This window comes from Astyanax mexicanus, chromosome 19, assembly GCF_023375975.1.
Source record: "Astyanax mexicanus isolate ESR-SI-001 chromosome 19, AstMex3_surface, whole genome shotgun sequence".
NCBI classification, from domain to species: Eukaryota; Metazoa; Chordata; class Actinopteri; order Characiformes; family Acestrorhamphidae; genus Astyanax; species Astyanax mexicanus.
The window spans coordinates 12081866-12153954 of NC_064426.1; positions in this window are offsets into that span (position 1 = coordinate 12081866).

The window sequence follows — 72089 nt, forward strand, 5'->3', positions numbered from 1 at the left end:
AAATATTGAGACGTGAAACAATTTTGAAAAATTTTGACCCAAAAAATCTTTGAAAAATTTTGGGACCCAAAAAATCTTTGAAAAATTTTGAGACCCAAAAAAAATTGAAAATTTTGACCCATGAAACTGAAAAATTTTGAGACCCGAATAAATTTCGACCCCAAAAAACATTGAAAATTTTGGGACCCAAAAAAAAAGTAAAAAAATTTTGAGAAACGAAAAAATTTTGACCCAAAAAAAATCGAAAAATTTTGGGACCCAAAAAATTTTGAGACGCGAAAAAATGTAGAAAAATTTTGAGACCCTAAAAAATTTTGACCCAAAAAATCTTTGAAAAATTTTGGGACCCAAAAAACTTCGAAAAAATTTGGAACCCAAAATAATTTTGACCCAAATAAACTTCAAAAAATTTTGAGCCCAAAAAAATTTTGAGACGCGAAAAAATTTAGAAAAATTTTGACCCAAAAAAAAATTTGAAAAAATTTTGGCCCAAAACAATTTTGACCGAAATAAATTTAGAAAAAAATTAGGACCCAAAATAATTTTGACCCAAAAAAAACTTCGAAAAATTTTGACCCAAAAAAACTTTGAAAAATTTTGGGCCCAAAAACATTTTGACCCAAAAAAAACTTGAACATTTTGGGACCCTAAAAATTTTGGGACCCAAAATAACTTTGAAAATTTTTGAAACCCGAAAAATTTTTGACCCAAAAAACTTTGGAAAATTTTGGGACCCAAAAAACTTCGAAAAATTTTGGGACCCAAAAAAATTTTGAGATGCGAAACAAATTTTAAAAATTTTGAGACCCTAAAAAATTTTGACCCAAAAAATCTTTGAAAAATTTTGAGACCCAAAAAAAAACTTGAAAATTTTGACCCATGAAACTGAAAAATTTTGAGACCCAAAAAAATCTTTGAAAAATTTTGGGACCCAAAATATTTTGGGACCCAAAAAATTTTGATCCAAAAAAACTTCGAAATATTTTGGCACCTAAAATAACTTTGAAAAAGTTTGGGACCCAAAAAAACTTCGAAAAAATTTTGGGACCCAAAACAATCTTCGAAAATTTTGGGACCCAAAATAATTTTGACCCAAAAACAACTTCGAAATATTTTAGGACCTAAAATAACATCGAAAACTTTTGGGACCCAAAAAAACTTGAAAAATTTTGGGACCCAAAAGATTCTTCGAAAAATTTTGGGACCCAAAAATATTTTGACCTCAAAAAATCTTAGAAAATTTTTGGACCCAAAACATTTTTACACAAAAAATCTTCGAAAAATTTTGGGAAACAAAAAATTTTAGCACCCAAAAAAACTTTAAAAAATTTTGAGAAATGAAAAATTTTCACCCAAAAAAACTTCTAAAAAATTTGGGACCCAAAATAGTTTTGAAAAAAATTTGGTCAAAAAAAATGTTGACCCAAAAAAACTTTGAAACATTTTGGGCAAAAAAAAAATATTGAGACGTGAAACAATTTTGAAAAATTTTGACCCAAAAAATCTTTGAAAAATTTTGGGACCCAAAAAATCTTTGAAAAATTTTGGGACCCAAAAAAAATTTAAAATTTTGACCCATGAAACTGAAAAATTTTGAGACCGGAATAAATTTCAACCCCAAAAAACATTGAAAATTTTGGGACCCAAAAAAAAAGTAAAAAAATTTTGAGAAACGAAAAAATTCTGACCCAAAAAAATTCGAAAAATTTTGGGACCCAAAAAATTTTGAGACGCGAAAAAATGTAGAAAAATTTTGAGACCCTAAAAAATTTTGACCCAAAAAATCTTTGAAAAATTTTGGGACCCAAAAAACTTCGAAAAAATTTGGAACCCAAAATAATTTTGACCCAAATAAACTTAAAAAAATTTTGAGCCCAAAAAAATTTTGAGACGCGAAAAAATGTAGAAAAATTTTGACCCAAAAAAAAATTTGAAAAAATTTTGGCCCAAAACTATTTTGACCGAAATAAATTTCGAAAAAAATTAGGACCCAAAATAATTTTGACCCAAAAAAAACTTCGAAAAATTTTGACCCAAAAAAACTTTGAAAAATTTTGGGCCCAAAAACATTTTGACCCAAAAAAAACTTGAACATTTTGGGACCCTAAAAATTTTGGGACCCAAAATAACTTTGAAAATTTTTGAAACCCGAAAAATTTTTGACCCAAAAAACTTTGGAAAATTTTGGGACCCAAAAAACTTCGAAAAATTTTGGGACCCAAAAAAATTTTGAGATGCGAAACAAATTTGAAAAATTTTGAGACCCTAAAAAATTTTGACCCAAAAAATCTTTGAAAAATTTTGAGACCCAAAAAAAACTTGAAAATTTTGACCCATGAAACTGAAAAATTTTGAGACCCAAAAAAATCTTTGAAAAATTTTGGGACCCAAAATATTTTGGGACCCAAAAAATTTTGATCCAAAAAAACTTCGATTTTGGCACCTAAAATAACTTTGAAAAAGTTTGGGACCCAAAAAAACTTCGAAAAAATTTTGGGACCCAAAACAATCTTCGAAAATTTTGGGACACAAAATAATTTTGACCCAAAAACAACTTCGAAATATTTTAGGACCTAAAATAACATCGAAAAATTTTGGGACCCAAAAAAACTTGAAAAATTTTGGGACCCAAAAGATTCTTCGAAAAATTTTGGGACCCAAAAATATTTTGACCTCAAAAAATCTTCGAAAATTTTTGGACCCAAAACATTTTTACACAAAAAATCTTCGAAAAATTTTGGGAAACAAAAAATTTTAGCACCCAAAAAAAATTAAAAAAATTTTGAGAAATGAAAAATTTTCACCCAAAAAAACTTCGAAAAAATTTGGGACCCAAAAAAACGTTGAAAAATTTTGATCCCCAAAAAAATCTTGACCCAAAAAACATCGAAAAATTTCGGGACCCAAAAAAATCTTCAACAAATTTTGGGACCCAAAAAAATTTTGACCTTAAAAAATCTTCTGAAAATTTTTGGGACCCAAATCCTTTCAGAAGACCAGAACTTGTTCTCAGGCAAAATCTGAGGCATCTGAGACAAAACAGTATTACCACCAGCTACTCCAGAACAGCCAGTCATGAGTGTAAAAGGCCAATCTGTGTTGATGAAATTAAAAACGTTTTGGATGATTGATGCCTTTTTTCCAGAGTACCAACATAGTGTTTACCTCGACGGTCGGTGATTATATGACGGGATTCACCAAATCACAGCAAAAAGTGATATATAGGTAGAAAAAAAGACATTTTTGTCCAAAAATTGCTTGCAATCCACCCTCCTGTAGAGTTCACCAGAACACCACGATTATAACATGATTGTACATTTTGGAAAGCTTCAGAGTAGAGGTCAGTTCTTCTTTTCTATTCATTACCACTTCTAAATGGTGTTCCAATTAAGAAGTACTGGAATTTTTTTTGTAGTACTGGAATAGTTTTTGCTATGCACATGCTTCTTCAAGAAAATGTGAAACTATGTAATGTTAATAGTTTCACATTTTCTTTAAGAAGCATGTGCATAGCAAAAACTGAAAGAAAGAAATGATTACAGAACTTCTTCATTAGAAAACCATTTAGAAGTTGCAATGAATAGAAAAGAAGAAATTACCTCCACTCTAAATTTACGATTATGTAACGATTGCGGTGTTCTGGTGACCTCTACAGGAGGCTGGACTGCGAGCAATTTTTGGCCAACAGTGTTTGTTTTTCTGTCTATATACAACTTTTTGCTGTGATTTGATAAATCCAGCCATATAATCATCGACTGTCAAGACACATCAAGACAAACACTATGTTGGTACTCTGGAAAAAAAGCCATCAATCATCCAAAACGTTTTAATCTAACCAATACAGATTGGCCTTTTACACTCATGACTGGCTGATCTGGAGTAGCTGGTGGTCATACTGTTTTGTCTCAGATGCCTCAGATTTTGCCTGAGAACAAGTTCTGGTCTTCTGAAAGGAAAGGGTCCTTCACCTGTGTGATAGCAAAAATCACACCCATACAGCCCATTGAATTGTTCAATGTTCGGGTATTATTGGTATTAGTGCAAAAACCTCTGTTGTCTATTCTGAGTATTTTTGTGTCAAAATGTTTTGGGTGAAATTTTTTTTCCAAATTTTTTTGAGCCCAAAATTTTTCAAAGTTTTTTTGGGTTCCGAAATTTTTCTATGTTTTTTTGTGTCAAAATTTGTTTGGGTCTAAAACTTTTTCGAAGATATTTTGAAGTCAAAGTTATTTTAGGTCAAAAATTTTTTGGGTCCCAAAATGTTTTGAAGATTTTTTTGGGATCCGAAATTTTTCGATGTTTTTTTGTGTCAAAATTTTTTCGGGTTTGAAATTTTTTCGAACTAATTTTGTGTCAAAATTTTTTGGGTCAAACTTTTTTTGGGCCCAAAATTTTTCAAAGTTATTGGGTCCCAAAATTTTTCGAAGATATTTAGAGGTCAAAGTTATTTTAGGTCAAAATTTTTTTGGGTCCCAAAATTTTTCGAAGATTTTTTTGGGATCCGAAATTTTTTGATGTTTTTTTTGTGTCAAAATTTTTTCGGGTCTCAAAATTTTTCGAAAATGTTTTGTGTCAAAATTTTATCGGGCCCAAACTTTTTCAAAGTTTTTTTTGGTCCCAAATTTCTTTGAAGATTTTTTTGGGTCCCAAAATATTTCGATGTTTTTTTGGGTCAAAATTTTTTCGAAGTAATTTTGTGTAAAAAATTTTTGAAGTTTTTTTGGGTCAAACTTTTTTTGGTCTTAAAATTTTTCAAAGTTTTTCGGGTCCCAAAATTTTTCAAAGTTTTTTTGGGTCCCAAAATTTTTTGAAGTTTTTTTGGGTCAAACTTTTTTAGGGCCCAAAATTTTTCAAAGTTATTTTGGATCCCAAACTTCTTCGAAGATATTTTGAAGTCAAAGTTATTCTAGGTCAAAATTTCTTTGGGTCCCAAAAATTTTCGAAGATTCTTTTGGGATCTGAAATTTTTCGATGTTTTTTTCTCTGGAAAAAAGCCATCAATCATCTAAAACGTTTTTAATCTCATCAATACAGATTGGCCTTTTACACCCATGACTGGCTGTTCTGGAGTAGCTGGTGGTCATACTGTTTTTTCTCAGATGCCTCAGATTTTGCCTGAGAACAAGTTCTGGTCTTCTGAAAGGATAGGGTTCTTCACCTGTGTGATAGCAAAAATCACACCCACACAGCCCATTGAATTGTTCAGTGTTCGGGTATTATTGGTTTAAGTGCAAAAACCTCTGTTGTCTATTCTAAGTTTTTTTGTGTCAAAATTTTTATATTGAGGTCAAAATTATTTTAGGTCAAAATTTTTTTGGGTCCTAAAATTTTTCGAAGATTTTTTTGGGATCCGAAATTTTTCGATGTTTTTTTTGTGTCAAAATTTTTTCAGGTCTAAAAATTCTTCGAAGTAATTTTGTGTCAAAATTTTTTTAATTTTTTTTGGGTCAAACTTTTTTTGGGCCCAAAATTTTTCAAAGTTATTTTGGGTCCCAAAATTTTTCGAAGATATTTTGAGGTCAAAGTTATTTTAGGTCAAAATTTTTTTGGGTCCCAAAATTTTTCGAAGATTTTTTTGGGATCCGAAATTTTTCGATGTTTTTTTGTGTCAAAATTTTTTCAGGTCTAAAAAGTTTTCGAAGTAATTTTGTGTCAAAGTTTTTTGGGTCAAACTTTTTTTTGGCCCAAAATTTTTCAAAGTTATCGGGTCCCAAAATTTTTCGAAGATATTTAGAGGTCAAAGTTATTTTAGGTCAAAATTCTTTTGGGTCCCAAAATTTTTCGAAGATTTTTTTGGGATCCGAAATATTTTTATGTTTTTTTGTGTCAAAATTTTTTCCGGTCTCAAAATTTTTCAAAAATGTTTTGTGTCAAAATTTTATCGGGCCCAAACTTTTTCAAAGTTTTTTTTGGTCCCAAATTTCTTCGAAGATTTTTTTGGGTCCCAAAATATTTTCGAAGATTTTTTTGGGATCCGAAATTTTTCGATGTTTTTTTCTCTGGAAAAAAGCCATCAATCATCTAAAACGTTTTTAATCTCATCAATACAGATTGGCCTTTTACACCCATGACTGGCTGTTCTGGAGTAGCTGGTGGTCATACTGTTTTTTCTCAGATGCCTCAGATTTTGCCTGAGAACAAGTTCTGGTTTTCTGAAAGGATAGGGTTCTTCACCTGTGTGATAGCAAAAATCACACCCATACAGCCCATTGAATTGTTCAGTGTTCGGGTATTATTGGTTTAAGTGCAAAAACCTCTGTTGTCTATTCTAAGTTTTTTGTGTCAAAAATTTTTGAGTATAAAAATTTTTCGAAAATGTTTTGTGTCAAAATTTTATCGGGCCCAAACTTTTTCAACGTTTTTTTTTGGTCCCAAATTTCTTCGAAGATTTTTTTGGGTCCCAAAATATTTCTATGTTTTTTTGGGTCGAAATTTTTTCGAAGTAATTTTGTGTAAAAAAATTTTGAAGTTTTTATGGGTCAAACTTTTTTTGGTCTTAAAATTTTTCAAACTTTTTCGGGTCCCAAAATTTTTTGAAGTTTTTTTGGGTCCCAAAATTTTTTGAAGTTTTTTTGGGTCAAACTTTTTTAGGGCCCAAAATTTTTCAAAGTTATTTTGAGATCAAAATTATTTTAGGTCAAAAATTTTTTGGGTCCCAAAATTTTTCGAAGATTTTTTTGGGATCCGAAATTTTTCGATGTTTTTTTGTGTCAAAATTTTTTCGGGTTTAAAATTTTTTCGAACTAATTTTGTGTCAAAATTTTTTGGGTCAAACTTTTTTTGGGCCCAAAATTTTTCAAAGTTATTGGGTCCCAAAATTTTTCGAAGATATTTAGAGGTCAAAGTTATTTTAGGTCAAAATTTTTTTGGGTCCCAAAATTTTTCGAAGATTTTTTTGGGATCCGAAATTTTTTGATGTTTTTTTTGTGTCAAAATTTTTTCGGGTCTCAAAATTTTTCGAAAATGTTTTGTGTCAAAATTTTATCGGGCCCAAACTTTTTCAAAGTTTTTTTTGGTCCCAAATTTCTTTGAAGATTTTTTTGGGTCCCAAAATATTTCAATGTTTTTTTGGGTCAAAATTTTTTCGAAGTAATTTTGTGTAAAAATTTTTTGAAGTTTTTTTGTGTCAAACTTTTTTTGGTTTTAAAATTTTTCAAAGTTTTTCGGGTCCCAAAATTTTTCAAAGTTTTTTTGGGTCCCAAAATTTTTTGAAGTTTTTTTGGGTCAAACTTTTTTAGGGCCCAAAATTTTTCAAAGTTATTTTGGATCCCAAACTTCTTCGAAGATATTTTGAAGTCAAAGTTATTCTAGGTCAAAATTTCTTTGGGTCCCAAAAATTTTCGAAGATTCTTTTGGGATCCGAAATTTTTCGATGTTTTTTTCTCTGGAAAAAAGCCATCAATCATCTAAAACGTTTTTAATCTCATCAATACAGATTGGCCTTTTACACCCATGACTGGCTGTTCTGGAGTAGCTGGTGGTCATACTGTTTTTTCTCAGATCCCTCAGATTTTGCCTGAGAACAAGTTCTGGTCTTCTGAAAGGATAGGGTTCTTCACCTGTGTGATAGCAAAAATCACACCCACACAGCCCATTGAATTGTTCAGTGTTCGGGTATTATTGGTTTAAGTGCAAAAACCTCTGTTGTCTATTCTAAGTTTTTTTTGTGTAAAAATTTTTATATTGAGGTCAAAATTATTTTAGGTCAAAATTTTTTTGGGTCCTAAAATTTTTCGAAGATTTTTTTGGGATCCGAAATTTTTCGATGTTTTTTTTGTGTCAAAATTTTTTCGGGTTTTAAAATTCTTCGAAGTAATTTTGTGTCAAATTTTTTTTAATTTTTTTTGAGTCAAACTTTTTTTGGGCCCAAAATTTTTCAAAGTTATTTTGGGTCCCAAAATTTTTCGAAGATATTTTGAGGTCAAAGTTATTTTAGGTCAAAATTTTTTTGGGTCCCAAAATTTTTCGAAGATTTTTTTGGGATCCGAAATATTTTTATGTTTTTTGTGTCAAAATTTTTTCCGGTCTCAAAATTTTTCAAAAATGTTTTGTGTCAAAATTTTATCGGGCCCAAACTTTTTCAACGTTTTTTTTGGTCCCAAATTTCTTCGAAGATTTTTTTGGGTCCCGAAATATTTTCGAAGATTTTTTTGGGATCCGAAATTTTTCGATGTTTTTTTCTCTGGAAAAAAGCCATCAATCATCTAAAACGTTTTTAATCTCATCAATACAGATTGGCCTTTTACACCCATGACTGGCTGTTCTGGAGTAGCTGGTGGTCATACTGTTTTTTCTCAGATGCCTCAGATTTTGCCTGAGAACAAGTTCTGGTTTTCTGAAAGGATAGGGTTCTTCACCTGTGTGATAGCAAACATCACACCCATACAGCCCATTGAATTGTTCAGTGTTCGGGTATTATTGGTTTAAGTGCAAAAACCTCTGTTGTCTATTCTAAGTTTTTTGTGTCAAAAATTTTTGAGTATAAAAATTTTTCGAAAATGTTTTGTGTCAAAATTTTATCGGGCCCAAACTTTTTAAACGTTTTTTTTGGTCCCAAATTTCTTCGAAGATTTTTTTGGGTCCCAAAATATTTCGATGTTTTTTTGGGTCAAAATTTTTTCGAAATAATTTTGTGTAAAAAATTTTGAAGTTTTTATGGGTCAAACTTTTTTTGGTCTTACAATTTTTCAAACTTTTTCGGGTCCCAACATTTTTTGAAGTTTTTTTGGGTCCCAAAATTTTTTGAAGTTTTTTTGGGTCAAACTTTTTTAGGGCCCAAAATTTTTCAAAGTTATTTTGAGATCAAAATTATTTTAGGTCAAAAAATTTTTGGGTCCCAAAATGTTTCGAAGATTTTTTTGGGATCCGAAATTTTTCGATGTTTTTTTGTGTCAAAATTTTTTCGGGTTTAAAATTTTTTCGAACTAATTTTGTGTCAAAATTTTTTGGGTCAAACTTTTTTTGGGCCCAAAATTTTTCAAAGTTATTGGGTCCCAAAATTTTTCGAAGATATTTAGAGGTCAAAGTTATTTTAGGTCAAAATTTTTTTGGGTCCCAAAATTTTTCGAAGATTTTTTTGGGATCCGAAATTTTTTGATGTTTTTTTTGTGTCAAAATTTTTTCGGGTCTCAAAATTTTTCGAAAATGTTTTGTGTCAAAATTTTATCGGGCCCAAACTTTTTCAAAGTTTTTTTTGGTCCCAAATTTCGTTGAAGATTTTTTTGGGTCCCAAAATATTTCGATGTTTTTTTGGGTCTAAATTTTTTCGAAGTAATTTTGTGTAAAAAATTTTTGAAGTGTTTTTGGGTCAAACTTTTTTTGGTCTTAAAATTTTTCAAAGTTTTTCGGGTCCCAAAATTTTTCAAAGTTTTTTTGGATCCCAAACTTCTTCGAAGATATTTTGAAGTCAAAGTTATTCTAGGTCAAAATTTCTTTGGGTCCCAAAAATTTTCGAAGATTCTTTTGGGATCCGAAATTTTTCGATGTTTTTTTCTCTGGAAAAAAGCCATCAATCATCTAAAACGTTTTTAATCTCATCAATACAGATTGGCCTTTTACACCCATGACTGGCTGTTCTGGAGTAGCTGGTGGTCATACTGTTTTTTCTCAGATGCCTCAGATTTTGCCTGAGAACAAGTTCTGGTCTTCTGAAAGGATAGGGTTCTTCACCTGTGTGATAGCAAAAATCACACCCACACAGCCCATTGAATTGTTCAGTGTTCGGGTATTATTGGTTTAAGTGCAAAAACCTCTGTTGTCTATTCTAAGTTTTTTTGTGTCAAAATTTTTATATTGAGGTCAAAATTATTTTAGGTCAAAATTTTTTTGGGTCCTAAAATTTTTCGAAGATTTTTTTGGGATCCGAAATTTTTCGATGTTTTTTTTGTGTCAAAATTTTTTCGGGTCTAAAAATTCTTCGAAGTAATTTTGTGTCAAAATTTTTTAAATTTTTTTTGAGTCAAACTTTTTTTGGGCCCAACATTTTTCAAAGTTATTTTGGGTCCCAAAATTTTTCGAAGATATTTTGAGGTCAAAGTTATTTTAGGTCAAAATTTTTTTGGGTCCCAAAATTTTTCGAAGATTTTTTTGGGATCCGAAATATTTTTATGTTTTTTTGTGTCAAAATTTTTTCGGGTCTCAAAATTTTTCAAAAATGTTTTGTGTCAAAATTTTATCGGGCCCAAACTTTTTCAAAGTTTTTTTTGGTCCCAAATTTCTTCGAAGATTTTTTTGGGTCCCAAAATATTTTCGAAGATTTTTTTGGGATCCGAAATTTTTCGATGTTTTTTTCTCTGGAAAAAAGCCATCAATCATCTAAAACGTTTTTAATCTCATCAATACAGATTGGCCTTTTACACCCATGACTGGCTGTTCTGGAGTAGCTGGTGGTCATACTGTTTTTTCTCAGATGCCTCAGATTTTGCCTGAGAACAAGTTCTGGTTTTCTGAAAGGATAGGGTTCTTCACCTGTGTGATAGCAAAAATCACACCCATACAGCCCATTGAATTGTTCAGTGTTCGGGTATTATTGGTTTAAGTGCAAAAACCTCTGTTGTCTATTCTAAGTTTTTTGTGTCAAAAATTTTTGAGTATAAAAATTTTTCGAAAATGTTTTGTGTCAAAATTTTATCGGGCCCAAACTTTTTCAACGTTTTTTTTGGTCCCAAATTTCTTCGAAGATTTTTTTGGGTCCCAAAATATTTCGATATTTTTTTGGGTCAAAATTTTTTCGAAGTAATTTTGTGTAAAAAATTTTTGAAGTTTTTATGGGTCAAACTTTTTTTGGTCTTAAAATTTTTCAAACTTTTTCGGGTCCCAAAATTTTTTGAAGTTTTTTTGGGTCCCAAAATTTTTTGAAGTTTTTTTGGGTCAAACTTTTTTAGGGCCCAAAATTTTTCAAAGTTATTTTGAGATCAAAATTATTTTAGGTCAAAAATTTTTTGGGTCCCAAAATGTTTCGAAGATTTTTTTGGGATCCGAAATTTTTCGATGTTTTTTTGTGTCAAAATTTTTCAAAGTTATTTTTGGGCAAACTTTTTTTGGGCCCAAAATTTTTCAAAGATATTTTGAGGTCAAAGTTATTTTAGGTCAAATTTTTTTTGGGTCCCAAAATTTTTTGAAGATTTTTTTGGGATCCGAAATTTTTTGATGTTTTTTTTGTGATTTGAAGATTTTTTTTGGATCCAAAATTTTTCGATGTTTTTTTCTCTGGAAAAAAGCCATCAATCATCTAAAACGTTTTTAATCTCATCAATACAGATTGGCCTTTTACACCCATGACTGGCTGTTCTGGAGTAGCTGGTGGTCAAACTGTTTTTTCTCAGATCCCTCAGATTTTGCCTGAGAACAAGTTCTGGTCTTCTGAAAGGATAGGGTTCTTCACCTGTGTGATAGCAAAAATCACAACCATACAGCCCATTGAATTTTTCAATGTTCGGGTATTATTGGTTTAAGTGCAAAAACCTCTGTTGTCTATTCTGAGTATTTTTGTGTCAACATTTTTTGGGTCTAAAATTTTTTCAAAATTTTTTTGGGCCCAAAATTTTTCAAAGTTATTTTTGGGCAAACTTTTTTTGGGCCCAAAATTTTTCAAAGATATTTTGAGGTCAAAGTTATTTTAGGTCAAAATTTTTTTGGGTCCCAAAATTTTTCGAAGATTTTTTTGGGATCCGAAATTTTTTGATGTTTTTTTTGTGATTTGAAGATTTTTTTTGGATCCAAAATTTTTCGATGGTTTTTTCTCTGGAAAAAAGCCATCAATCATCTAAAACGTTTTTAATCTCATCAATACAGATTGGCCTTTTACACCCATGACTGGCTGTTCTGGAGTAGCTGGTGGTCAAACTGTTTTTTCTCAGATCCCTCAGATTTTGCCTGAGAACAAGTTCTGGTCTTCTGAAAGGATAGGGTTCTTCACCTGTGTGATAGCAAAAATCACACCCATACAGCCCATTGAATTTTTCAGTGTTCGGGTATTATTGGTTTAAGTGCAAAAACCTCTGTTGTCTATTCTAAGTTTTTTGTGTCAAAAATTTTTGGGTCTAAAAATTTTTCGAAAATGTTTTGTGTCAAAATTTTATCGGGCCCAAACTTTTTCAACGTTTTTTTTGGTCCCAAATTTCTTCGAAGATTTTTTTGGGTCCCAAAATATTTAGATGTTTTTTTGGGTCAAACTTTTTTAGGGCCCAAAATTTTCCAAAGTTATTTTGAAGTCAAAATTATTTTAGGTCAAAATTTTTTTGGGTCCTAAAATTTTTCGAAGATGTTTTTGGGATCCGAAATTTTTCGATGTTTTTTTGTGTCAAAATTTTTTCGGGTGTCAAAATTTTTCGAAGTGTTTTTGGGTCCCAAAATTTTTTTAAGTTTTTTTGGGTCAAACTTTTTTTGGGCCCAAAATCTTTCAAAGTTATTTTTTGAGGTCAAAATTGTTTTAGGTCAAAATTTATTTGGGTCCCAAAATTTTTCGAAGATTTTTTTGGGATCCGAAATTTTCCAATGTTTTTTTGTGTCAAATTTTTTTCGGGTCTACAAATTTTTCAAACTAATTTTGTGTCAAAATTGTTTGGGTCGAAACATTTTTCAAAGTTTTTTTGGGCCCAAATTTTTTCGACGATTTTTTTGGTCCCAAAATATTTCGATGTTTTTTTGAGTCAAAATTTTTTCAAGTTGTTTTGGGAGCTTTTTTTAAAGCTGAGAAGACTGATAGAGGAGATCTTTGATATCATTGTTTGCATTCTTTATGCACTTTTCTCCCCTTTTATATAGACTTTTGGACAGGCACATGTGTAGTTCCATTAAAGTACTTCACAAAAGTGCCATTTAATGACTCAGAAGAAAAAAAAGATGCTTTCAGTTCCTAACACAGTTTAAGCAGTTTATCGCTATAAAAAGTAAAATGGGAGCTCAAAACTGTACTCAGTTTAAACCGTCTGAAAACACACTTTAACACAAGAGTGAACCAAAACACTTCACAAACGTTTATTACACGATGTTAGCGCATTTTACAAAGCTAAAACGTGTTTTCCTTCGTAAAAACTCATTTCTGATCGAAAAAGATGTTTTCAGTTCAAAACAGCACTTGAGGCAGTTTATCGCTGTTAGGAGTGAGAGAGGAGCTCAAAACTATACGCAAACGGCTTTTCTCAGTTTAAGCCGTCTGAAAACACACTTTACTACATTCAACACACAGGTGAACCAAAAAAAACTAAGAAAAAATTATTACACGATGACAGTGCATTTTACACAGCTAAAATGTGTTTTCCTTCGTAAAAACTCATTTCTGATCGAAAAAGATGTTTTCAGTTCAAAACAACACTTGAAGCAGTTTATCGGAGAGAAGCTCAAAACTATACGAAAACGAATTTTCTCAGCTTAAACCGTCTGAACACACACTTTGCTACATTTAACACACGGGTGAACCTAACCGCTTCAGAAACGATGTTAGTGCATTTTACACAGCTAAAATTTGTTTTCCTTCGTAAAAACTCATTTCTGATCGAAAAAGATGTTTTCAGTTCAAAACTACACGCAAAGGAATTTTCTCAGCTTAAACCGTCTGAAAACACACTTTACTACATTTAACACACGGGTGAACCAAAACAACTAAGAAAAGTTTATTACACGATGGTAGTGCATTTTACACAGCTAAAATGTGTTTTCCTTTGTAAAAACTCATTTCTGATTGAAAAAGATGCTTTTAGTTCAAAACAACACTTGAAGCAGTTTATCGGTGTTGGGAGTGAGAGAGGAGCTCAAAACTATACGAAAACGGCTTTTCTCAGCTTAAACCGTCTGAAAACACACTTTGCTACATTTAACACACGGGTGAACCTAACCGCTTCAGAAACGATGTTAGTGCATTTTGCACAGCTAAAACGTGTTTTCCTTCGTAAAAACTCATTTCTGATCGAAAAAGATGTTTTCAGTTCAAAACTACACGCAAACGAATTTTCTCAGCTTAAACCGTCTGAAAACACACTTTACTACATTTAACACACGGGTGAACCAAAACAACTAAGAAAAGTTTATTACACGATGGTAGTGCATTTTACACAGATAAAATGTGTTTTCCTTCGTAAAAACTCATTTCTGATTGAAAAAGATGTTTTCAGTTCAAAACAACACTTGAAGCAGTTTATCGCTGTTAGGAGTGAGAAAGGAGCTCAAAACTATACGCAAACGGCTTTTCTCAGCTTAAACCGTCTGAAAACACACTTTGCTACATTTAACACACGGGTGAACCTAACCACTTCGGAAACGATCTTAGTTCATTTTACACAGCTAAAACGTGTTTTCTTTCGTAAAAACTCATTTCTGATCGAAAAAGATGTTTTCAGTTCAAAACTACACGCAAACGAATTTTCTCAGCTTAAACCGTCTGAAAACACACTTTACTACATTTAACACACGGGTGAACCAAAACAACTAAGAAAAGTTTATTACACGATGGTAGTACATTATACACAGCTAAAATGTGTTTTCCTTCGTAAAAACTCATTGCTGATTGAAAAAGAAGTTTTTAGTTCAAAACAACACTTGAAGCAGTTTATCGGTGTTGGGAGTGAGAGAGGAGCTCAAAACTATACGAAAACGGCTTTTCTCAGCTTAAACCGTCTGAAAACACACTTTGCTACATTTAACACACGGGTGAACCTAACCGCTTCAGAAACGATGTTAGTGCATTTTGCACAGCTAAAACGTGTTTTCCTTCGTAAAAACTCATTTCTGATCGAAAAAGATGTTTTCAGTTCAAAACTACACGCAAACGAATTTTCTCAGCTTAAACCGTCTGAAAACACACTTTACTACATTTAACACACGGGTGAACCAAAACAACTAAGAAAAGTTTATTACACGATGGTAGTGCATTTTACACAGATAAAATGTGTTTTCCTTCGTAAAAACTCATTTCTGATTGAAAAAGATGTTTTCAGTTCAAAACAACACTTGAAGCAGTTTATCGCTGTTAGGAGTGAGAAAGGAGCTCAAAACTATACGAAAACGGCTTTTCTCAGCTTAAACCGTCTGAAAACACACTTTGCTACATTTAACACACGGGTGAACCTAACCGCTTCAGAAACGATGTTAGTGCATTTTGCACAGCTAAAACGTGTTTTCCTTCATAAAAACTCATTTCTGATCGAAAAAGACGTTTTCAGTTCAAAACTACACGCAAACGAATTTTCTCAGCTTAAACCGTCTGAAAACACACTTTACTACATTTAACACACGGGTGAACCAAAACAACTAAGAAAAGTTTATTACACGATGTTAGTGCATTTTTACACAGCTAAAATGTGTTTTCCTACGTAAAAAATCATTTCTGATCGAAAAAGATGTTTTCAGTTCAAAACAACACTTGAAGCAGTTTATCTCTGTTAGGAGTGAGAGAGGAGCTCAAAACTACGAGCAAACGGCATTTCTTAGCTTAAACCGTCTGAACATTTACCTAATTTTGGGACCCAAAAAAACTTGGAACATTTTTTGTTTTTGGGTAAGGGTCTTTTTTGTCTGTCCAGATTGTTAAGACATTCTTAGGTGGAAAAGTCTATCTAAACGGGGAGAAAAGTGCATAAAGAATGCAAACAATGATATCAAAGATCTCTTATCTCAGCTTTAGAACAACAATTAAAAAAATTTGACCCAAAAAACATCGAAAAATTTCGGGACCTAAAATAATTTTGACCAACAAAAACTTCGAAAAAATTTGGGACCTAAAATAATTTTGACCCAGAAAAACTTCGAAAAATTTTGGGACCCAAAAAAATCTTCGAAAAATTTTGGGATCCAAAAATGTTTTGACCTCGAAAACTCTTCGAAAATTTTTGGACCCAAAAAGTTTTTATACAAAAAATATTCTAAAAATTTTGAGACCCAAAACATTTTAGGACCCAAAAAAAGTTTAAAAAATTTTGAGAAACGAAAAAATTTTGACCCAAAAAAACTTCGAAAAAATTTGGGACCCAAAATAATTTTGAAAAATCTTTGGCCCAAAAAAATTTTGACCCAAAAAAACTTCGAAAAAATTTGGGATCCAAAATAATTTTGACCCAAAAAACTTCGAAAAATTTTGGGACCCAAAAAATCTTTGAAAAATTTTGGGCCCAAAAAATTTTTGAGACGCGAAACAAATTTGAAAAATTTTGAGACCCTAAAAAAATTTGACCCAAAAAATCTTTGAAAAATTTTGAGACCCAAAAAAAACTTGAAAATTTTGACCCATGAAACTGAAAAATTTTGAGACCCAAAAAAATCTTTGAAAAATTTTGGGATCCAAAATATTTTGGGACCCAAAAAATTTTGATCCAAAAAAACTTCGAAATATTTTGGGACCTAAAATAACTTTGAAAAATTTTGGGACCCAAAAAAAAATCGAAAAAATTTTGGGACCCAAAACAATCTTCGAAAAAATTTGGGACCCAAAATAATTTTGACCCAAAAACAACTTCGAAATATTTTGGGACCTAAAATAACATCGAAAAACTTTGGGACGCAAAAAAACTTTGAAAAATTTTGGGACCCAAAAGATTCTTCGAAAAATTTTGGGACCCAAAAATATTTTGACCTCAAAAAATCTTCGAAAATTTTTGGACCCAAAACATTTTTATACAAAAAATCTTCGAAAAATTTTGGGAAACAAAAAATTTTAGGACCCAAAAAACTTTTAAAAATGTTGACCCAAAAAAACATTGAAAATTTTCGGGACCACCAAAAATCTTTGAAAAATTTTGGGACCCAAAAAAACTGAAAAAATATGCCCAAAAACATTTTGACCCAAAAAAACGTGAAAATTTTGGGACCCAAAAAATTTTGGGATCCAAAATAACTTTGAAAAATTTTGAAACCCGAAAAATTTTTGACCCAAAAAACTTTGAAAAAGGCGTAAAAAAATTTTGAGATGCGAAAAAATGTAGAAAAATTTTGACCCAAAAAAATCTTTGAAAAATTTTGGGACCCAAAAAAATTTTGACCGAAAATTTTTTTGAAAATTTTGGGACCCAAAAAAACTTTAAAAAAGGCGTAAAAAAATTTTGAGATGCGAAAAAACGTAGAAAAATTTTGACCCAAAAAAACTTCGAAAATTTTTGTGACCCAAAAAAACTTCGAAAATTTTTTGTTTTTGGGTAAGGGTCTTTTGGTCTGTCCAGATTGTTAAGACATTCTTAGGTGGAAAAGTCTATCTAAACGGGGAGAAATGTGCATAAAGAATGCAAACAATGATATCAAAGATCTCTTATCTCAGCTTTAGAACAACAATTAAAAAATTTTGACCCAAAAAACATCGAAAAATTTCGGGACCTAAAATAATTTTGACCCAAAAAAACTTCGAAAAATTTTGGGATCCAAAAATATTTTGACCTCAAAAACTCTTCGAAAATTGTTGGACCCAAAAAAATTTTATACAAAAAATCTTCGAAAAATTTTGAGACCCAAAACATTTTGGGACCCAAAAAAAAATTTAAAAAATTTGAGAAACGAAAAAATTTTGACCCAAAAAAACTTCGAAAAAATTTGGGACCCAAAATAATTTTGAAAAATCTTTGGCCAAAAAAAATTTTGACCCAAAAAAACTTCTAAAAAATTTGGGATCCAAAATAATTTTGACCCAAAAAACTTCGAAAAATTTTGGGACCCAAAAAAATTTTGAGATGCGAAACAAATTTGAAAAATTTTGAGACCCTAAAAAATTTTGACCCAAAAAATCTTTGAAAAATTTTGAGACCCAAAAAAAACTTGAAAATTTTGACCCATGAAACTGAAAAATTTTGAGACCCAAAAAAATCTTTGAAAAATTTTGGGACCCAAAATATTTTGGTACTCTGGAAAAAAGCCATCAATCATCTAAAACGTTTTTAATCTCATCAATACAGATTGGCCTTTTACACCCATGACTGGCTGTTCTGGAGTAGCTGGTGGTCATACTGTTTTTTCTCAGATGCCTCAGATTTTGCCTGAGAACAAGTTCTGGTTTTCTGAAAGGATAGGGTTCTTCACCTGTGTGATAGCAAAAATCACACCCATACAGCCCATTGAATTGTTCAGTGTTCGGGTATTATTGGTTTAAGTGCAAAAACCTCTGTTGTCTATTCTAAGTTTTTTGTGTCAAAAATTTTTGAGTATAAAAATTTTTCGAAAATGTTTTGTGTCAAAATTTTATCGGGCCCAAACTTTTTCAACGTTTTTTTTTGGTCCCAAATTTCTTCGAAGAATTTTTTGGGTCCCAAAATATTTCTATGTTTTTTTGGGTCAAAATTTTTTCGAAGTAATTTTGTGTAAAAAACTTTTGAAGTTTTTATGGGTCAAACTTTTTTTGGTCTTAAAATTTTTCAAACTTTTTCGGGTCCCAAAATTTTTTGAAGTTTTTTTGGGTCCCAAAATTTTTTGAAGTTTTTTTGGGTCAAACTTTTTTAGGGCCCAAAATTTTTCAAAGTTATTTTGAGATCAAAATTATTTTAGGTCAAAAACTTTTTGGGTCCCAAAATTTTTCGAAGATTTTTTTGGGATCCGAAATTTTTCGATGTTTTTTTGTGTCAAAATTTTTTCGGGTTTAAAATTTTTTCGAACTAATTTTGTGTAAAAAAGCCATCAATCATCTAAAACGTTTTTTTTTCAAAGTTTTTTTGGATCCCAAACTTCTTCGAAGATATTTTGAAGTCAAAGTTATTCTAGGTCAAAATTTCTTTGGGTCCCAAAAATTTTCGAAGATTCTTTTGGGATCCGAAATTTTTCGATGTTTTTTTCTCTGGAAAAAAGCCATCAATCATCTAAAACGTTTTTAATCTCATCAATAGTGGTCAAACTGTTTTTTCTCAGATCCCTCAGATTTTGCCTGAGAACAAGTTCTGGTCTTCTGAAAGGATAGGGTTCTTCACCTGTGTGATAGCAAAAATCACACCCACACAGCCCATTGAATTGTTCAGTGTTCGGGTATTATTGGTTTAAGTGCAAAAACCTCTGTTGTCTATTCTAAGTTTTTTTTGTGTCAAAATTTTTATATTGAGGTCAAAATTATTTTAGGTCAAAATTTTTTTGGGTCCTAAAATTTTTCGAAGATTTTTTTGGGATCCGAAATTTTTCGATGTTTTTTTTGTGTCAAAATTTTTTCGGGTCTAAAAATTCTTCGAAGTAATTTTGTGTCAAAATTTTTTTAATTTTTTTTGAGTCAAACTTTTTTTGGGCCCAAAATTTTTCAAAGTTATTTTGGGTCCCAAAATTTTTCGAAGATATTTTGAGGTCAAAGTTATTTTAGGTCAAAATTTTTTTGGGTCCCAAAATTTTTCGAAGATTTTTTTGGGATCCGAAATATTTTTATGTTTTTTGTGTCAAAATTTTTTCCGGTCTCAAAATTTTTCAAAAATGTTTTGTGTCAAAATTTTATCGGGCCCAAACGTTTTCAAAGTTTTTTTTGGTCCCAAATTTCTTCGAAGATTTTTTTGGGTCCCGAAATATTTTCGAAGATTTTTTTGGGATCCGAAATTTTTCGATGTTTTTTTCTCTAGAAAAAAGCCATCAATCATCTAAAACGTTTTTAATCTCATCAATACAGATTGGCCTTTTACACCCATGACTGGCTGTTCTGGAGTAGCTGGTGGTCATACTGTTTTTTCTCAGATGCCTCAGATTTTGCCTGAGAACAAGTTCTGGTTTTCTGAAAGGATAGGGTTCTTCACCTGTGTGATAGCAAAAATCACACCCATACAGCCCATTGAATTGTTCAGTGTTCGGGTATTATTGGTTTAAGTGCAAAAACCTCTGTTGTCTATTCTAAGTTTTTTGTGTCAAAAATTTTTGAGTATAAAAATTTTTCGAAAATGTTTTGTGTCAAAATTTTATCGGGCCCAAACTTTTTCAACGTTTTTTTTGGTCCCAAATTTCTTCGAAGATTTTTTTGGGTCCCAAAATATTTCGATGTTTTTTTGGGTCAAAATTTTTTCGAAGTAATTTTGTGTAAAAAATTTTGTAGTTTTTATGGGTCAAACTTTTTTTGGTCTTAAAATTTTTCAAACTTTTTCGGGTCCCAACATTTTTTGAAGTTTTTTTGGGTCCCAAAATTTTTTGAAGTTTTTTTGGGTCAAACTTTTTTAAGGCCGAAAATTTTCAAATTTTCAAAGTTATTTTGAGATCAAAATTATTTTAGGTCAAAAAATTTTTGGGTCCCAAAATGTTTCGAAGATTTTTTTGGGATCCGAAATTTTTCGATGTTTTTTTGTGTCAAAATTTTTTCGGGTTTAAAATTTTTTCGAACTAATTTTGTGTCAAAATTTTTTGGGTCAAACTTTTTTTGGGCCCAAAATTTTTCAAAGTTATTGGGTCCCAAAATTTTTCGAAGATATTTAGAGGTCAAAGTTATTTTAGGTCAAAATTTTTTTGGGTCCCAAAATTTTTCGAAGATTTTTTTGGGATCCGAAATTTTTTGATGTTTTTTTTGTGTCAAAATTTTTTCGGGTCTCAAAATTTTTCGAAAATGTTTTGTGTCAAAATTTTATCGGGCCCAAACTTTTTCAAAGTTTTTTTTGGTCCCAAATTTCGTTGAAGATTTTTTTGGGTCCCAAAATATTTCGATGTTTTTTTGGGTCAAAATTTTTTCGAAGTAATTTTGTGTAAAAAATTTTTGAAGTTTTTTTGGGTCAAACTTTTTTTGGTCTTAAAATTTTTCAAAGTTTTTCGGGTCCCAAAATTTTTCAAAGTTTTTTTGGATCCCAAACTTCTTCGAAGATATTTTGAAGTCAAAGTTATTCTAGGTCAAAATTTCTTTGGGTCCCAAAAATTTTCGAAGATTCTTTTGGGATCCGAAATTTTTCGATGTTTTTTTCTCTGGAAAGAAGCCATCAATCATCTAAAACGTTTTTAATCTCATCAATAGTGGTCAAACTGTTTTTTCTCAGATCCCTCAGATTTTGCCTGAGAACAAGTTCTGGTCTTCTGAAAGGATAGGATTCTTCACCTGTGTGATAGCAAAAATCACACCCATACAGCCCATTGAATTTTTCAGTGTTCGGGTATTATTGGTTTAAGTGCAAAAACCTCTGTTGTCTATTCTGAGTATTTTTGTGTCAACATTTTTTGGGTCTAAAATTTTTTCCAAATTTTTTTGGGCCCAAAATTTTTCAAAGGTTTTTTGGGTCCCAAAATTTTTCAAAGTTATTTTTGGGCAAACTTTTTTTGGGCCCAAAATTTTTCAAAGATATTTTGAGGTCAAAGTTATTTTAGGTCAAAATTTTTTTGGGTCCCAAAATTTTTCGAAGATTTTTTTGGGATCTGAAATTTTTTGATGTTTTTTTTGTGATTTGAAGATTTTTTTTGGATCCAAAATTTTTCGATGGTTTTTTCTCTGGAAAAAAGCCATCAATCATCTAAAACGTTTTTAATCTCATCAATACAGATTGGCCTTTTACACCCATAACTGGCTGTTCTGGAGTAGCTGGTGGTCAAACTGTTTTTTCTCAGATCCCTCAGATTTTGCCTGAGAACAAGTTCTGGTCTTCTGAAAGGATAGGGTTCTTCACCTGTGTGATAGCAAAAATCACACCCATACAGCCCATTGAATTTTTCAGTGTTCGGGTATTATTGGTTTAAGTGCAAAAACCTCTGTTGTCTATTCTAAGTTTTTTGTGTCAAAAATTTTTGGGTCTAAAAATTTTTCGAAAATGTTTTGTGTCAAAATTTTATCGGGCCCAAACTTTTTCAAAGTTTTTTTTGGTCCCAAATTTCTTCGAAGATTTTTTTGGGTCCCAAAATATTTTGATGTTTTTTTGGGTCAAACTTTTTTAGGGCCCAAAATTTTCCAAAGTTATTTTGAAGTCAAAATTATTTTAGGTCAAAATTTTTTTGGGTCCTAAAATTTTTCGAAGATGTTTTTGGGATCCGAAATTTTTCGATGTTTTTTTGTGTCAAAATTTTTTCGGGTCTACAAATTTTTCAAACTAATTTTGTGTCAAAATTGTTTGGGTCGAAACATTTTTCAAAGTTTTTTTGGGCCTAATTTTTTCGACGATTTTTTTGGGTCCTAAAATATTTCGATGTTTTTTTGAGTCAAAATTTTTTCAAGTTGTTTTGGGAGCTTTTTTTAAAGCTGAGAAGACTGATAGAGGAGATCTTTGATATCATTGTTTGCATTCTTTATGCACTTTTCTCCCCTTTTATATAGACTTTTGGACAGGCACATGTGTAGTTCCATTAAAGTACTTCACAAAAGTGCCATTTAATGACTCAGAAGAAAAAAAAGATGCTTTCAGTTCCTAACACAGTTTAAGCAGTTTATCGCTGTAAAAAGTAAAATGGGAGCTCAAAACTGTACTCAGTTTAAACCGTCTGAAAACACACTTTAACACAAGAGTGAACCAAAACACTTCACAAACGTTTATTACACGATGTTAGCGCATTTTACAAAGCTAAAACGTGTTTTCCTTCGTAAAAACTCATTTCTGATCGAAAAAGATGTTTTCAGTTCAAAACAACACTTGAAGCAGTTTATCGCTGTTAGGAGTGAGAGAGGAGCTCAAAACTATACGCAAACGGCTTTTCTCAGTTTAAGCCGTCTGAAAACACACTTTACTAAATTCAACACACAGGTGAACCAAAAAAACTAAGAAAAAATTATTACACGATGGCAGTGCATTTTACACAGCTAAAATGTGTTTTCCTTCGTAAAAACTCATTTCTGATCGAAAAAGATGTTTTCAGTTCAAAACTACACGCAAACGAATTTTCTCAGCTTAAACCGTCTGAAAACACACTTTACTACATTTAACACACGGGTGAACCAAAACAACTAAGAAAAGTTTATTACACGATGGTAGTGCATTTTACACAGATAAAATGTGTTTTCCTTCGTAAAAACTCATTTCTGATTGAAAAAGATGTTTTCAGTTCAAAACAACACTTGAAGCAGTTTATCGCTGTTAGGAGTGAGAAAGGAGCTCAAAACTATACGCAAACGGCTTTTCTCAGCTTAAACCGTCTGAAAACACACTTTGCTACATTTAACACACGGGTGAACCTAACCACTTCAGAAACGATCTTAGTTCATTTTACACAGCTAAAACGTGTTTTCTTTCGTAAAAACTCATTTCTGATCGAAAAAGATGTTTTCAGTTCAAAACTACACGCAAACGAATTTTCTCAGCTTAAACCGTCTGAAAACACACTTTACTACATTTAACACACGGGTGAACCAAAACAACTAAGAAAAGTTTATTACACGATGGTAGTACATTTTACACAGCTAAAATGTGTTTTCCTTCGTAAAAACTCATTGCTGATTGAAAAAGAAGTTTTTAGTTCAAAACAACACTTGAAGCAGTTTATCGGTGTTGGGAGTGAGAGAGGAGCTCAAAACTATATGCAAACGGCTTTTCTCAGCTTAAACCGTCTGAAAACACACTTTACTACATTTAACACACGGGTGAACCTAACCACTTCAGAAACGATCTTAGTTCATTTTACACAGCTAAAACGTGTTTTCTTTCGTAAAAACTCATTTCTGATCGAAAAAGATGTTTTCAGTTCAAAACAACACTTGAAGCAGTTTATCGCTGTTAGGAGTGAGAGAGGAGCTCAAAACTATACGCAAACGGCTTTTCTCAGCTTAAACCGTCTCAAAACACACTTTACTACATTCAACACACAGGTGAACCAAAACAACTAAGAAAAGTTTATTACACGATGTTAGTGCATTTTTACACAGCTAAAATGTGTTTTCCTACGTAAAAAATCATTTCTGATCGAAAAAGATGTTTTCAGTTCAAAACAACACTTGAAGCAGTTTATCTCTGTTAGGAGTGAGAGAGGAGCTCAAAACTACGAGCAAACGGCATTTCTCAGCTTAAACCGTCTGAAAACACACATTTACCTAATTTTCGGACCCAACTTTGAAAAATTTTGAAACCCGAAAAATTTTTGACCCAAAAAAACTTTGAAAAATGCGTAAAAAATTTTTGAGATGCGAAAAAATGTAGAAAAATTTTGACCGAAAAAAATCTTTGAAAAATTTTGGGACCCAAAAAAATTTTGACCCAAAAAAACTTCGAAAAATTTTGTGACCCAAAAAAACTTCGAACATTTTTTGTTTTTGGGTAAGGGTCTTTTTTGTCTGTCCAGATTGTTAAGACATTCTTAGGTGGAAAAGTCTATCTAAACGGGGAGAAAAGTGCATAAAGAATGCAAACAATGATATCATAGATCTCTTATCTCAGCTTTAGAACAACAATTAAAAAAATTTGACCCAAAAAACATCGAAAAATTTCGGGACCTAAAATAATTTTGACCCACAAAAACTTCGAAAAAATTTGGGACCTAAAATAATTTTGACCCAGAAAAACTTCGAAAAATTTTGGGACCCAAAAAAATCTTCGAAAAATTTTGGGATCCAAAAATGTTTTGACCTCGAAAACTCTTCGAAAATTTTTGGACCCAAAAAGTTTTTATACAAAAAAATTCTAAAAATTTTGAGACCCAAAACATTTTAGGACCCAAAAAAAGTTTTAAAAATTTTGAGAAACGAAAAAATTTTGACCCAAAAAACTTCGAAAAATTTTGGGACCCAAAAAAACTTTGAAAAATTTTGGGCCCAAAAAATTTTTGTGACGCGAAACAAATTTGAAAAATTTTGAGACCCTAAAAAAATTTGACCCAAAAAAATCTTTGAAAAATTTTGAGACCCAAAAAAAACTTGAAAATTTTGACCCATGAAACTGAAAAATTTTGAGACCCAAAAAAATCTTTGAAAAATTTTGGGATCCAAAATATTTTGGGACCCAAAAAATTTTGATCCAAAAAAACTTCGAAATATTTTGGGACCTAAAATAACTTTGAAAAATTTTGGGACCCAAAAAAAAATCGAAAAAATTTTGGGACCCAAAACAATCTTCGAAAAAATTTGGGACCCAAAATAATTTTGACCCAAAAAAACAACTTCGAAATATTTTGGGACCTAAAATAACATCGAAAAACTTTGGGACGCAAAAAAACTTTGAAAAATTTTGGGACCCAAAAGATTCTTCGAAAAATTTTGGGACCCAAAAATATTTTGACCTCAAAAAATCTTCGAAAATTTTTGGACCCAAAACATTTTTATACAAAAAATCTTCGAAAAATTTTGGGAAACAAAAAATTTTAGGACCCAAAAAACTTTTAAAAATGTTGACCCAAAAAAACATTGAAAATTTTCGGGACCACCAAAAATCTTTGAAAAATTTTGGGACCCAAAAAAACTGAAAAAATATGCCCAAAAACATTTTGACCCAAAAAAACGTGAAAATTTTGGGACCCAAAAAATTTTGGGATCCAAAATAACTTTGAAAAAATTTTGGCCCAAAAATACTATGAATCACTACCAAATCTGAATATCTGAGTGGGTAAGGGTCTCTTCTAAACAGAGTGCGATACGCACAACCTAGCCACTGAAAGCCTTTAATGGTGGTCCAGTAACAAAGTGCGAGCACTACAGTTGTTTCCTGTATATTACCACTCGGATGCAACAACAGGTTGCAAAAGAGAAAAAAGTCTATTGTACATATATATGATTAAGACATTCTTAGGTGGAAAAGTCTATCTAAACGGGGAGAAAAGTGCATAAAGGATTAAAACAATGATATCAAAGATCTCTTCTCTCAGCTTTAGAACAGCAATTAAAAAATTTGACCCAAAAAACTCTTCAAAAAAATTTGTGCCCAAAAAAATTTTGAGACCCAAAAAATTTTGACACAAAAAAACTCAGAATTTACAACAGAGGTTTTTGCACTAATACCAATAATACCAGAACAGTGAACAATTCAATGTGCTGTATAGGTGTGATTTTTGCTATCACACAGGTGAAGGACCCTATCCTTTCAGAAGACCAGAAGTTGTTCTCAGGCATGAGATTAAAAACGTTTTAGATGATTGATGGCTTTTTTCCAGAACACCAACATAGTGTTTGTCTTTATGTGACTCAACAGTCGGTGATTATATGGCTGGATTCACCAAATCACAGCAAAAAGTGGTATATAGACAGAAAAACAAACATTGTTGGCCAAAAATTGCTCGCAGTCCAGCCTCCTGTAGAGTTCACCAGAAAAACACAATCATTACATGATCGTAAATTTAGAGTGGAGGTCATTTCTTCTTTTTTATTCATTGCGACTTCTAAATGGAGACCTGAAAAATTGTAGAAAAATTTTGAGACCCTAAAAAATTTTGACCCAAAAAAACATTGAAAATTTTCGGGACCCACAAAAATCTTTGAAAGATGTTGGGACCCAAAAAAACTGAAAAATTATGCCCAAAAACATTTTGACCCAAAAAAAACGTGAAAATTTTGGGACCCAAAAAATTTTGGGATCCAAAATAACTTTGAAAAATTTTGAAACCCGAAAAATTTTTGACCCAAAAAAACTTTGAAAAATGCGTAAAAAATTTTTGAGATGCGAAAAAATGTAGAAAAATTTTGACCGAAAAAAATCTTTGAAAAATTTTGGGACCCAAAAAAATTTTGACCCAAAAAAACTTCGAAAAATTTTGTGACCCAAAAAAACTTCGAACATTTTTTGTTTTTGGGTAAGGGTCTTTTTTGTCTGTCCAGATTGTTAAGACATTCTTAGGTGGAAAAGTCTATTTAACGGGGAGAAAAGTGCATAAAGAATGCAAACAATGATATCAAAGATCTCTTATCTCAGCTTTAGAACAACAATTAAAAAAATTTGACCCAAAAAACATCGAAAAATTTCGGGACCTAAAATAATTTTGACCCACAAAAACTTCGAAAAAATTTGGGACCTAAAATAATTTTGACCCAGAAAAACTTCGAAAAATTTTGGGACCCAAAAAAATCTTCGAAAAATTTTGGGATCCAAAAATGTTTTGACCTCGAAAACTCTTCGAAAATTTTTGGACCCAAAAAGTTTTTATACAAAAAAATTCTAAAAATTTTGAGACCCAAAACATTTTAGGACCCAAAAAAAGTTTTAAAAATTTTGAGAAACGAAAAAATTTTGACCCAAAAAAACTTCGAAAAAATTTGGGACCCAAAATAATTTTGAAAAATCTTTGGCCAAAAAAAATTTTGACCCAAAAAAACTTCGAAAAAATTTGGGATCCAAAATAATTTTGACCCAAAAAACTTCGAAAAATTTTGGGACCCAAAAAAACTTTGAAAAATTTGACCCATGAAACTGAAAAATTTTGAGACCCAAAAAAATCTTTGAAAAATTTTGGGATCCAAAATATTTTGGGACCCAAAAAATTTTGATCCAAAAAAACTTCGAAATATTTTGGGACCTAAAATAACTTTGAAAAATTTTGGGACCCAAAAAAAAATCGAAAAAATTTTGGGACCCAAAACAATCTTCGAAAAAATTTGGGACCCAAAATAATTTTGACCCAAAAACAACTTCGAAATATTTTGGGACCTAAAATAACATCGAAAAACTTTGGGACGCAAAAAAACTTTGAAAAATTTTGGGACCCAAAAGATTCTTCGAAAAATTTTGGGACCCAAAAATATTTTGACCTCAAAAAATCTTCGAAAATTTTTGGACCCAAAACATTTTTATACAAAAAATCTTCGAAAAATTTTGGGAAACAAAAAATTTTAGGACCCAAAAAACTTTTAAAAATGTTGACCCAAAAAAACATTGAAAATTTTCGGGACCACCAAAAATCTTTGAAAAATTTTGGGACCCAAAAAAACTGAAAAAATATGCCTAAAAACATTTTGACCCAAAAAAACGTGAAAATTTTGGGACCCAAAAAATTTTGGGATCCAAAATAACTTTGAAAAATTTTGAAACCCGAAACATTTTTGACCCAAAAAAACTTTGAAAAAGGCGTAAAAAAATTTTGAGATGCGAAAAAATGTAGAAAAATTTTGACCCAAAAAAATCTTTGAAAAATTTTGGGACCCCAAAAAACTTTGAAAAAGGCGTAAAAAAATTTTGAGATGCGAAAAAACGTAGAAAAATTTTGACCCAAAAAAACTTCGAAAAATTTTGTGACCCAAAAAAACTTCGAAATTTTTTTGTTTTTGGGTAAGGGTCTTTTGGTCTGTCCAGATTGTTAAGACATTCTTAGGTGGAAAAGTCTATCTAAACGGGGAGAAAAGTGCATAAAGAATGCAAACAATGATATCAAAGATCTCTTATCTCAGCTTTAGAACAACAATTAAAAAATTTTGACCCAAAAAACATCGAAAAATTTCGGGACCTAAAATAATTTTGACCCAAAAAAACTTTGAAAAATTTTGGGATCCAAAAATATTTTGACTTCAAAAACTCTTCGAAAATTGTTGGACCCAAAAAAATTTTATACAAAAAATCTTCGAAAAATTTTGAGACCCAAAACATTTTGGGACCCAAAAAAAAATTAAAAAAATTTGAGAAACGAAAAAATTTTGACCCAAAAAAACTTCGAAAAAATTTGGGACCCAAAATAATTTTGAAAAATCTTTGGCCAAAAAAAATTTTGACCCAAAAAAACTTCGAAAAAATTTGGGATCCAAAATAATTTTGACCCAAAAAACTTCGAAAAATTTTGGGACCCAAAAAAATTTTGAGATGCGAAACAAATTTGAAAAATTTTGAGACCCTAAAAAATTTTGACCCAAAAAATCTTTGAAAAATTTTGAGACCCAAAAAAAACTTGAAAATTTTGAGACCCAAAAAAATCTTTGAAAAATTTTGGGACCCAAAATATTTTGGGACCCAAAAAATTTTGATCCAAAAAAACTTCGAAATATTTTGGCACCTAAAATAACTTTGAAAAAGTTTGGGACCCAAAAAAACTTCGAAAAAATTTTGGGACCCAAAACAATCTTCGAAAATTTTGGGACCCAAAAAATTTTGATCCAAAAAAACTTCGAAATATTTTGGCACCTAAAATAACTTTGAAAAAGTTTGGGACCCAAAAAAACTTCGAAAAAATTTTGGGACCCAAAACAATCTTCGAAAATTTTGGGACCCAAAATAATTTTGACCCAAAAACAACTTCGAAATATTTTAGGACCTAAAATAACATCGAAAAATTTTGGGACCCAAAAAAACTTGAAAAATTTTGGGACCCAAAAGATTCTTCGAAAAATTTTGGGACCCAAAAATATTTTGACCTCAAAAAATCTTCGAAAATTTTTGGACCCAAAACATTTTTACACAAAAAATCTTCGAAAAATTTTGGGAGACAAAAAATTTTGCACCCAAAAAAACTTTAAAAAATTTTGAGAAATGAAAAATTTTCACCCAAAAAAACTTCTAAAAAATTTGGGATCCAAAATAATTTTGAAAAAAATTTGGTCAAAAAAAATTTTGACCCAAAAAAACTTTGAAACATTTTGGGCAAAAAAAAATATTGAGACATGAATTTTGAAAAATTTTGACCCAAAAAATCTTTGAAAAATTTTGGGACCCAAAAAATCTTTGAAAAATTTTGGAACCCAAAAAAAATTGAAAATTTTGACCCATGAAACTGAAAAATTTTGAGACCCGAATAAATTTCGACCCCAAAAAACATTGAAAATTTTGGGACCCAAAAAAAAAGTAAAAAAATTTTGACCCAAAAAAATTCGAAAAATTTTGGGACCCAAAAAATTTTGAGACGCGAAAAAATGTAGAAAAATTTTGAGACCCTAAAAAATTTTGACCCAAAAAATCTTTGAAAAATTTTGGGACCCAAAAAACTTCGAAAAAATTTGGGATCCAAAATAATTTTGACCCAAAAAACTTCGAAAAATTTTGGGACCCAAAAAAATTTTGAGATGCGAAACAAATTTGAAAAATTTTGAGACCCTAAAAAATTTTGACCCAAAAAATCTTTGAAAAATTTTGAGACCCAAAAAAAACTTGAAAATTTTGAGACCCAAAAAAATCTTTGAAAAATTTTGGGACCCAAAATATTTTGGGACCCAAAAAATTTTGATCCAAAAAAACTTCGAAATATTTTGGCACCTAAAATAACTTTGAAAAAGTTTGGGACCCAAAAAAACTTCGAAAAAATTTTGGGACCCAAAACAATCTTCGAAAATTTTGGGACCCAAAAAATTTTGATCCAAAAAAACTTCGAAATATTTTGGCACCTAAAATAACTTTGAAAAAGTTTGGGACCCAAAAAAACTTCGAAAAAATTTTGGGACCCAAAACAATCTTCGAAAATTTTGGGACCCAAAATAATTTTGACCCAAAAACAACTTCGAAATATTTTAGGACCTAAAATAACATCGAAAAATTTTGGGACCCAAAAAAACTTGAAAAATTTTGGGACCCAAAAGATTCTTCGAAAAATTTTGGGACCCAAAAATATTTTGACCTCAAAAAATCTTCGAAAATTTTTGGACCCAAAACATTTTTAAACAAAAAATCTTCGAAAAATTTTGGGAGACAAAAAATTTTTGCATCCAAAAAAACTTTAAAAAATTTTGAGAAATGAAAAATTTTCACCCAAAAAAACTTCTAAAAAATTTGGGATCCAAAATAATTTTGAAAAAAAATTGGTCAAAAAAAATTTTGACCCAAAAAAACTTTGAAACATTTTGGGCAAAAAAAAATATTGAGACATGAATTTTGAAAAATTTTGACCCAAAAAATCTTTGAAAAATTTTGGGACCCAAAAAATCTTTGAAAAATTTTGGAACCCAAAAAAAATTGAAAATTTTGACCCATGAAACTGAAAAATTTTGAGACCCGAATAAATTTCGACCCCAAAAAACATTGAAAATTTTGGGACCCAAAAAAAAAGTAAAAAAATTTTGACCCAAAAAAATTCGAAAAATTTTGGGACCCAAAAAATTTTGAGACGCGAAAAAATGTAGAAAAATTTTGAGACCCTAAAAAATTTTGACCCAAAAAATCTTTGAAAAATTTTGGGACCCAAAAAACTTCGAAAAAATTTGGGATCCAAAATAATTTTGACCCAAAAAACTTCGAAAAATTTTGGGACCCAAAAAAATTTTGAGATGCGAAACAAATTTGAAAAATTTTGAGACCCTAAAAAATTTTGACCCAAAAAATCTTTGAAAAATTTTGAGACCCAAAAAAAACTTGAAAATTTTGAGACCCAAAAAAATCTTTGAAAAATTTTGTGACCCAAAATATTTTGGGACCCAAAAAATTTTGATCCAAAAAAACTTCGAAATATTTTGGCACCTAAAATAACTTTGAAAAAGTTTGGGACCCAAAAAAACTTCGAAAAAATTTTGGGACCCAAAACAATCTTTGAAAATTTTGGGACCCAAAAAATTTTGATCCAAAAAAACTTCGAAATATTTTGGCACCTAAAATAACTTTGAAAAAGTTTGGGAGCCAAAAAAACTTCGAAAAAATTTTGGGACCCAAAACAATCTTCGAAAATTTTGGGACCCAAAATAATTTTGATCCAAAAAAACTTCGAAATATTTTGGCACCTAAAATAACTTTGAAAAATTTTGGGACCCAAAAAAACTTGAAAAATTTTGGGACCCAAAAGATTCTTCGAAAAATTTTGGGACCCAAAAATATTTTGACCTCAAAAAATCTTCGAAAATTTTTGGACCCAAAACATTTTTACACAAAAAATCTTCGAAAAATTTCGGGAGACAAAAAATTTTTGCACCCAAAAAAACTTTAAAAAATTTTGAGAAATGAAAAATTTTCACCCAAAAAAACTTCTAAAAAATTTGGGGTCCAAAATAATTTTGAAAAAAATTTGGTCAAAAAAAATTTTGACCCAAAAAAACTTTGAAACATTTTGGGCAAAAAAAAATATTGAGACATGAATTTTGAAAAATTTTGACCCAAAAAATCTTTGAAAAATTTTGGGACCCAAAAAATCTTTGAAAAATTTTGGGACCCAAAAAATTTTGAGACGCGAAAAAATGTAGAAAAATTTTGAGACCCTAAAAAATTTTGACCCAAAAAATCTTTGAAAAATTTTGGGACCCAAAAAACTTCGAAAAAATTTGGGATCCAAAATAATTTTGACCCAAAAAACTTCGAAAAATTTTGGGACCCAAAAAAATTTTGAGATGCGAAACAAATTTGAAAAATTTTGAGACCCTAAAAAATTTTGACCCAAAAAATCTTTGAAAAATTTTGAGACCCAAAAAAAACTTGAAAATTTTGAGACCCAAAAAAATCTTTGAAAAATTTTGGGACCCAAAATATTTTGGGACCCAAAAAATTTTGATCCAAAAAAACTTCGAAATATTTTGGCACCTAAAATAACTTTGAAAAAGTTTGGGACCCAAAAAAACTTCGAAAAAATTTTGGGACCCAAAACAATCTTCGAAAATTTTGGGACCCAAAAAATTTTGATCCAAAAAAACTTCGAAATATTTTGGCACCTAAAATAACTTTGAAAAAGTTTGGGACCCAAAAAAACTTCGAAAAAATTTTGGGACCCAAAACAATCTTCGAAAATTTTGGGACCCAAAATAATTTTGACCCAAAAACAACTTCGAAATATTTTAGGACCTAAAATAACATCGAAAAATTTTGGGACCCAAAAAAACTTGAAAAATTTTGGGACCCAAAAGATTCTTCGAAAAATTTTGGGACCCAAAAATATTTTGACCTCAAAAAATCTTCGAAAATTTTTGGACCCAAAACATTTTTACACAAAAAATCTTCGAAAAATTTTGGGAGACAAAAAATTTTTGCATCCAAAAAAACTTTAAAAAATTTTGAGAAATTAAAAATTTTCACCCAAAAAAACTTCTAAAAAATTTGGGATCCAAAATAATTTTGAAAAAAATTTGGTCAAAAAAAATTTTGACCCAAAAAAACTTTGAAACATTTTGGGCAAAAAAAAATATTGAGACATGAATTTAGAAAAATTTTGACCCAAAAAATCTTTGAAAAATTTTGGGACCCAAAAAATCTTTGAAAAATTTTGGAACCCAAAAAAAATTGAAAATTTTGACCAATGAAACTGAAAAATTTTGAGACCCGAATAAATTTCGACCCCAAAAAACATTGAAAATTTTGGGACCCAAAAAAAAAGTAAAAAAATTTTGACCCAAAAAAATTCGAAAAATTTTGGGACCCAAAAAATTTTGAGACGCGAAAAAATGTAGAAAAATTTTGAGACCCTAAAAAATTTTGACCCAAAAAATCTTTGAAAAATTTTGGGACCCAAAAAACTTCGAAAAAATTTGGAACCCAAAATAATTTTGACCCAAATAAACTTCAAAAAATTTTGAGCCCAAAAAAATTTTGAGACGCGAAAAAATTTAGAAAAATTTCGACCCAAAAAAAACTTTGAAAAAATTTTGGCCCAAAACAATTTTGACCGAAATAAATTTCGAAAAAAATTAGGACCCAAAATAATTTTGACCCAAAAAAAACTTCGAAAAAATTTTGACCCAAAAAAGCTTTGAAAAATTTTGGGCCCAAAAACATTTTGACCCAAAAAAACTTGAAAATTTTGGGACCCTAAAAATTTTTGACCCAAAAAACTTTGGAAAATTTTGGGACCCAAAAAAAATTTGAAAAATTTTGGGACCCAAAAAAACGTTGAAAAATTTTGATCCCCGAAAAAATCTTGACCCAAAAAACATCGAAAAATTTCGGGACTCAAAAAAATCTTCAACAAATTTTGGGACCCAAAAAAATTTTGACCTTAAAAAATCTTCTGAAAATTTTTGGGACCCAAAAAAATTTGACCTCAAAAAATCTTCGAAAATTTTGAGACCCAAAAAAACTTTTAAAAATTTTGGGACCCAAATCCTTTCAGAAGACCAGAACTTGTTCTCAGGCAAAATCTGAGGCATCTGAGACAAAACAGTATTACCACCAGCTACTCCAGAACAGCCAGTCATGAGTGTAAAAGGCCAATCTGTGTTGATGAAATTAAAAACGTTTTGGATGATTGATGCCTTTTTTCCAGAGTACCAACATAGTGTTTGCCTCGACGGTCGGTGATTATATGACGGGATTCACCAAATCACAGCAAAAAGTGATATATAGGTAGAAAAAAAGACATTTTTGTCCAAAAATTGCTTGCAATCCAGCCTCCTGTAGAGTTCACCAGAACACCACGATTATAACATGATTGTACATTTTGGAAAGCTTCAGAGTAGAGGTCAGTTCTTCTTTTCTATTCATTACCACTTCTAAATGGTGTTCCAATTAAGAAGTACTGGAATCTTTTTTGTAGTACTGGAATAGTTTTTGCTATGCACATGCTTCTTCAAGAAAATGTGAAACTATGTAATGTTAATAGTTTCACATTTTCTTTAAGAAGCATGTGCATAGCAAAAACTGAAAGAAATGATTACAGAACTTCTTCATTAGAAAACCATTTAGAAGTTGCAATGAATAGAAAAGAAGAAATTACCTCCACTCTAAATTTACGATTATGTAACGATTGCGGTGTTCTGGTGACCTCTACAGGAGGCTGGACTGCGAGCAATTTTTGGCCAACAGTGTTTGTTTTTCTGTCTATATACAACTTTTTGCTGTGATTTGATAAATCCAGCCATATAATCATCGACTGTCAAGACACATCAAGACAAACACTATGTTGGTACTCTGGAAAAAAAGCCATCAATCATCCAAAACGTTTTAATCTAACCAATACAGATTGGCCTTTTACACTCATGACTGGCTGATCTGGAGTAGCTGGTGGTCATACTGTTTTGTCTCAGATGCCTCAGATTTTGCCTGAGAACAAGTTCTGGTCTTCTGAAAGGAAAGGGTCCTTCACCTGTGTGATAGCAAAAATCACACCCATACAGCCCATTGAATTGTTCAATGTTCGGGTATTATTGGTATTAGTGCAAAAACCTCTGTTGTCTATTCTGAGTATTTTTGTGTCAAAATGTTTTGGGTGAAATTTTTTTTCCAAATTTTTTTGAGCCCAAAATTTTTCAAAGTTTTTTTGGGCCCAAAATTTTTCAAAGTATTTTTGGGTATCAACATTTTTCTAAGTTTTTTTGGGACCCAAAATTTTTCGAAGTTTTTTTGGGTTCCGAAATTTTTCTATGTTTTTTTGTGTCAAAATTTGTTTGGGTCTAAAACTTTTTCGAAGATATTTTGAAGTCAAACTTATTTTAGGTCAAAAATTTTTTGGGTCCCAAAATGTTTTGAAGATTTTTTTGGGATCCGAAATTTTTCGATGTTTTTTTGTGTCAAAATTTTTTCGGGTTTGAAATTTTTTCGAACTAATTTTGTGTCAAAATTTTTTGGGTCAAACTTTTTTTGGGCCAAAAAATTTTTCAAAGTTATTGGGTCCCAAAATTTTTCGAAGATATTTAGAGGTCAAAGTTATTTTAGGTAAAAATTTTTTTGGGTCCCAAAATTTTTCGAAGATTTTTTTGGGATCCGAAATTTTTTGATGTTTTTTTTGTGTCAAAATTTTTTCGGGTCTCAAAATTTTTCGAAAATGTTTTGTGTCAAAATTTTATCGGGCCCAAACTTTTTCAAAGTTTTTTTTGGTCCCAAATTTCTTTGAAGATTTTTTTTGGGTCCCAAAATATTTCGATGTTTTTTTGGGTCAAAATTTTTTCGAAGTAATTTTGTGTAAAAAATTTTTGAAGTTTTTTTGGGTCAAACTTTTTTTGGTCTTAAAATTTTTCAAAGTTTTTCGGGTCCCAAAATTTTTCAAAGTTTTTTTGGGTCCCAAAATTTTTTGAAGTTTTTTTGGGTCAAACTTTTTTAGGGCCCAAAATTTTTCAAAGTTATTTTGGATCCCAAACTTCTTCGAAGATATTTTGAAGTCAAAGTTATACTAGGTCAAAATTTCTTTGGGTCCCAAAAATTTTCGAAGATTCTTTTGGGATCCGAAATTTTTCTATGCTTTTTTCTCTGGAAAAAAGCCATCAATCATCTAAAACGTTTTTAATCTCATCAATACAGATTGGCCTTTTACACCCATGACTGGCTGTTCTGGAGTAGCTGGTGGTCATACTGTTTTTTCTCAGATGCCTCAGATTTTGCCTGAGAACAAGTTCTGGTCTTCTGAAAGGATAGGGTTCTTCACCTGTGTGATAGCAAAAATCACACCCACACAGCCCATTGAATTGTTCAGTGTTCGGGTATTATTGGTTTAAGTGCAAAAACCTCTGTTGTCTATTCTAAGTTTTTTTGTGTCAAAATTTCTTCGAAGTAATTTTGTGTAAAATTTTTTTGAAGTTTTTTTGGGTCAAACTTTTTTTGGTCTTAAAATTTTTCAAAGTTTTTCGGGTCCCAAAATTTTTCAACGTTTTTTTGGGTCCCAAAATTTTTTGAAGTTTTTTTGGGTCAAACTTTTTTAGGGCCCAAAATTTTTCAAAGTTATTTTGGATCCCAAACTTCTTCGAAGATATTTTGAAGTCAAAGTTATTCTAGGTCAAAATTTCTTTGGGTCTCAAAAATTTTCGAAGATTCTTTTGGGATCCGAAATTTTTCGATGTTTTTTTCTCTGGAAAAAAGCCATCAATCATCTAAAACGTTTTTAATCTCATCAATACAGATTGGCCTTTTACACCCATGACTGGCTGTTCTGGAGTAGCTGGTGGTCATACTGTTTTTTCTCAGATGCCTCAGATTTTGCCTGAGAACAAGTTCTGGTCTTCTGAAAGGAAAGGGTCCTTCACCTGTGTGATAGCAAAAATCACACCCATACAGCCCATTGAATTGTTCAATGTTCGGGTATTATTGGTATTAGTGCAAAAACCTCTGTTGTCTATTCTGAGTATTTTTGTGTCAAAATGTTTTGGGTGAAATTTTTTTTCCAAATTTTTTTGAGCCCAAAATTTTTCAAAGTTTTTTTGGGCCCAAAATTTTTCAAAGTATTTTTGGGTATCAACATTTTTCTAAGTTTTTTTGGGACCCAAAATTTTTCGAAGTTTTTTTGGGTTCCGAAATTTTTCTATGTTTTTTTGTGTCAAAATTTGTTTGGGTCTAAAACTTTTTCGAAGATATTTTGAAGTCAAACTTATTTTAGGTCAAAAATTTTTTGGGTCCCAAAATGTTTTGAAGATTTTTTTGGGATCCGAAATTTTTCGATGTTTTTTTGTGTCAAAATTTTTTCGGGTTTGAAATTTTTTCGAACTAATTTTGTGTCAAAATTTTTTGGGTCAAACTTTTTTTGGGCCAAAAAATTTTTCAAAGTTATTGGGTCCCAAAATTTTTCGAAGATATTTAGAGGTCAAAGTTATTTTAGGTCAAAATTTTTTTGGGTCCCAAAATTTTTCGAAGATTTTTTTGGGATCCGAAATTTTTCTATGTTTTTTTCTCTGGAAAAAAGCCATCAATCATCTAAAACGTTTTTAATCTCATCAATACAGATTGGCCTTTTACACCCATGACTGGCTGTTCTGGAGTAGCTGGTGGTCATACTGTTTTTTCTCAGATGCCTCAGATTTTGCCTGAGAACAAGTTCTGGTCTTCTGAAAGGATAGGGTTCTTCACCTGTGTGATAGCAAAAATCACACCCACACAGCCCATTGAATTGTTCAGTGTTCGGGTATTATTGGTTTAAGTGCAAAAACCTCTGTTGTCTATTCTAAGTTTTTTTGTGTCAAAATTTCTTCGAAGTAATTTTGTGTAAAAATTTTTTGAAGTTTTTTTGGGTCAAACTTTTTTTGGTCTTAAAATTTTTCAAAGTTTTTCGGGTCCCAAAATTTTTCAACGTTTTTTTGGGTCCCAAAATTTTTTGAAGTTTTTTTGGGTCAAACTTTTTTAGGGCCCAAAATTTTTTGAAGTTATTTTGGATCCCAAACTTCTTCGAAGATATTTTGAAGTCAAAGTTATTCTAGGTCAAAATTTCTTTGGGTCTCAAAAATTTTTCGAAGATTCTTTTGGGATCCGAAATTTTTCGATGTTTTTTTCTCTGGAAAAAAGCCATTGTGGTGTCTTCTCTTGAATGATGGTTCTTGAAGAAATGAAACTTAACACACTGTCTTCTAGTTTTATCAATCAGGTTAAGTTTATTATAACAAATTTTCAGAAGATACAGTGGGAGAGACGAGTTTTTCCCGATCCTGAAGGTGTCTGAAACATCGCTCTGCCTCTCTTTGTTCTTACCAGAGTATTTATACGTTAAGATCAACGCGTATCACGTTTCTTTACCATAAACGGACATGTATGTTTTCTAGGCGTGAGTCCAGTTTTAACGTAAAACAGATGTAATGGTGTTTTTCTGCTCTTGGCCCAACATTCCACCATCTCTCAGAGGACCCTCACTCCAGACAGACAGACTCCTTATACAATTTCATATGAATACATTTTTACCATTGTAATACACCACATATTCCCCCCTGACGAGACTCCTAAGAGGCTCGGACCAAAGAGAAAGAACATATGCCATGGAACATAGAAAACAACCTACCATTCCTTCTAGCGGCGTTGGTTGCAACACCAAATTTGTGGAGTGTGAGAGCGAAAACCTACCAGGCAGCTTACACTTCTGAAAATTCCTTCAATCACTCAAGGTAGGATAAAACTCACTCACGATCCCTCTGCCCTAGGCGACCACCAAAACAGTACTCCAGCCCAATCAAAGGATAAGGAATGGGTTTGTCAAAGATACAATTACTTGTGGACGAGCTATGTGTGAGTAACATACAGATGAAACCCCATGAAACAAACAAAATGTGTACCTTCAGGCTAGTCAACCCATCGGACCATCCAGTACACCTAAAACCTGCCTAACAGTTCTACACCTAACCTCGAGAACAGAAAGAAATAAAAATAAAACCCCAGAGGTTACACCGTACTTACCCAACAGGAAATACATCAGTCCACAAGTAACAACTAACAATGGACACAATAACACAAAACAGAATACTGAAGAATATATGTGATACAAACACAGGGATATAAAACACATAAAAGTTCAGTTGAAAATGTGACAAGGCAAGTCCCCAGAGTTATTGTCTGGCGATGTGGTGACGACACCATGGCATGTCCCCTTGGCAGCTTTGCAATGTCCTTGTGTTGTGACCCCTAGATCCCCAGAGGCAGAGTCCTTGGCAGATTGGGACCTCTGAACACCATACCCCACGTGTAGTTTCCCACTATCGTTCTAGAGGGAAAGATAGAACACACCAACCAGTATCTTGTCTTCAAAGAAACAGTACATATAAACAAACAACAAAACAGTTCCTTAGTATGTGTACATGCGTAACAGTTTATCATGCTATTTCCGCTAAAGCTATCATGGTTTACAATCTACCCCTCTAATGTTCATAAAACTTGTGCATATATGTTAGGAATATAAAAGTACAAAGGATTAAAATGTTCTAAATGTACTTAGTATAGGTGGATTATTATTTAAGTTCAAATGGGTACTTATCCACTATCTCGCTGTCCAGCACTAAACCCTCATCGCTATCTGAGTCTCTCCGCATAAGCAATGGCATCTGCACGTGACTTCCTGGACAATAAACACTCCCAAAACGCTGGTTAATGCCCAATTTTTACAAAATCAATTTCACAGTTCTGTCCACAAATTTCTTCCCATAGTCTGAGGATATAATGATCTGGTAGTCTTCACCTGCTAAAGACTTCTGTGCACAAAACTTTGCAACAGAGTGCGCATCCTTCTTTTTTCGTAGGGCAAGCTTCAACCCAACGCGAAAAACGATCAACCACAACAAGGAGATATCATTTTCCTTCTCACTTCCCCCCTGGCAACATGGCCTAACCCATGTGCCTCATGTATCATACTGTTGTTTTTTAGTAACCAGCAACTGTATGTGAGTGAGTTTTCTGAGAGCTGCTTGATCATTCTCTTTCTGGTCTCTTGCTTTTTTCCTGTGCAGCTCCACTTGATGGGCTATGTGATCTGTGTAGACTCCTTTAGCCATACTCCCCAGACCAACCACTTCTGCCAGGTTGTTCCTCACTGACAGAGGCAGTCCCTTCTGTATTTTGGCTCTCAGGATGGATTGTTCCATCTGGTTAATTTCAGGATCATTTCCTGTGATGTTTCTCCACACTTGATGCGCTCTTGACACGTACGACCTTGGGTTCTCTTCGTCTCCCAGTGGATCAATGAGAATGTTGTCAGGATGTACATTTGTTGGAAATGTATCCCTCACTGCTCTCCACATTCGACCTCTGACTGCTGCAAACAACTCTGGATCATTCACTGCCGTGCCTACCTAACGATCCAGTCCTGCTTTTTGCAGAATCTCCTCCATGGCTGGAACTCCCAAGAGATTAGCCAGCAGTCTCTTAATGTCACCTATGGCAGGTTGTGTTCCCACCATGATTTCTTCCAACTTTGAGATCCAAGGATGCGCTCCATCTTGAAGAGTTGGCAGCTTTTCCAGTATATCAGACAGGTCTGTATTCTGCCATGGCTTGTACTCCAGATTTTGTCCTCTGACGATCACTGGACAAATCTTATCATGGTGCGTCCCTTTTCTTGAACGAAATGCATAGCTATGCTCCACTTTTTCCTTTAAACCTTTCTTTTGTATCTGCAAGCTCTTCAGCTGTTTCTCCAATGCCTTTTGACACTCACGGCTTGGTCTACTCTCCAAGCATGACATGCAGTGGTCTATGCTCTTGTCCACTTCTCTCATGTCCCTCTGCAGATCTTCTGCAGTTCTTGGGCTCGATGTGTCAGGGACAAATCCTCTTGAGGACGCCGAAAATCTGTTACTCCAGTCATGATCGCTGTCTTCTCTGTCACTGTCATTGGAGCTTGTGTCATCAGAATCGCCATGTTTTCTTGACTTGTCTCCTTTTCTTTCTGCCTTAGCCAGTATCTTCCTCACAGTTGGGTCATAGCCTCCTGTAGCTTCCTCCCACTCACTATTGTCTTCATCCTCTTCTCGTCTTAATTTTCCCAGCTTCAGAAGTCCCTTGGTCAACAGCCATCTTGCTGTCTTCTTGCTCTTGGCATGCGGAAACATTTTTATGATTGTCTCTGCTTTGCCTGCTTCCATTATCCGATCGTCATCATCCGTAATTTGATATTCACCCTCTTGACTGATGACTGGAACTTGAGGATAGACTTCTTTAAACTTCACTTCTTTTTCGTACGGTGGAGGTTTCTTCGCTGAATGTACATGAGAGAATGGTGCATTGACTTCAGCCATCTGTTTCTCAATCTTCATTGTGTTTTTTCTCAATTTCTTCGGCGCCTTTTACTCTTCTCTCTTGATTAGCTTTGATGAGTTTCTGGCCTTCTTGCGAGAACAATTCAAGCACTCCAAGTTCCATCCTCCTTTTCTCTTTGCGTCTCTCTCCTTTCTTCCCCTTCTTTTGGTTTGCTTTGTACGTGGCCACAAGTACCTTCAATACTTCAATAACATCTGGGTTGAGAGTCCCCTCAGCCGGCCAGGGACATTCTATATCAGGCCATCTCTTGTTCCACTTCTTTGACAATTTTGTAATGCCTTTAAGTAAAGGATTGTTTGTCTTTACTACATCAACTGGAGTTATCCCCTTGGCTACATTTGACCCCATATTGGACATACTCCTAACTCCCCTAGGTTTTTAATGTGAAAAATGCAAGCTACCAAACTGCTGTATTTTACTACACTAAGTTATTATTTTAGGTACTATTCTTTTCAATATTATGTGCCTATCAACTTTTTATTTGTGTACCTCAGCTCAAATGGTTGCCAACCCCAGAAAATCCACACTTAAAAATTCAAACCCACTAATTAACCAATTAACCAATTAAACAGTCAACCGATCAACCAATTAACCAATTAACCAATTAACCAATTAACCAATTAACCAATTAACCAATTAACCAATTAACCAATTAACCAATCGACCAATCGACCAATTGACCAATTAAACAATTAACCAACTAACCAACTAACCAATTAACCAATTAAACAAATAAACAAATAAACAAGTAACTAATTAATCAAGTGACTAATTACACAGTTACTTAATTATTTAAGAACCACACAGTCTGTTGCCAAGTTTTCACGCAGCACCCCCATATGCCCCTTTGGTCCCCGCTGTTTATTTAAAATTACACACTTTAGGTATTGGTACAAATGACATTAAAACAGTGTGCCTAATTACTAGTGAGTAAATATGTGAGTGCAAATAATTTTTTGTAATGCAGGTGTGACAAAGGAAGAAATTGTGGATCAAAACACTAGCCTGATTTGGAGCGCTGTCAGCAGCTGGGCTGGATGACGTCACCTACTGGCCCGCTCCTCTGTCAGCCACCCCTCCTTTTTCCTTTTCTCTCCTCTCATTTTACAGACAGGCATCAGGAAAGGAAAAAACACAGAAGGACAGCGGTCAACACAACTTATTAATTAAAAACTTATCAACACAGGTCTCATTAAGTTCAATATATTTTCTCAAACTTCCTATTTTTTTTTCATTATATAACCTTGCCATATGTAAGCACTGCACGGAGCTCCATGGACTCTTGGCCTCCTGCCAACAAAAACCCCACAGCTCAACAGAGCCTCAGTGAGAGAACTAGCCCCCACTTTCTTTCTCTCTCTCATTCTGCTTCTCCGACACAGAGAGAAAAAACGGCACATTTAAAGCACTCATTCTTTTATCATACTACTTTTTAGTTTCCCTAGTTTTGTGGCAGGAACATGCATTATTCATACATTAATATTTATTTTATTCTTACTAAACTTGGTAAGTTAGTTTATTACTTTTAGGAAACATAAAATATATACATATCTATCTTTTTCTTCTACATTTCACTATAATCCCATCATGCAAACGATTTTTCCAACACACATTTTATTAGACTAAAGCTAATGCTCTCTGACCACTTTATCAGAGAGAAAGAGAAAGCCTTGCACTCCTTCAGGACCCAAAGCCAACTGTGACGTCATACGTCCTCTCCACTCACGCCTTGCGAACCCACAGGCCCTTTAAGCTTCTACCTAAAATTCTCCATCGACACCTCAGACCCCCAACGGCCCTCAATACAGTTTAACTATTAGTCTGCGTTTACACAGATATAAAGCACTTAACATTCTATGTTACAAAAACTCTCCATCTCACACTCTCTCCATAACCTAATTTTCCTCTCCTATTAATTATACTCTACCTTCAGCAAATATCAAATCTACTCAAATTCTTTAACACTGATCATATGGACCTATTCTAACAATAGTTACAGTGACATTCCAGAATTTGTCAGCGAGTCTAACAAATTCCAGCAGTTTAACAGTAAGTTTTAAACAGAACACACACACACCAAAGTCTCTCACACAGCTCAAAATCCAGGCATGCAGCCAACACACACACATACATGATTCTCCTTGCAGAGCTCAGCAGAGCACACAGACTCACAGCACAAATCACACATCACACATGCTTTTCCTCAACATTCACACATATAATTAACTTCTCACTACCATATTGTGGATGCCCTAAAAACACCACTTTCTTGTCCACCGTTATCTATCTATGCATATATATATATATATATATATACTTTAATGCTTTATTTATCTAGAACAAAATGCAAAGCTCATTTACCAGTATTCAAGTACTGTATCATCCGTCTTTGCATCTTGTCTGTGGCTCATTTAGTGGTTTATTTATATTACCTTATGATTCTCTAGTTCTAGGTTTTCTACAATGACAACCAGCATCATTGCTTCTTACAAGACAGAAAAAACTAAAATAAAAAACAAAGACAAAGACAAAAACATAACATACACAAACCACACACACTTCCATGTATTTTCCCACACACATAGAAAACCGGATGCGCATTCCGGACTTTTCAGAATTAACTCCTTTATTTTAGTCGACATTTTCCTCTCTTTTTTTCCTAGCATGCTTTTCCAATTCCTTTGATACACTACTCTAGAGTTTTCTCTGTTCCTCAGCCAACTCTGTCACATGGATAACGCACGCTCAGCCGCAATCGGACGCATCTTAAAGTAATGTCACACTACTCACGCCGTACGATACCCACAGCAGTAGTTGCTTTATTTATCCCTTTACTCTCCCCTGGCTCCCTGGCCAGGGTCATTTATCCCTTTACATTGATCCCTTGTTACCTTAACTCTAGTTACAGAGAAAGCTCATGTCCGCTTAACAAATCCCAAAATACTCATGTCTTACAACTGTCAAAACCGGGCCCAGTATAAGAAGTTAGCATGCAGTAACTGACCATTTATCAAGCTTCATCCCCTAAACTTCCTACAGATAACTATTTTATTTCTCTTCTGTGTGGTTGACACAACGCCACACAGTGAAAATTTAAAGTTAAGGTCATTTCAACAAAAACACATCATCATCTCACACAAAACTTGTTCTCTTTTGAGTGCAACCAGCATCAAGGCAACACTTCAGCAAGAAGAGAGAAAAAAAACTCGTATCAGTGAGGAAAGCTCACCCTTTTTTTTTCCTTTTCTCCCAGCCGAGGTTTCTCCCTTCCGTCAGAAGAGCCGCTCAACGCAAGACACGGTCACACTTCAGCATCCCATCCTCGTCGCCAAAAACTTCTGTGGTGTCTTCTCTTGAATGATGGTTCTTGAAGAAATGAAACTTAACACACTGTCTTCTAGTTTTATCAATCAGGTTAAGTTTATTATAACAAATTTTCAGAAGATACAGTGGGAGAGACGAGTTTTTCCCGATCCTGAAGGTGTCTGAAACATCGCTCTGCCTCTCTTTGTTCTTACCAAAGTATTTATACGTTAAGATCAACGCGTATCACGTTTCTTTACCATAAACGGACATGTATGTTTTCTAGGCGTGAGTCCAGTTTTAACGTAAAACAGATGTAATGGTGTTTTTCTGCTCTTGGCCCAACATTCCACCATCTCTCAGAGGACCCTCACTCCAGACAGACAGACTCCTTATACAATTTCATATGAATACATTTTTACCATTGTAATACACCACACCATCAATCATCTAAAACGTTTTTAATCTCATCAATACAGATTGGCCTTTTACACCCATGACTGGCTGTTCTGGAGTAGCTGGTGGTCAAACTGTTTTTTCTCAGATCCCTCAGATTTTGCCTGAGAACAAGTTCTGGTCTTCTGAAAGGATAGGGTTCTTCACCTGTGTGATAGCAAAAATCACACCCATACAGCCCATTGAATTTTTCAGTGTTCGGGTATTATTGGTTTAAGTGCAAAAACCTCTGTTGTCTATTCTAAGTTTTTTGTGTCAAAAATTTTTGGGTCTAAAAATTTTTCGAAAATGTTTTGTGTCAAAATTTTATCGGGCCCAAACTTTTTCAAAGTTTTTTTTGGTCCCAAATTTCTTCGAAGATTTTTTTGGGTCCCAAAATATTTTGATGTTTTTTTGGGTCAAACTTTTTTAGGGCCCAAAATTTTCCAAAGTTATTTTGAAGTCAAAATTATTTTAGGTCAAAATTTTTTTGGGTCCTAAAATTTTTCGAAGATGTTTTTGGGATCCGAAATTTTTCGATGTTTTTTTGTGTCAAAATTTTTTCGGGTGTCAAAATTTTTCGAAGTTTTTTTGGGTCCCAAAATTTTTTGAAGTTTTTTTGGGTCAAACTTTTTTTGGGCCCAAAATCTTTCAAAGTTATTTTGAGGTCAAAATTGTTTTAGGTCAAAATTTATTTGGGTCCCAAAATTTTTCGAAGATTTTTTTGGGATCCGAAATTTTTCAATGTTTTTTTGTGTCAAATTTTTTTCGGGTCTACAAATTTTTCAAACTAATTTTGTGTCAAAATTGTTTGGGTCGAAACATTTTTCAAAGTTTTTTTGGGCCCAAATTTTTTCGACGATTTTTTTGGGTCCTAAAATATTTCGATGTTTTTTTGAGTCAAAATTTTTTCAAGTTGTTTTGGGAGCTTTTTTTAAAGCTGAGAAGACTGATAGAGGAGATCTTTGATATCATTGTTTGCATTCTTTATGCACTTTTCTCCCCTTTTATATAGACTTTTGGACAGGCACATGTGTAGTTCCATTAAAGTACTTCACAAAAGTGCCATTTATTGACTCAGAAGAAAAAAAAGATGCTTTCAGTTCCTAACACAGTTTAAGCAGTTTATCGCTGTAAAAAGTAAAATGGGAGCTCAAAACTGTACTCAGTTTAAACCGTCTGAAAACACACTTTAACACAAGAGTGAACCAAAACACTTCACAAACGTTTATTACACGATGTTAGCGCATTTTACAAAGCTAAAACGTGTTTTCCTTCGTAAAAACTCATTTCTGATCGAAAAAGATGTTTTCAGTTCAAAACAACACTTGAAGCAGTTTATCGCTGTTAGGAGTGAGAGAGGAGCTCAAAACTATACGCAAACGGCTTTTCTCAGTTTAAGCCGTCTGAAAACACACTTTACTAAATTCAACACACAGGTGAACCAAAAAAACTAAGAAAAAATTATTACACGATGGCAGTGCATTTTACACAGCTAAAATGTGTTTTCCTTCGTAAAAACTCATTTCTGATCGAAAAAGATGTTTTCAGTTCAAAACAACACTTGAAGCAGTTTATCGGAGAGAAGCTCAAAACTATACGCAAACGAATTTTCTCAGCTTAAACCGTCTGAACACACACTTTGCTACATTTAACACACGGGTGAACCTAACCGCTTCAGAAACGATGTTAGTGCATTTTACACAGCTAAAATTTGTTTTCCTTCGTAAAAACTCATTTCTGATCGAAAAAGATGTTTTCAGTTCAAAACTACACGCAAAGGAATTTTCTCAGCTTAAACCGTCTGAAAACACACTTTACTACATTTAACACACAGGTGAACCAAAACAACTAAGAAAGGTTTATTACACGATGGTAGTGCATTTTACACAGATAAAATGTGTTTTCCTTCGTAAAAACTCATTTCTGATTGAAAAAGAAGTTTTTAGTTCAAAACAACACTTGAAGCAGTTTATCGGTGTTGGGAGTGAGAGAGGAGCTCAAAACTATACGAAAACGGCTTTTCTCAGCTTAAACCGTCTGAAAACACACTTTGCTACATTTAACACACGGGTGAACCTAACCGCTTCAGAAACGATGTTAGTGCATTGTGCACAGCTAAAACGTGTTTTCCTTCGTAAAAACTCATTTCTGATCGAAAAAGATGTTTTCAGTTCAAAACAACACTTGAAGCAGTTTATCGCTGTTAGGAGTGAGAGAGGAGCTCAAAACTATACGCAAACGGGTTTTCTCAGCTTAAACCGTCTCAAAACACACTTTACTACATTCAACACACAGGTGAACCAAAACAACTAAGAAAAGTTTATTACACGATGTTAGTGCATTTTTACACAGCTAAAATGTGTTTTCCTACGTAAAAAATCATTTCTGATTGAAAAAGATGTTTTCAGTTCAAAACAACACTTGAAGCAGTTTATCGCTGTTAGGAGTGAGAAAGGAGCTCAAAACTATACGCAAACGGCTTTTCTCAGCTTAAACCGTCTGAAAACACACTTTGCTACATTTAACACACGGGTAAACCTAACCACTTCAGAAACGATGTTAGTGCATTTTACACAGCTAAAATGTGTTTTCCTTCGTAAAAACTCATTTCTTCTGATCGATAAAGATTTTTTCAGTTCAAAACAACACTTGAAGCAGTTTATCGCTGTTAGGAGTGAGAGAGAAGCTCAAAACTATACGCAAACGGCTTTTCTCAGCTTAAACCGTCTCAAAACACACTTTACTACATTCAACACACAGGTGAACCAAAACAACTAAGAAAAGTTTATTACACGATGTTAGTGCATTTTTACACAGCTAAAATGTGTTTTTCTACGTAAAAAATCATTTCTGATCGAAAAAGATGTTTTCAGTTCAAAACAACACTTGAAGCAGTTTATCTCTGTTAGGAGTGAGAGAGGAGCTCAAAACTACGAGCAAACGGCATTTCTCAGCTTAAACCGTCTGAAAACACACATTTACCTAATTTTGGGACCCAAGAAAAACTTTGAAAAAATTTTGGCCCAAAAATACTATGAATCACTACCAAATCTGAATATCTGAGTGGGTAAGGGTCTTTGGCACTGCTTCTAAACAGAGTGCGATACGCACAACCTAGCCACTGAAAGCCTTTAATGGTGGTCCAGTAACAAAGTGCGAGCACTACAGTTGTTTCCTGTATATTACCACTCGGATGCAACAACAGGTTGCAAAAGAGAAAAAAGTCTATTGTACATATATATGATGGAACTACACATGTGCCTGTCCAGATTGTTAAGACATTCTTAGGTGGAAAAGTCTATCTAAACGGGGAGAAAAGTGCATAAAGGATTAAAACAATGATATCAAAGATCTCTTCTCTCAGCTTTTAGAACAGCAATTAAAAAATTTGACCCAAAAAACTCTTCAAAAAAATTTGTGCCCAAAAAAATTTTGAGACCCAAAAAATTTTGACACAAAAAAACTCAGAATTTACAACAGAGGTTTTTGCACTAATACCAATAATACCAGAACAGTGAACAATTCAATGGTGTGATTTTTGCTATCACACAGGTGAAGGACCCTATCCTTTCAGAAGACCAGAAGTTGTTCTCAGGCATGAGATTAAAAACGTTTTAGATGATTGATGGCTTTTTTCCAGAACACCAACATAGTGTTTGTCTTTATGTGACTCGACAGTCGGTGATTATATGGCTGGATTCACCAAATCACAGCAAAAAGTGGTATATAGACAGAAAAACAAACATTGTTGGCCAAAAATTGCTCGCAGTCCAGCCTCCTGTAGAGTTCACCAGAAAAACACAATCATTACATGATCGTAAATTTAGAGTGGAGTTCATTTCTTCTTTTTTATTCATTGCGACTTCTAAATGGAGACCTGAAAAATTGTAGAAAAATTTTGAGACCCTAAAAAATTTTGACCCAAAAAAACATTGAAAATTTCCGGACCCACAAAAATCTTTGAAAAATGTTGGGACCCAAAAAAACTGAAAAATTATGCCCAAAAACATTTTGACCCAAAAAAAACGTGAAAATTTTGGGACCCAAAAAATTTTGGGATCCAAAATAACTTTGAAAAATTTTGAAACCCGAAAAATTTTTGACCCAAAAAAACTTTGAAAAATGCGTAAAAAATTTTTGAGATGCGAAAAAATGTAGAAAAATTTTGACCGAAAAAAATCTTTGAAAAATTTTGGGACCCAAAAAAATTTTGACCCAAAAAAACTTCGAAAAATTTTGTGACCCAAAAAAACTTCGAACATTTTTTGTTTTTGGGTAAGGGTCTTTTTTGTCTGTCCAGATTGTTAAGACATTCTTAGGTGGAAAAGTCTATCTAAACGGGGAGAAAAGTGCATAAAGAATGCAAACAATGATATCAAAGATCTCTTATCTCAGCTTTAGAACAACGATTAAAAAAATTTGACCCAAAAAACATCGAAAAATTTCGGGACCTAAAATAATTTTGACCAACAAAAACTTCGAAAAAATTTGGGACCTAAAATAATTTTGACCCAGAAAAACTTCGAAAAATTTTGGGACCCAAAAAAATCTTCGAAAAATTTTGGGATCCAAAAATGTTTTGACCTCGAAAACTCTTCGAAAATTTTTGGACCCAAAAAGTTTTTATACAAAAAATATTCTAAAAATTTTGAGACCCAAAACATTTTAGGACCCAAAAAAAGTTTAAAAAATTTTGAGAAACGAAAAAATTTTGACCCAAAAAAACTTCGAAAAAATTTGGGACCCAAAATAATTTTGAAAAATCTTTGGCCCAAAAAAATTTTGACCCAAAAAAACTTCGAAAAAATTTGGGATCCAAAATAATTTTGACCCAAAAAACTTCGAAAAATTTTGGGACCCAAAAAATCTTTGAAAAATTTTGGGCCCAAAAAATTTTTGAGACGCGAAACAAATTTGAAAAATTTTGAGACCCTAAAAAAATTTGACCCAAAAAATCTTTGAAAAATTTTGAGACCCAAAAAAAACTTGAAAATTTTGACCCATGAAACTGAAAAATTTTGAGACCCAAAAAAATCTTTGAAAAATATTGGGATCCAAAATATTTTGGGACCCAAAAAATTTTGATCCAAAAAAACTTCGAAATATTTTGGGACCTAAAATAACTTTGAAAAATTTTGGGACCCAAAAAAAAATCGAAAAAATTTTGGGACCCAAAACAATCTTCGAAAAAATTTGGGACCCAAAATAATTTTGACCCAAAAACAACTTCGAAATATTTTGGGACCTAAAATAACATCGAAAAACTTTGGGACGCAAAAAAACTTTGAAAAATTTTGGGACCCAAAAGATTCTTCGAAAAATTTTGGGACCCAAAAATATTTTGACCTCAAAAAATCTTCAAAAATTTTTGGACCCAAAACATTTTTATACAAAAAATCTTCGAAAAATTTTGGGAAACAAAAAATTTTAGGACCCAAAAAACTTTTAAAAATGTTGACCCAAAAAAACATTGAAAATTTTCGGGACCACCAAAAATCTTTGAAAAATTTTGGGACCCAAAAAAACTGAAAAAAATATGCCCAAAAACATTTTGACCCAAAAAAACGTGAAAATTTTGGGACCCAAAAAATTTTGGGATCCAAAATAACTTTGAAAAATTTTGAAACCCGAAAAATTTTTGACCCAAAAAAACTTTGAAAAAGGCGTAAAAAAATTTGAGATGCGAAAAAATGTAGAAAAATTTTGACCCAAAAAAATCTTTGAAAAATTTTGGGACCCAAAAAAATTTTGACCGAAAATTTTTTTGAAAATTTTGGGACCCAAAAAAACTTTGAAAAAGGCGTAAAAAAATTTTGAGATGCGAAAAAACGTAGAAAAATTTTGACCCAAAAAAACTTCGAAAATTTTTGTGACCCAAAAAAACTTCGAAAATTCTTTGTTTTTGGGTAAGGGTCTTTTGGTCTGTCCAGATTGTTAAGACATTCTTAGGTGGAAAAGTCTATCTAAACGGGGAGAAATGTGCATAAAGGATGCAAACAATGATATCAAAGATCTCTTATCTCAGCTTTAGAACAACAATTAAAAAATTTTGACCCAAAAAACATCGAAAAATTTCGGGACCTAAAATAATTTTGACCCAAAAAAACTTCGAAAAATTTTGGGATCCAAAAATATTTTGACCTCAAAAACTCTTCGAAAATTGTTGGACCCAAAAAAATTTTATACAAAAAATCTTCGAAAAATTTTGAGACCCAAAACATTTTGGGACCCAAAAAAAAATTAAAAAAATTTGAGAAACGAAAAAATTTTGACCCAAAAATACTTCGAAAAAATTTGGGACCCAAAATAATTTTGAAAAATCTTTGGCCAAAAAAAATTTTGACCCAAAAAAACTTCTAAAAAATTTGGGATCCAAAATAATTTTGACCCAAAAAACTTCGAAAAATTTTGGGACCCAAAAAAATTTTGAGATGCGAAACAAATTTAAAAAATTTTGAGACCCTAAAAAATTTTGACCCAAAAAATCTTTGAAAAATTTTGAGACCCAAAAAAAAACTTGAAAATTTTGACCCATGAAACTGAAAAATTTTGAGACCCAAAAAAATCTTTGAAAAATTTTGGGACCCAAAATATTTTGGGACCCTAAAAATTTTGGGACCCAAAATAACTTTGAAAATTTTTGAAACCCGAAAAATTTTTGACCCAAAAAACTTTGGAAAATTTTGGGACCCAAAAAACTTCGAAAAATTTTGGGACCCAAAAAAATTTTGAGATGCGAAATAAATTTGAAAAATTTTGAGACCCTAAAAAATTTTGACCCAAAAAATCTTTGAAAAATTTTGAGACCCAAAAAATCTTTGAAAAATTTTGAGACCCAAAAAAAACTTGAAAATTTTGACCCATGAAACTGAAAAATTTTGAGACCCAAAAAAATCTTTGAAAAATTTTGGGACCCAAAATATTTTGGGACCCAAAAAATTTTGATCCAAAAAAACTTCGAAATATTTTGGCACCTAAAATAACTTTGAAAAAGTTTGGGACCCAAAAAAACTTCGAAAAAATTTTGGGACCCAAAACAATCTTCGAAAATTTTGGGACCCAAAATAATTTTGACCCAAAAACAACTTCGAAATATTTTAGGACCTAAAATAACATCGAAAACTTTTGGGACCCAAAAAAACTTGAAAAATTTTGGGACCTAAAAGATTCTTCGAAAAATTTTGGGACCCAAAAATATTTTGACCTCAAAAAATCTTAGAAAATTTTTGGACCCAAAACATTTTTACACAAAAAATCTTCGAAAAATTTTGGGAAACAAAAAATTTTAGCACCCAAAAAAACTTAAAAAAATTTTGAGAAATGAAAAATTTTCACCCAAAAAAACTTCTAAAAAATTTGGGATCCAAAATAATTTTGAAAAAAATTTGGTCAAAAAAAATTTTGACCCAAAAAAACTTTGAAACATTTTGGGCAAAAAAAAAATATTGAGACATGAATTTTGAAAAATTTTGACCCAAAAAATCTTTGAAAAATTTTGGGACCCAAAAAAAATTGAAAATTTTGACCCATGAAACTGAAAAATTTTGAGACCCGAATAAATTCGAAAAATTTTGGGACCCAAAAAATTTTGAGACGCGAAAAAATGTAGAAAAATTTTGAGACCCTAAAAAATTTTGACCCAAAAAATCTTTGAAAAATTTTGGGACCCAAAAAACTTCGAAAAAATTTGGAACCCAAAATAATTTTGACCCAAATAAACTTCAAAAAATTTTGAGCCCAAAAAAATTTTGAGATGCGAAAAAATTTAGAAAAATTTTGACCCAAAAAAAACTTTGAAAAAATTTTGGCCCAAAACAATTTTGACCGAAATAAATTTCGAAAAAAATTAGGACCCAAAATAATTTTGACCCAAAAAAAACTTCGAAAAAATTTTGACCCAAAAAAGCTTTGAAAAATTTTGGGCCCAAAAACACTTTGACCCAAAAAAACTTGAAAATTTTGGGACCCTAAAAATTTTTGACCCAAAAAACTTTGGAAAATTTTGGGACCCAAAAAAAATTTGAAAAAATTTGGGACCCAAAAAAACGTTGAAAAATTTTGATCCCCGAAAAAATCTTGACCCAAAAAACATCGAAAAATTTCGGGACCCAAAAAAATCTTCAACAAATTTTGGGACCCAAAAAAATTTTGACCTTAAAAAATCTTCTGAAAATTTTTGGGACCCAAATCCTTTCAGAAGACCAGAACTTGTTCTCAGGCAAAATCTGAGGCATCTGAGACAAAACAGTATTACCACCAGCTACTCCAGAACAGCCAGTCATGAGTGTAAAAGGCCAATCTGTGTTGATGAAATTAAAAACGTTTTGGATGATTGATGCCTTTTTTCCAGAGTACCAACATAGTGTTTACCCCGACGGTCGGTGATTATATGACGGGATTCACCAAATCACAGCAAAAAGTGATATATAGGTAGAAAAAAAGACATTTTTGTCCAAAAATTGCTTGCAATCCACCCTCCTGTAGAGTTCACCAGAACACCACGATTATAACATGATTGTACATTTTGGAAAGCTTCAGAGTAGAGGTCAGTTCTTCTTTTCTATTCATTACCACTTCTAAATGGTGTTCCAATTAAGAAGTACTGGAATCTTTTTTGTAGTACTGGAATAGTTTTTGCTATGCACATGCTTCTTCAAGAAAATGTGAAACTATGTAATGTTAATAGTTTCACATTTTCTTTAAGAAGCATGTGCATAGCAAAAACTGAAAGAAAGAAATGATTACAGAACTTCTTCATTAGAAAACCATTTAGAAGTTGCAATGAATAGAAAAGAAGAAATTACCTCCACTCTAAATTTACGATTACGTAACGATTGCGGTGTTCTGGTGACCTCTACAGGAGGCTGGACTGCGAGCAATTTTTGGCCAACAGTGTTTGTTTTTCTGTCTATATACAACTTTTTGCTGTGATTTGATAAATCCAGCCATATAATCATCGACTGTCAAGACACATCAAGACAAACACTATGTTGGTACTCTGGAAAAAAAGCCATCAATCATCCAAAACGTTTTAATCTAACCAATACAGATTGGCCTTTTACACTCATGACTGGCTGATCTGGAGTAGCTGGTGGTCATACTGTTTTGTCTCAGATGCCTCAGATTTTGCCTGAGAACAAGTTCTGGTCTTCTGAAAGGAAAGGGTCCTTCACCTGTGTGATAGCAAAAATCACACCCATACAGCCCATTGAATTGTTCAATGTTCGGGTATTATTGGTATTAGTGCAAAAACCTCTGTTGTCTATTCTGAGTATTTTTGTGTCAAAATGTTTTGGGTGAATTTTTTTTTCCAAATTTTTTTGAGCCCAAAATTTTTCAAAGTTTTTTTGGGTTCCGAAATTTTTCTATGTTTTTTTGTGTCAAAATTTGTTTGGGTCTAAAACTTTTTCGAAGATATTTTGAAGTCAAAGTTATTTTAGGTCAAAAATTTTTTGGGTCCCAAAATGTTTTGAAGATTTTTTTGGGATCCGAAATTTTTCGATGTTTTTTTGTGTCAAAATTTTTTCGGGTTTGAAATTTTTTCGAACTAATTTTGTGTCAAAATTTTTTGGGTCAAACTTTTTTTGGGCCCAAAATTTTTCAAAGTTATTGGGTCCCAAAATTTTTCGAAGATATTTAGAGGTCAAAGTTATTTTAGGTCAAAATTTTTTTGGGTCCCAAAATTTTTCGAAGATTTTTTTGGGATCCGAAATTTTTTGATGTTTTTTTTGTGTCAAAATTTTTTCGGGTCTCAAAATTTTTCGAAAATGTTTTGTGTCAAAATTTTATCGGGCCCAAACTTTTTCAAAGTTTTTTTTGGTCCCAAATTTCTTTGAAGATTTTTTTGGGTCCCAAAATATTTCGATGTTTTTTTGGGTCAAAATTTTTTCGAAGTAATTTTGTGTAAAAAATTTTTGAAGTTTTTTTGGGTCAAACTTTTTTTGGTCTTAAAATTTTTCAAAGTTTTTCGGGTCCCAAAATTTTTCAAAGTTTTTTTGGGTCCCAAAATTTTTTGAAGTTTTTTTGGATCCCAAACTTCTTCGAAGATATTTTGAAGTCAAAGTTATACTAGGTCAAAATTTCTTTGGGTCCCAAAAATTTTCGAAGATTCTTTTGGGATCCGAAATTTTTCTATGTTTTTTTCTCTGGAAAAAAGCCATCAATCATCTAAAACGTTTTTAATCTCATCAATACAGATTGGCCTTTTACACCCATGACTGGCTGTTCTGGAGTAGCTGGTGGTCATACTGTTTTTTCTCAGATGCCTCAGATTTTGCCTGAGAACAAGTTCTGGTCTTCTGAAAGGATAGGGTTCTTCACCTGTGTGATAGCAAAAATCACACCCACACAGCCCATTGAATTGTTCAGTGTTCGGGTATTATTGGTTTAAGTGCAAAAACCTCTGTTGTCTATTCTAAGTTTTTTTGTGTCAAAATTTCTTCGAAGTAATTTTGTGTAAAATTTTTTTGAAGTTTTTTTGGGTCAAACTTTTTTTGGTCTTAAAATTTTTCAAAGTTTTTCGGGTCCCAAAATTTTTCAACGTTTTTTTGGGTCCCAAAATTTTTTGAAGTTTTTTTGGGTCAAACTTTTTTAGGGCCCAAAATTTTTCAAAGTTATTTTGGATCCCAAACTTCTTCGAAGATATTTTGAAGTCAAAGTTATTCTAGGTCAAAATTTCTTTGGGTCTCAAAAATTTTCGAAGATTCTTTTGGGATCCGAAATTTTTCGATGTTTTTTTCTCTGGAAAAAAAGCCATCAATCATCTAAAACGTTTTTAATCTCATCAATACAGATTGGCCTTTTACACCCATGACTGGCTGTTATGGAGTAGCTGGTGGTCAAACTGTTTTTTCTCAGATCCCTCAGATTTTGCCTGAGAACAAGTTCTGGTCTTCTGAAAGGATAGGGTTCTTCACCTGTGTGATAGCAAAAATCACACCCATACAGCCCATTGAATTTTTCAGTGTTCGGGTATTATTGGTTTAAGTGCAAAAACCTCTGTTGTCTATTCTAAGTTTTTTGTGTCAAAAATTTTTGGGTTTAAAATTTTTCAAAAATGTTTTGTGTCAAAATTTTATCGGGCCCAAACTTTTTCAAAGTTTTTTTTGGTCCCAAATTTCTTCGAAGATTTTTTTGGGTCCCAAAATATTTTGATGTTTTTTTGGGTCAAACTTTTTTAGGGCCCAAAATTTTCCAAAGTTATTTTGAAGTCAAAATTATTTTAGGTCAAAAATTTTTTGGGTCCTAAAATTTTTCGAAGATGTTTTTGGGATCCGAAATTTTCCGATGTTTTTTTGTGTCAAAATTTTTTCGGGTGTCAAAATTTTTCGAAGTTTTTTTGGGTCCCAAAATTTTTTGAAGTTTTTTTGGGTCAAACTTTTTTTGGGCCCAAAATCTTTCAAAGTTATTTTGAGGTCAAAATTGTTTTAGGTCAAAATTTATTTGGGTCCCAAAATTTTTCGAAGATTTTTTTGGGATCCGAAATTTTTCAATGTTTTTTTGTGTCAAATTTTTTTCGGGTCTACAAATTTTTCAAACTAATTTTGTGTCAAAATTGTTTGGGTCGAAACATTTTTCAAAGTTTTTTTGGGCCCAAATTTTTTTGACGATTTTTTTGGGTCCTAAAATATTTCGATGTTTTTTTGAGTCAAATTATTTTCAAGTTGTTTTGGGAGCTTTTTTTAAAGCTGAGAAGACTGATAGAGGAGATCTTTGATATCATTGTTTGCATTCTTTATGCACTTTTCTCCCCTTTTATATAGACTTTTGGACAGGCACATGTGTAGTTCCATTAAAGTACTTCACAAAAGTGCCATTTAATGACTCAGAAGAAAAAAAAGATGCTTTCAGTTCCTAACACAGTTTAAGCAGTTTATCGCTGTAAAAAGTAAAATGGGAGCTCAAAACTGTACTCAGTTTAAACCGTCTGAAAACACACTTTAACACAAGAGTGAACCAAAACACTTCACAAACGTTTATTACACGATGTTAGCGCATTTTACAAAGCTAAAACGTGTTTTCCTTCGTAAAAACTCATTTCTGATCGAAAAAGATGTTTTCAGTTCAAAACAACACTTGAAGCAGTTTATCGCTGTTAGGAGTGAGAGAGGAGCTCAAAACTATACGCAAACGGCTTTTCTCAGTTTAAGCCGTCTGAAAACACACTTTACTAAATTCAACACACAGGTGAACCAAAAAAACTAAGAAAAAATTATTACACGATGGCAGTGCATTTTACACAGCTAAAATGTGTTTTCCTTCGTAAAAACTAATTTCTGATCGAAAAAGATGTTTTCAGTTCAAAACAACACTTGAAGCAGTTTATCGGAGAGAAGCTCAAAACTATACGCAAACGAATTTTCTCAGCTTAAACCGTCTGAACACACACTTTGCTACATTTAACACACGGGTGAACCTAACCGCTTCAGAAACGATGTTAGTGCATTTTACACAGCTAAAATTTGTTTTCCTTCGTAAAAACTCATTTCTGATCGAAAAAGATGTTTTCAGTTCAAAACTACACGCAAAGGAATTTTCTCAGCTTAAACCGTCTGAAAACACACTTTACTACATTTAACACACAGGTGAACCAAAACAACTAAGAAAGGTTTATTACACGATGGTAGTGCATTTTACACAGATAAAATGTGTTTTCCTTCGTAAAAACTCATTTCTGATTGAAAAAGATGTTTTCAGTACAAAACAACACTTGAAGCAGTTTATCGCTGTTAGGAGTGAGAAAGGAGCTCAAAACTATACGCAAACTGCTTTTCTCAGCTTAAACCGTCTGAAAACACACTTTGCTACATTTAACACACGGGTGAACCTAACCACTTCAGAAACGATCTTAGTTCATTTTACACAGCTAAAACGTGTTTTCTTTCGTAAAAACTCATTTCTGATCGAAAAAGATGTTTTCAGTTCAAAACTACACGCAAACGAATTTTCTCAGCTTAAACCGTCTGAAAACACACTTTACTACATTTAACACACGGGTGAACCAAAACAACTAAGAAAAGTTTATTACACGATGGTAGTACATTATACACAGCTAAAATGTGTTTTCCTTCGTAAAAACTTATTGCTGATTGAAAAAGAAGTTTTTAGTTCAAAACAACACTTGAAGCAGTTTATCGGTGTTGGGAGTGAGAGAGGAGCTCAAAACTATACGAAAACGGCTTTTCTCAGCTTAAACCGTCTGAAAACACACTTTGCTACATTTAACACACGGGTGAACCTAACCGCTTCAGAAACGATGTTAGTGCATTGTGCACAGCTAAAACGTGTTTTCCTTCGTAAAAACTCATTTCTGATCGAAAAAGATGTTTTCAGTTCAAAACAACACTTGAAGCAGTTTATCGCTGTTAGGAGTGAGAGAGGAGCTCAAAACTATACGCAAACGGGTTTTCTCAGCTTAAACCGTCTCAAAACACACTTTACTACATTCAACACACAGGTGAACCAAAACAACTAAGAAAAGTTTATTACACGATGTTAGTGCATTTTTACACAGCTAAAATGTGTTTTCCTACGTAAAAAATCATTTCTGATCGAAAAAGATGTTTTCAGTTCAAAACAACACTTGAAACAGTTTATCTCTGTTAGGAGTGAGAGAGGAGCTCAAAACTACGAGCAAACGGCATTTCTCAGCTTAAACCGTCTGAAAACACACATTTACCTAATTTTGGGACCCAAGAAAAACTTTGAAAAAATTTTGGCCCAAAAATACTATGAATCACTACCAAATCTGAATATCTGAGTGGGTAAGGGTCGCTTCTAAACAGAGTGCGATACGCACAACCTAGCCACTGAAAGCCTTTAATGGTGGTCCAGTAACAAAGTGCGAGCACTACAGTTGTTTCCTGTATATTACCACTCGGATGCAACAACAGGTTGCAAAAGAGAAAAAAGTCTATTGTACATATATATGATGGAACTACACATGTGCCTGTCCAGATTGTTAAGACATTCTTAGGTGGAAAAGTCTATCTAAACGGGGAGAAAAGTGCATAAAGGATTAAAACAATGATATCAAAGATCTCTTCTCTCAGCTTTTAGAACAGCAATTAAAAAATTTGACCCAAAAAACTCTTCAAAAAAATTTGTGGCCAAAAAAATTTTGAGACCCAAAAAATTTTGACACAAAAAAACTCAGAATTTACAACAGAGGTTTTTGCACTAATACCAATAATACCAGAACAGTGAACAATTCAATGGTGTGATTTTTGCTATCACACAGGTGAAGGACCCTATCCTTTCAGAAGACCAGAAGTTGTTCTCAGGCATGAGATTAAAAACGTTTTAGATGATTGATGGCTTTTTTCCAGAACACCAACATAGTGTTTGTCTTTATGTGACTCGACAGTCGGTGATTATATGGCTGGATTCACCAAATCACAGCAAAAAGTGGTATATAGACAGAAAAACAAACATTGTTGGCCAAAAATTGCTCGCAGTCCAGCCTCCTGTAGAGTTCACCAGAAAAACACAATCATTACATGATCGTAAATTTAGAGTGGAGTTCATTTCTTCTTTTTTATTCATTGCGACTTCTAAATGGAGACCTGAAAAATTGTAGAAAAATTTTGAGACCCTAAAAAATTTTGACCCAAAAAAACATTGAAAATTTTCGGGACCCACAAAAATCTTTGAAAAATGTTGGGACCCAAAAAAACTGAAAAATTATGCCCAAAAACATTTTGACCCAAAAAAAACGTGAAAATTCAAAATAACTTTGAAAAATTTTGAAACCCGAAAAATTTTTGACCCAAAAAAACTTTGAAAAATGCGTAAAAAATTTTTGAGATGCGAAAAAATGTAGAAAAATTTTGACCGAAAAAAATCTTTGAAAAATTTTGGGACCCAAAAAAATTTTGACCCAAAAAAACTTCGAAAAATTTTGTGACCCAAAAAAACTTCGAACATTTTTTGTTTTTGGGTAAGGGTCTTTTTTGTCTGTCCAGATTGTTAAGACATTCTTAGGTGGAAAAGTCTATCTAAACGGGGAGAAAAGTGCATAAAGAATGCAAACAATGATATCAAAGATCTCTTATCTCAGCTTTAGAACAACAATTAAAAAAATTTGACCCAAAAAACATCGAAAAATTTCGGGACCTAAAATAATTTTGACCAACAAAAACTTCGAAAAAATTTGGGACCTAAAATAATTTTGACCCAGAAAAACTTCGAAAAATTTTGGGACCCAAAAAAATCTTCGAAAAATTTTGGGATCCAAAAATGTTTTGACCTCGAAAACTCTTCGAAAATTTTTGGACCCAAAAAGTTTTTATACAAAAAATAATCTAAAAATTTTGAGACCCAAAACATTTTAGGACCCAAAAAAAGTTTAAAAAATTTTGAGAAACGAAAAAATTTTGACCCAAAAAAACTTCGAAAAAATTTGGGACCCAAAATAATTTTGAAAAATCTTTGGCCCAAAAAAATTTTGACCCAAAAAAACTTCGAAAAAATTTGGGATCCAAAATAATTTTGACCCAAAAAACTTCGAAAAATTTTGGGACCCAAAAAATCTTTGAAAAATTTTGGGCCCAAAAAATTTTTGAGACGCGAAACAAATTTGAAAAATTTTGAGACCCTAAAAAAATTTGACCCAAAAAATCTTTGAAAAATTTTGAGACCCAAAAAAAACTTGAAAATTTTGACCCATGAAACTGAAAAATTTTGAGACCCAAAAAAATCTTTGAAAAATATTGGGATCCAAAATATTTTGGGACCCAAAAAATTTTGATCCAAAAAAACTTCGAAATATTTTGGGACCTAAAATAACTTTGAAAAATTTTGGGACCCAAAAAAAAATCGAAAAAATTTTGGGACCCAAAACAATCTTCGAAAAAATTTGGGACCCAAAATAATTTTGACCCAAAAACAACTTCGAAATATTTTGGGACCTAAAATAACATCGAAAAACTTTGGGACGCAAAAAAACTTTGAAAAATTTTGGGACCCAAAAGATTCTTCGAAAAATTTTGGGACCCAAAAATATTTTGACCTCAAAAAATCTTCGAAAATTTTTGGACCCAAAACATTTTTATACAAAAAATCTTCGAAAAATTTTGGGAAACAAAAAATTTTAGGACCCAAAAAACTTTTAAAAATGTTGACCCAAAAAAACATTGAAAATTTTCGGGACCACCAAAAATCTTTGAAAAATTTTGGGACCCAAAAAAACTGAAAAAATATGCCCAAAAACATTTTGACCCAAAAAAACGTGAAAATTTTGGGACCCAAAAAATTTTGGGATCCAAAATAACTTTGAAAAATTTTGAAACCCGAAAAATTTTTGACCCAAAAAAACTTTGAAAAAGGCGTAAAAAAATTTTGAGATGCGAAAAAATGTAGAAAAATTTTGACCCAAAAAAATCTTTGAAAAATTTTGGGACCCAAAAAAATTTTGACCGAAAATTTTTTTGAAAATTTTGGGACCCAAAAAAACTTTGAAAAAGGCGTAAAAAAATTTTGAGATGCGAAAAAACGTAGAAAAATTTTGACCCAAAAAAACTTCGAAAATTTTTGTGACCCAAAAAAACTTCGAAAATTTTTTGTTTTTGGGTAAGGGTCTTTTGGTCTGTCCAGATTGTTAAGACATTCTTAGGTGGAAAAGTCTATCTAAACGGGGAGAAATGTGCATAAAGAATGCAAACAATGATATCAAAGATCTCTTATCTCAGCTTTAGAACAACAATTAAAAAATTTTGACCCAAAAAACATCGAAAAATTTCGGGACCTAAAATAATTTTGACCCAAAAAAACTTCGAAAAATTTTGGGATCCAAAAATATTTTGACCTCAAAAACTCTTCGAAAATTGTTGGACCCAAAAAAATTTTATACAAAAAATCTTCGAAAAATTTTGAGACCCAAAACATTTTGGGACCCAAAAAAAAATTAAAAAAATTTGAGAAACGAAAAAATTTTGACCCAAAAAAACTTCGAAAAAATTTGGGACCCAAAATAATTTTGAAAAATCTTTGGCCAAAAAAAATTTTGACCCAAAAAAACTTCTAAAAAATTTGGGATCCAAAATAATTTTGACCCAAAAAACTTCGAAAAATTTTGGGACCCAAAAAAATTTTGAGATGCGAAACAAATTTGAAAAATTTTGAGACCCTAAAAAATTTTGACCCAAAAAATCTTTGAAAAATTTTGAGACCCAAAAAAAACTTGAAAATTTTGACCCATGAAACTGAAAAATTTTGAGACCCAAAAAAATCTTTGAAAAATTTTGGGACCCAAAATATTTTGGGACCCAAAAAATTTTGATCCAAAAAAAAATCGAAAAATTTTGGGACCCAAAAAATTTTGAGACGCGAAAAAATGTAGAAAAATTTTGAGACCCTAAAAAATTTTGACCCAAAAAATCTTTGAAAAATTTTGGGACCCAAAAAACTTCGAAAAAATTTGGAACCCAAAATAATTTTGACCCAAATAAACTTCAAAAAATTTTGAGCCCAAAAAAATTTTGAGACGCGAAAAAATTTAGAAACATTTTGACCCAAAAAAAAAATTTGAAAAAATTTTGGCCCAAAAAAACTTTGAAAAATTTTGGGCCCAAAAACATTTTGACCCAAAAAAAACTTGAACATTTTGGGACCCTAAAAATTTTGGGACCCAAAATAACTTTGAAAATTTTTGAAACCCGAAAAATTTTTGACCCAAAAAACTTTGGAAAATTTTGGGACCCAAAAAAATTTTGAGATGCGAAACAAATTTTAAAAATTTTGAGACCCTAAAAAATTTTGACCCAAAAAATCTTTGAAAAATTTTGAGACCCAAAAAAAAACTTGAAAATTTTGACCCATGAAACTGAAAAATTTTGAGACCCAAAAAAATCTTTGAAAAATTTTGGGACCCAAAATATTTTGGGACCCAAAAAATTTTGATCCAAAAAAACTTCGAAATATTTTGGCACCTAAAATAACTTTGAAAAAGTTTGGGACCCAAAAAAACTTCGAAAAAATTTTGGGACCCAAAACAATCTTCGAAAATTTTGGGACCCAAAATAATTTTGACCCAAAAACAACTTCGAAATATTTTAGGACCTAAAATAACATCGAAAACTTTTGGGACCCAAAAAAACTTGAAAAATTTTGGGACCCAAAAGATTCTTCGAAAAATTTTGGGACCCAAAAATATTTTGACCTCAAAAAATCTTAGAAAATTTTTGGACCCAAAACATTTTTACACAAAAAATCTTCGAAAAATTTTGGGAAACAAAAAATTTTAGCACCCAAAAAAACTTTAAAAAATTTTGAGAAATGAAAAATTTTCACCAAAAAAAACTTCTAAAAAATTTGAGATCCAAAATAATTTTGAAAAAAATTTGGTCAAAAAAAATTTTGACCCAAAAAAACTTTGAAACATTTTGGGCAAAAAAAAAATATTGAGACGTGAAACAATTTTGAAAAATTTTGACCCAAAAAATCTTTGAAAAATTTTGGGACCCAAAAAATCTTTGAAAAATTTTGGGACCCCAAAAAAATTGAAAATTTTGACCCATGAAACTGAAAAATTTTGAGACCCGAATAAATTCGAAAAATTTTGGGACCCAAAAAATTTTGAGACGCGAAAAAATGTAGAAAAATTTTGAGACCCCAAAAAATTTTGACCCAAAAAATCTTTGAAAAATTTTGGGACCCAAAAAACTTCGAAAAAATTTGGAACCCAAAATAATTTTGACCCAAATAAACTTCAAAAAATTTTGAGCCCAAAAAAATTTTGAGACGCGAAAAAATTTAGAAAAATTTTGACCCAAAAAAAACTTTGAAAAAATTTTGGCCCAAAACAATTTTGACCGAAATAAATTTCGAAAAAAATTAGGACCCAAAATAATTTTGACCCAAAAAAAACTTCGAAAAAATTTTGACCCAAAAAAGCTTTGAAAAATTTTGGGCCCAAAAACATTTTGACCCAAAAAAACTTGAAAATTTTGGGACCCTAAAAATTTTTGACCCAAAAAACTTTGGAAAATTTTGGGACCCAAAAAAAATTTGAAAAAATTTGGGACCCAAAAAAACGTTGAAAAATTTTGATCCCCGAAAAAATCTTGACCCAAAAAACATCGAAAAATTTCGGGACCCAAAAAAATCTTCAACAAATTTTGGGACCCAAAAAAATTTTGACCTTAAAAAAATCTTCTGAAAATTTTTGGGACCCAAATCCTTTCAGAAGACCAGAACTTGTTCTCAGGCAAAATCTGAGGCATCTGAGACAAAACAGTATTACCACCAGCTACTCCAGAACAGCCAGTCATGAGTGTAAAAGGCCAATCTGTGTTGATGAAATTAAAAACGTTTTGGATGATTGATGCCTTTTTTCCAGAGTACCAACATAGTGTTTACCTCGACGGTCGGTGATTATATGACGGGATTCACCAAATCACAGCAAAAAGTGATATATAGGTAGAAAAAAAGACATTTTTGTCCAAAAATTGCTTGCAATCCACCCTCCTGTAGAGTTCACCAGAACACCACGATTATAACATGATTGTACATTTTGGAAAGCTTCAGAGTAGAGGTCAGTTCTTCTTTTCTATTCATTACCACTTCTAAATGGTGTTCCAATTAAGAAGTACTGGAATCTTTTTTGTAGTACTGGAATAGTTTTTGCTATGCACATGCTTCTTCAAGAAAATGTGAAACTATGTAATGTTAATAGTTTCACATTTTCTTTAAGAAGCATGTGCATAGCAAAAACTGAAAGAAAGAAATGATTACAGAACTTCTTCATTAGAAAACCATTTAGAAGTTGCAATGAATAGAAAAGAAGAAATTACCTCCACTCTAAATTTACGATTACGTAACGATTGCGGTGTTCTGGTGACCTCTACAGGAGGCTGGACTGCGAGCAATTTTTGGCCAACAGTGTTTGTTTTTCTGTCTATATACAACTTTTTGCTGTGATTTGATAAATCCAGCCATATAATCATCGACTGTCAAGACACATCAAGACAAACACTATGTTGGTACTCTGGAAAAAAAGCCATCAATCATCCAAAACGTTTTAATCTAACCAATACAGATTGGCCTTTTACACTCATGACTGGCTGATCTGGAGTAGCTGGTGGTCATACTGTTTTGTCTCAGATGCCTCAGATTTTGCCTGAGAACAAGTTCTGGTCTTCTGAAAGGAAAGGGTCCTTCACCTGTGTGATAGCAAAAATCACACCCATACAGCCCATTGAATTGTTCAATGTTCGGGTATTATTGGTATTAGTGCAAAAACCTCTGTTGTCTATTCTGAGTATTTTTGTGTCAAAATGTTTTGGGTGAATTTTTTTTTCCAAATTTTTTTGAGCCCAAAATTTTTCAAAGTTTTTTTGGGTTCCGAAATTTTTCTATGTTTTTTTGTGTCAAAATTTGTTTGGGTCTAAAACTTTTTCGAAGATATTTTGAAGTCAAAGTTATTTTAGGTCAAAAATTTTTTGGGTCCCAAAATGTTTTGAAGATTTTTTTGGGATCCGAAATTTTTCGATGTTTTTTTGTGTCAAAATTTTTTCGGGTTTGAAATTTTTTCGAACTAATTTTGTGTCAAAATTTTTTGGGTCAAACTTTTTTTGGGCCCAAAATTTTTCAAAGTTATTGGGTCCCAAAATTTTTCGAAGATATTTAGAGGTCAAAGTTATTTTAGGTCAAAATTTTTTTGGGTCCCAAAATTTTTCGAAGATTTTTTTGGGATCCGAAATTTTTTGATGTTTTTTTTGTGTCAAAATTTTTTCGGGTCTCAAAATTTTTCGAAAATGTTTTGTGTCAAAATTTTATCGGGCCCAAACTTTTTCAACGTTTTTTTTGGTCCCAAATTTCTTTGAAGATTTTTTTGGGTCCCAAAATATTTCTATGTTTTTTTGGGTCAAAATTTTTTCGAAGTAATTTTGTGTAAAAAATTTTTGAAGTTTTTTTGGGTCAAACTTTTTTTGGTCTTAAAATTTTTCAAAGTTTTTCGGGTCCCAAAATTTTTCAAAGTTTTTTTGTGTCCCAAAATTTTTTGAAGTTTTTTTGGGTCAAACTTTTTTAGGGCCCAAAATTTTTCAAAGTTATTTTGGATCCCAAACTTCTTCGAAGATATTTTGAAGTCAAAGTTATTCTAGGTCAAAATTTCTTTGGGTCCCAAAAATTTTCGAAGATTCTTTTGGGATCTGAAATTTTTCGATGTTTTTTTCTCTGGAAAAAAGCCATCAATCATCTAAAACGTTTTTAATCTCATCAATACAGATTGGCCTTTTACACCCATGACTGGCTGTTCTGGAGTAGCTGGTGGTCATACTGTTTTTTCTCAGATGCCTCAGATTTTGCCTGAGAACAAGTTCTGGTCTTCTGAAAGGATAGGGTTCTTCACCTGTGTGATAGCAAAAATCACACCCATACAGCCCATTGAATTGTTCAGTGTTCGGGTATTATTGGTTTAAGTGCAAAAACCTCTGTTGTCTATTCTAAGTTTTTTTGTGTCAAAATTTTTATATTGAGGTCAAAATTATTTTAGGTCAAAATTTTTTTGGGTCCTAAAATTTTTCGAAGATTTTTTTGGGATCCGAAATTTTTCGATGTTTTTTTTGTGTCAAAATTTTTTCAGGTCTAAAAATTCTTCGAAGTAATTTTGTGTCAAAATTTTTTTAATTTTTTTTGGGTCAAACTTTTTTTGGGCCCAAAATTTTTCAAAGTTATTTTGGGTCCCAAAATTTTTCGAAGATATTTTGAGGTCAAAGTTATTTTAGGTCAAAATTTTTTTAGGTCCCAAAATTTTTCGAAGATTTTTTTGGGATCCGAAATTTTTCGATGTTTTTTTGTGTCAAAATTTTTTCAGGTCTAAAAAGTTTTCGAAGTAATTTTGTGTCAAAGTTTTTTGGGTCAAACTTTTTTTTGGCCCAAAATTTTTCAAAGTTATCGGGTCCCAAAATTTTTCGAAGATATTTAGAGGTCAAAGTTATTTTAGGTCAAAATTCTTTTGGGTCCCAAAATTTTTCGAAGATTTTTTTGGGATCCGAAATATTTTTATGTTTTTTTGTGTCAAAATTTTTTCCGGTCTCAAAATTTTTCAAAAATGTTTTGTGTCAAAATTTTATCGGGCCCAAACTTTTTCAAAGTTTTTTTTGGTCCCAAATTTCTTCGAAGATTTTTTTGGGTCCCAAAATATTTTCGAAGATTTTTTTGGGATCCGAAAATTTTCGATGTTTTTTTCTCTGGAAAAAAGCCATCAATCATCTAAAACGTTTTTAATCTCATCAATACAGATTGGCCTTTTACACCCATGACTGGCTGTTCTGGAGTAGCTGGTGGTCATACTGTTTTTTCTCAGATGCCTCAGATTTTGCCTGAGAACAAGTTCTGGTTTTCTGAAAGGATAGGGTTCTTCACCTGTGTGATAGCAAAAATCACACCCATACAGCCCATTGAATTGTTCAGTGTTCGGGTATTATTGGTTTAAGTGCAAAAACCTCTGTTGTCTATTCTAAGTTTTTTGTGTCAAAAATTTTTGAGTATAAAAATTTTTCGAAAATGTTTTGTGTCAAAATTTTATCGGGCCCAAACTTTTTCAACGTTTTTTTTTGGTCCCAAATTTCTTCGAAGATTTTTTTGGGTCCCAAAATATTTCTATGTTTTTTTGGGTCAAAATTTTTTCGAAGTAATTTTGTGTAAAAAAAATTTGAAGTTTTTATGGGTCAAACTTTTTTTGGTCTTAAAATTTTTCAAACTTTTTCGGGTCCCAAAATTTTTTGAAGTTTTTTTGGGTCCCAAAATTTTTTGAAGTTTTTTTGGGTCAAACTTTTTTAGGGCCCAAAATTTTTCAAAGTTATTTTGAGATCAAAATTATTTTAGGTCAAAAATTTTTTGGGTCCCAAAATTTTTCGAAGATTTTTTTGGGATCCGAAATTTTTCGATGTTTTTTTGTGTCAAAATTTTTTCGGGTTTAAAATTTTTTCGAACTAATTTTGTGTCAAAATTTTTTGGGTCAAACTTTTTTTGGGCCCAAAATTTTTCAAAGTTATTGGGTCCCAAAATTTTTCGAAGATATTTAGAGGTCAAAGTTATTTTAGGTCAAAATTTTTTTGGGTCCCAAAATTTTTCGAAGATTTTTTTGGGATCCGAAATTTTTTGATGTTTTTTTTGTGTCAAAATTTTTTCGGGTCTCAAAATTTTTCGAAATTGTTTTGTGTCAAAATTTTATCGGGCCCAAACTTTTTCAAAGTTTTTTTTGGTCCCAAATTTCTTTGAAGATTTTTTTGGGTCCCAAAATATTTCAATGTTTTTTTGGGTCAAAATTTTTTCGAAGTAATTTTGTGTAAAAATTTTTTGAAGTTTTTTTGGGTCAAACTTTTTTTGGTTTTAAAATTTTTCAAAGTTTTTCGGGTCCCAAAATTTTTCAAAGTTTTTTTGGGTCCCAAAATTTTTTGAAGTTTTTTTGGGTCAAACTTTTTTAGGGCCCAAAATTTTTCAAAGTTATTTTGGATCCCAAACTTCTTCGAAGATATTTTGAAGTCAAAGTTATTCTAGGTCAAAATTTCTTTGGGTCCCAAAAATTTTCGAAGATTCTTTTGGGATCCGAAATTTTTCGATGTTTTTTTCTCTGGAAAAAAGCCATCAATCATCTAAAACGTTTTTAATCTCATCAATACAGATTGGCCTTTTACACCCATGACTGGCTGTTCTGGAGTAGCTGGTGGTCATACTGTTTTTTCTCAGATGCCTCAGATTTTGCCTGAGAACAAGTTCTGGTCTTCTGAAAGGATAGGGTTCTTCACCTGTGTGATAGCAAAAATCACACCCACACAGCCCATTGAATTGTTCAGTGTTCGGGTATTATTGGTTTAAGTGCAAAAACCTCTGTTGTCTATTCTAAGTTTTTTTTGTGTAAAAATTTTTATATTGAGGTCAAAATTATTTTAGGTCAAAATTTTTTTGGGTCCTAAAATTTTTCGAAGATTTTTTTGGGATCCGAAATTTTTCGATGTTTTTTTTGTGTCAAAATTTTTTCGGGTCTAAAAATTCTTCGAAGTAATTTTGTGTCAAAATTTTTTTAATTTTTTTTGAGTCAAACTTTTTTTGGGCCCAAAATTTTTCAAAGTTATTTTGGGTCCCAAAATTTTTCGAAGATATTTTGAGGTCAAAGTTATTTTAGGTCAAAATTTTTTTGGGTCCCAAAATTTTTCGAAGATTTTTTTGGGATCCGAAATATTTTTATGTTTTTTGTGTCAAAATTTTTTCCGGTCTCAAAATTTTTCAAAAATGTTTTGTGTCAAAATTTTATCGGGCCCAAACTTTTTCAACGTTTTTTTTGGTCCCAAATTTCTTCGAAGATTTTTTTGGGTCCCGAAATATTTTCGAAGATTTTTTTGGGATCCGAAATTTTTCGATGTTTTTTTCTCTGGAAAAAAGCCATCAATCATCTAAAACGTTTTTAATCTCATCAATACAGATTGGCCTTTTACACCCATGACTGGCTGTTCTGGAGTAGCTGGTGGTCATACTGTTTTTTCTCAGATGCCTCAGATTTTGCCTGAGAACAAGTTCTGGTTTTCTGAAAGGATAGGGTTCTTCACCTGTGTGATAGCAAACATCACACCCATACAGCCCATTGAATTGTTCAGTGTTCGGGTATTATTGGTTTAAGTGCAAAAACCTCTGTTGTCTATTCTAAGTTTTTTGTGTCAAAAATTTTTGAGTATAAAAATTTTTCGAAAATGTTTTGTGTCAAAATTTTATCGGGCCCAATCTTTTTAAACGTTTTTTTTGGTCCCAAATTTCTTCGAAGATTTTTTTGGGTCCCAAAATATTTCGATGTTTTTTTGGGTCAAAATTTTTTCGAAGTAATTTTGTGTAAAAAATTTTGAAGTTTTTATGGGTCAAACTTTTTTTGGTCTTACAATTTTTCAAACTTTTTCGGGTCCCAACATTTTTTGAAGTTTTTTTGGGTCCCAAAATTTTTTGAAGTTTTTTTGGGTCAAACTTTTTTAGGGCCCAAAATTTTTCAAAGTTATTTTGAGATCAAAATTATTTTAGGTCAAAAAATTTTTGGGTCCCAAAATGTTTCGAAGATTTTTTTGGGATCCGAAATTTTTCGATGTTTTTTTGTGTCAAAATTTTTTCGGGTTTAAAATTTTTTCGAACTAATTTTGTGTCAAAATTTTTTGGGTCAAACTTTTTTTGGGCCCAAAATTTTTCAAAGTTATTGGGTCCCAAAATTTTTCGAAGATATTTAGAGGTCAAAGTTATTTTAGGTCAAAATTTTTTTGGGTCCCAAAATTTTTCGAAGATTTTTTTGGGATCCGAAATTTTTTGATGTTTTTTTTGTGTCAAAATTTTTTCGGGTCTCAAAATTTTTCGAAAATGTTTTGTGTCAAAATTTTATCGGGCCCAAACTTTTTCAAAGTTTTTTTTGGTCCCAAATTTCGTTGAAGATTTTTTTGGGTCCCAAAATATTTCGATGTTTTTTTGGGTCTAAATTTTTTCGAAGTAATTTTGTGTAAAAAATTTTTGAAGTGTTTTTGGGTCAAACTTTTTTTGGTCTTAAAATTTTTCAAAGTTTTTCGGGTCCCAAAATTTTTCAAAGTTTTTTTGGATCCCAAACTTCTTCGAAGATATTTTGAAGTCAAAGTTATTCTAGGTCAAAATTTCTTTGGGTCCCAAAAATTTTCGAAGATTCTTTTGGGATCCGAAATTTTTCGATGTTTTTTTCTCTGGAAAAAAGCCATCAATCATCTAAAACGTTTTTAATCTCATCAATACAGATTGGCCTTTTACACCCATGACTGGCTGTTCTGGAGTAGCTGGTGGTCATACTGTTTTTTCTCAGATGCCTCAGATTTTGCCTGAGAACAAGTTCTGGTTTTCTGAAAGGATAGGGTTCTTCACCTGTGTGATAGCAAAAATCACACCCATACAGCCCATTGAATTGTTCAGTGTTCGGGTATTATTGGTTTAAGTGCAAAAACCTCTGTTGTCTATTCTAAGTTTTTTGTGTCAAAAATTTTTGAGTATAAAAATTTTTCGAAAATGTTTTGTGTCAAAATTTTATCGGGCCCAAACTTTTTCAACGTTTTTTTTGGTCCCAAATTTCTTCGAAGATTTTTTTGGGTCCCAAAATATTTCGATATTTTTTTGGGTCAAAATTTTTTCGAAGTAATTTTGTGTAAAAAATTTTTGAAGTTTTTATGGGTCAAACTTTTTTTGGTCTTAAAATTTTTCAAACTTTTTCGGGTCCCAAAATTTTTTGAAGTTTTTTTGGGTCCCAAAATTTTTTGAAGTTTTTTTGGGTCAAACTTTTTTAGGGCCCAAAATTTTTCAAAGTTATTTTGAGATCAAAATTATTTTAGGTCAAAAATTTTTTGGGTCCCAAAATGTTTCGAAGATTTTTTTGGGATCCGAAATTTTTCGATGTTTTTTTGTGTCAAAATTTTTCAAAGTTATTTTTGGGCAAACTTTTTTTGGGCCCAAAATTTTTCAAAGATATTTTGAGGTCAAAGTTATTTTAGGTCAAATTTTTTTTGGGTCCCAAAATTTTTTGAAGATTTTTTTGGGATCCGAAATTTTTTGATGTTTTTTTTGTGATTTGAAGATTTTTTTTGGATCCAAAATTTTTCGATGTTTTTTTCTCTGGAAAAAAGCCATCAATCATCTAAAACGTTTTTAATCTCATCAATACAGATTGGCCTTTTACACCCATGACTGGCTGTTCTGGAGTAGCTGGTGGTCAAACTGTTTTTTCTCAGATCCCTCAGATTTTGCCTGAGAACAAGTTCTGGTCTTCTGAAAGGATAGGGTTCTTCACCTGTGTGATAGCAAAAATCACAACCATACAGCCCATTGAATTTTTCAGTGTTCGGGTATTATTGGTTTAAGTGCAAAAACCTCTGTTGTCTATTCTGAGTATTTTTGTGTCAACATTTTTTGGGTCTAAAATTTTTTCAAAATTTTTTTGGGCCCAAAATTTTTCAAAGGTTTTTTGGGTCCCAAAATTTTTCTAAGTTTTTTTGGGTCCCAAAATTTTTCAAAGTTATTTTTGGGCAAACTTTTTTTGGGCCCAAAATTTTTCAAAGATATTTTGAGGTCAAAGTTATTTTAGGTCAAAATTTTTTTGGGTCCCAAAATTTTTCGAAGATTTTTTTGGGATCCGAAATTTTTTGATGTTTTTTTTGTTATTTGAAGATTTTTTTTGGATCCAAAATTTTTCGATGTTTTTTTCTCTGGAAAAAAGCCATCAATCATCTAAAACGTTTTTAATCTCATCAATACAGATTGGCCTTTTACACCCATGACTGGCTGTTCTGGAGTAGCTGGTGGTCAAACTGTTTTTTCTCAGATCCCTCAGATTTTGCCTGAGAACAAGTTCTGGTCTTCTGAAAGGAT